Consider the following 67,327-nt stretch of genomic DNA (forward strand, 5'->3'; position numbering starts at 1 on the left):
TAGTTTAAGTTGGTGCTTCTGTTATAAACTCGGTTTGTAAATGGTTTTGAACGCTTTTATTGCCGGTAATCATCTGTGCTCGTCTTTTGGCGAGAGTTCCTGTGTAATCGATCCTGGTTACAGCAGGCGGTCTGAGTGTACTGGTTGAGTGCAGTAATTCTGGTTTGAGGTTAAGTGTCAATTATTGCACTTGATTGGTATTATTTGGACTGTTCTTTGACAGCCGCCTACTACGAAGGAGTTACAGAAGCTCATAGGCAAAATCAACTTTGTCAGACGATTTATCTCCAATCTGTCTGGGCGTATCGAGCCGTTCATGGGTCTGGTGAAGATCAAGTCCGAGGATGAGTTTCACTGGGGGGCAGAACAACAGCAGGCTCTTGATGAAATCAAGGAATATCTGTCAAAGCCTCCAGTATTGGTTCCGCCTCAACAGGACAGGCCTTTCTACGTGTAACTGTCCGTGGGTGACACTTCCATCGCCTCGGTTCTGATTCAAAAACATGACGATCAGGAGAGGGTTGTCTTCTACCTCAACAGACGCATGTTGGACGCCGAGACCAGGTATCCTGAGATTGAAAAACTTTGCCTTTGTTTATTCTTTACATGTACAAAGCTTCGACATATTTTGCTCTCGGTGGAAACGATCATCATATGTAAATCGGATGTCATCAAGCATATGCTGTCGGCTCCTATTCTAAAAGGCCGACTAGGAAAATGGATGTTTCCGTTGTCAGAATTCGATATCCGATATCAACCTGCAAAGGCAGTAAAGGGACAGGCACTGGCGGATCTCATTGCAGACAGGGTCAACACTGACGTGTCTGCACTTTTTGTACGTGCCTGGGCCATGTTTTTCGACGGATCGGCTTGTGATGATGGTGCGGCGTAGGAATTCTTTTGGTATCGCCTCGTGGGGCGACTTATTCTTTTTCCATCAGGATGGCTACTCCATGCACCAATAATTTAGTAGAGTATGAGGCCGTTCGCAAAGGGATGGAATTACTCCTGGAAGCTGGTGCAAAAGCAGTGGAAATATTTGGGGATTCGAAACTGGTGATTTCTCAGCTCACGAAAGAATATAAATGTGAGAGCGAGCTTCTTTTTCCGATATGGATGCAGTGCCGTGAGTTGATGACACAATTCAGGTACATTAATTTCCACTGGATACGAAGGACTTTGAACAGCGAAGCCAATGACTTGGCACAGATGGCTTCCGGATACAAGGAAATAGCCGATGGGGTCGATGTAGAGGTCCAGTTTCTAGAACCTGGAGACTGGAGAGCCGATATCTTCAATTATTTGAAGGATTCGGCTCGGGGGGCACCCAGAAGGATAAGACTCAAAGCTATGAAGTATGTTCTGATAGGGGACGACATGTTCTACAGGACTTTGGAAGGACTGCTGCTTAAATGTTTGGAGCCTTCGGAGTTGAATCGGCTCTTGCATGATGTTCATGAAGGAGCCTGCAGTACTCATCAATCGACTCATAAGATGAAATGACTGATTAGACGATCGGGATATTACTGTCCTACCATGCTTGCGGATTGCTTTAAATATTACAAAGGATGTCAGACATGTCAGAGATTCGGCAAGATTCAGATGGTGCCGGCATCAGTAATGAATCCTATCATTAAGCCATGACCGTTCAGGGGTTGGGCCATGAATATGATTGGCCAGATTAACCCGCCATCTAGCAAAGGTCACCAATGGCCATGGATAGTTGAGCAAAAAATTACAATGATAGATATTTTAGGCGCTAGATATGTAACGACTAATATAAGCTATAAATAAAGTATAAGACGAATATATACAAGACATGTGAAAATTTTATTGTTTGGTCTTAAGAAGTTATTGCAAGAGGATGGAATCCAGCAAATCATACCTAACTTTTCATAAAGAATGAAAACAATATAGAAAGCTCCGTAGAAGTATAAGATCGAAAAAATAGTATACGTGATATACAACATATATATTAACTTGTACATTTTATATCTAAGATTCTCAATTTCTAAACTTAAACGATCATATATAGTTATAAATAATTTATAATATCGATGTAATTATGTACGAAAGTTATAAGGAAAATAATTATTTAGTTTGTAAAATAATTTATGCTTCAAACGTGTTATAAGGACTTTTATTTAGAAGACGATGAAGTATAAAAAAAATTTAGAGGTCATGTACACCTAATTTTTATAGTCTAGGTCCGCCACTGCTTTGACTACTTTCCAATCACAACAATCAATATGCCTATAAATCTAAGATTCTGTTAGCACGTAACATGTGCCTTTTTATCACTGGAGCGGTCACAAGGAAAACACGTAAAGATTACGCTGTGGTGCCCGTCGGTGGTGGTAGAGAACCTCTGCATTTCTCGTCGCCATTTCCTTGTCAAATCAAACATAGTTTCCTCCCAGAGAATGGCAACTCTGGAATCCTTTTTTTCTGAAATACGTTGGAGCCGGAGCCCTGCACAGGGATTCACGTGCTCTTCCTCCTCCCTCCTTGCCTTCTGTTTCTCCTTTCCTTCCTTCTGGCTCTGGGTTCTCGCTCAAACCTGCTTCAATGAATTATCGCATAGTTTTGTCTCGTTGACGGCAATTATTTTACCGAGACTTATCTCGTTACTGATCTAGTTTCGTTGTTGTTGTTGGCCTGCTGGCGCGCAGGGTTTAGACGTTGGAGTCCAGACGGAGCATGTGCTTGCAGCATTGTTGTGTTAAATTCTATCAATTCTAGGAGTAGATCGAGTGGGTATAGAACTGTCTGTGGACGGCGTACCTTGTGCACTTGTCGGTGAAACTGTAGCCGGCACCATGGCCGGTGACGAGGTGGCGTTTAGCATATGGCAGCGACGGTCGGTGTAGAATGAATTCGCCATCACTGCACGTGGTCAAAGGGGTGGTGATGGCTTGCTGGTGGCGCATCCCGCCGCTGGCAGCCTCTCCCGTAGATCGGCTAGGGTTTGAAGGTGGGGAAACAGTGGCGGCGACGAACCTCATATCCTGAGCCGTCAGTCCCCACCTCCTCTTTATAGGCTGCACGACGGGGACCCACCAGCCTCGTCTTGGGCTGAGCCCCCGATCAGGGCGCGAGGTCAAGGGACCAGTTGTCCGTTGGGCCAACTGGTGGAGATCAATTCCAACATGTTGGTAATTGGTATGTATAGTTATGCTAATCCGAGAGAAGCAGAGTAAAAAGTGTGTTCATGACCATAAAATAGTCTAGCACCTGCAGAAAGAAAGGTACAGACATAAAACAGGCTATTTTCATAACACAGAGCCGAGAGCCCTGAAAAACTGTAAGAATGGAAGCAGCTTTCTGTAAAATTCTTTGATTGTGAATGTTTCCTGAAACTTTGTGATAACATGCCTAGATGGAGATGTAAGTAATTGACAAGCATCAGAATTTTCTCAGGATTGTCCATATGGCACATAACGAATCAGTCAAGGATAAAGGCTTCCAGGACATTTCGGGCCCAAGCATTGCTGAACTGAAAGCGAAAAATATATGATTTTTTATCCTTTGATTTGTTGATACAAGAACACCCAGAAAGATTACGCTGTTGTGACTGTCCTGGAAAACAACCGCATTTCTCTGCAGCATTTTCTTGTCAAACAGAATAGTTCATACTACTTGTAGAGTCACTTTCTGATGGTATAAGATGGCAACAATATTCCAAGTTACATGCACAACATTTTGCATGGGAACATAAGCTGGTGAACCATTGATTCCGCTCCTCCGACCCAACAAAAATAGGCCACAACCAGTCAACCAATATGAATGATAATTGATACATATGCATCATAATGTAATGTAACAGTGACAATACAATGATACTGCTGAGTTGAGCTGAGTATGAACTAAACATCGGCATCAACAAGCTGAATTCCAGAAAATACACACTACATCATAAATTATATTAGAAGAGATTTTACAGACAAAAGGAAGAATCTGGCAGCTAACCCACAAGGAGCACCATAAGGTGCAATGATCAAACTCAAAGCCTCATCAGTTGAAACACCCTATCTTTCGGGCAAATGAATGGAGTTATCATTCAGTGGAACAATGACGCTACTACCACACTCAAGACAATCCACGCAAGCAATTGAGCGCGTTCCCCACCGTTTGCAGCGGAAATATCTCTTTGGGGGACATCTGCGCAAGAAAGCCCCAACTTGCCTTCCTTGCACTCGCTGGAGAACAGGCCTGGTGGGTACTTGCCATAGAGGTTGATGTAGGTGAACATGGTCGATGCGCAGCTGTTGCTGTCATCATTGAGGTACATATAGAATGGGCAGGCGAATTCCTTGAGAGCGGCGCAGCATTGGCTGGCAGGAAATGTTGGCCCTTTGCACTTGCTTGTGATGATTGTGTAGTTTTGGAACTCAAAGCTCACAGGGCAATCTGATAAGCATAGGTAGTAATAAATCAAAAAATATTTATGCCACATGTAGGTACCAAAAGTACAGAACACGATATTCTTCTGAAAACGGAAACATGGAACATGACTTGATGTTACTAGGTATTAAATTATCAACAATGCATATGTATTGCTCATTGCATTAATGTTACAAAAGTATGCAATTAGGGATGGCCCCGTAGAATCTGATCCATTTGATCCATCTGCAGATTATTGCTAGGATCAACAACCTTAACTGACTTTCAGTTCCTTGCAGAAATTGCTATTTCACACTAGCTAATTAGTTATCCCTTATTTCTCAATACGGTGCATGCCCTATTCCTTTTGAGGTGATTCTGTCAATGAGAATATGAGGTTCCTCCCTGTTACCAAGTCAGCAAGCATGTGCATGTAGCCATACCAACCCCAAAACAAGTGGCGAATGGCACCGGTCGGCTGCAAGCTGTGACTTTCCATGCCAAGATCAACTACTCCTTGCTTTCAGACCCCTTACCATGACACTAAACTACCTCACCAGCTCACCTCCTTGAGATGCAAATGCAGGGTGGTGTCCCTTAATTTAATTAATTTGGAGTTTGTTGTCCAGAGTTGTTGTATGTATGATTTTCTGCCATCCTTTTCATTTTAAACAGCGCAGCACCAGTGAACCTTGAACTGTCAAGATTCAAGAATCTGTTTCCCCTTTTCATCTATGCATCTATCAAATGAAGTTGCAAGGCTGAAAACTCGGTGTATTCACTTTTCTGTTTGCTTCCTTCAAATGCTTCACCGAAAGGACGGGTTTTCCTTTTCAGCTTAAAACAGACCTTGGGTTTGCATTTTGCAACCGAGTGTCACATTTTGTGACCAGGATGACGACTTACTGCCAATCACTTACGCCTAAGATTTCCTGAGCTAGTTTCTCCTACCCACGTTACCTTGTGCAGTAAACGGGGATCGGAGGAGGGTTAGCGCCTGACAGTTCAGGTAATCCTACCTCAATTTCCGAATTCCGACCAAACCCCATCTCGAATCAACCGCGGATTAAAGGGTGGAAGAATTGAGCAAGAAAGAGAAGGAAACATACCCTTTTTGGCCTGCAACAAGCTCCTCCCCGTGGATCCGGCGGTCACCTGGAACACGCCGTCTGCACACCCAAGCACGAGCAAAAGTTAGAAAAGCAGTTTTACAAGCGCAAATAAAATGGCAAAATTGGCAGCAAGAAGCACCAGCACGCACTCACCGGACAAGAAAGGACCGGCGGCAGAGGCGACCCCGGCCAGGGCGGCGGCCGAGAGGAGGAAGAGGAGCAGGAGCCCGCGGTCCACCGCCATCGCCCACGCGTTCTCCCACCACCGGAAGCAAGCAAGAACTCGCTACCGCCGGCGGCGACCCTGAGACCCGGGACTGCTCGAGGGTAGTGGTCTTGAGGATGTGGAGCTCGGGAGCTTGTCGGAACTAGGCCGCCGTCGATGGAGGGGGAACGCAGCGCGGGATGTCGAGGCCGCACGACGCCTTCGCTTTGTGCCGTTTGGCAAGCTTAGCTCTAACCCTCGTGTGTTACAGCTCGAATCAAACAAATTAGGGGAGGTGCTGTTGCTCAGACGCGTGCGCCTGAAATGAGAGGCGTCTCGGCCGTATCTTGACCATGGGGTCGCTTTCTTCTCGTGCTAGCTGGTTGCCACTTGCCCGTTGTACCTGCAACGGATTATACTAATCAAATTCGCCAAAACTTTCTAACATCCGACAATTTATTTAAATACTCCCTCCCTCCGTACCAGAAAAAAATGAACTCTCATTTTCCAAAAATCAAACAATTTCAAATTTAACCAAATTTATACAAATATTTACTATATTTATTTCTTTTAAATATATTTAGAATAAAAATATATTACAATTAAACTAATGATATTTATTTTATAATATAAATATTAATACTATTTTGTATAAATTTGGTCAATTAAAATTGTTTAACTTCTCGGGAATCAAGAGCTGCATTTCTGTTGGGACGAAGGGAGTATATGCCGCGCTCCCTGGTAACCCGCTCGCTCGCTTCCGTTTCCGACCACCACCGTGCTAAATTGTGGTGCGATGGTGCCATCCTTGCCTCGCTCCCAAGCTCCAGCACCCGACGAATCTATTTATCGCATGCGCAAGCAAGTTGGCTCGCGTCATGGAAGGACCCCACTGTTTACCTTCCTTTTTGAGCCGGCAGTAATGGTGTCCGAAGCCAGGCGGTCATTGGACTACCATCGAGTGACGAACATGGAGTGTGTTACACTAGTATCATGTGGCGGGGAGCTTGAGATTACAACGGTCTGTAAGATACAAGCACAGCATTTTGCAGATACATAAGCTGGTGAGTGATCAATTTCTTCCTCTAAGCGAAAAAAAAGGACCACAGGTGTTTGCATGAATGAATGGTATGAATTCAATTTAATTTAATGCAACGGTCACAATACAATGGTACAGTGATTGAGTCTCAATGTTGTAATTCGGCATCGACAGGTGGAAGCCCATAGAATATGCAATCTGTCATAAATTACATGAAGAAAGACTTTACACAAAAGGAAGAAACTCTGAGACCCACCCACAATTTTACTATTTTAGCACCATAAGGCGCAGAGAATGAACTTGAGCCTCATCAGTTACAAAAACACCATCTTTGGCGAAATTGAAGGCATCATCATTCAGTGGAACAACAATGCTACCAATCCACACGCGAGGGTAACCAAAACAAGCGAGCGGCTTTGGGCTCGTTGGCTACCATTGGCAGCGACGGCGCTCTGGGCATCTGTGCAGGCAAGCCCCTCCTTGCCCTCACGGCACATGTTGGCAAACAGTCCTGGGGGGTACTTGCCGTAGAGGTTGATGTAGCTGAACATTGCTGATGAACAGTCGCTACTGTCGTCGTTGATGTAATCACGGAACGGGCATGCGAATTCCTTGAAGGCCCCACAGCATTGGTCAGCAGGAAATTTTGGCCCTTTGCACTTGCTTGTGATGATTGTGTAGTTTTGAAACTCAAAGTTCATGGCGCAATCTGACATGTACAGTATAGGTACAAATAAAATAAATAAATAAAATTAAAACCGAGTACTAAAAGTATGGAACATGACTAGCGGTGTGTCAGGGGCAGAATACATTAGATGATGAGATGGGCTCATCTTACTCAGCACTCAATGACAGCAATACATATGTATTGCTAATTGAATTGAGGTCATAAAAATATGCAATCAGGACCTGCCTTGAAGAACTTGGTCCTTTTTGCAGATTATTGCTAGGACCAACATAGCCATCTGGGGGCTGGGGCCATAAGTTTACTATGTCATTTAGTCATGGTAACATATCCCCCCCACCCCAAAAAAAAAAAAATCTAAACAGTTCAGTTGTACAAGAAAAGTGTTCCTGCTTCACCATCAAAGGGCACAAGCTTGGTGATATGCTTCATTCATCAGGACCTCTATTGGTGTTATGGTAAGGACTGGGGATGAATATTCATGGATATGAATTTAAATTGTCTAATGCAAGTATCATAGTATCAAGTTCAGGAAATAACATTTTGACTGCTCCTAAATCCTAGTGTTTGGGATTTTTTTCACAAAAAGAGATAATTCCTGGCAATACTCCCGAGTAACGGGATCATAAATTCAATGGCCAGCTTTCCTTTTGTTCCCCAAGCCAAGAAGCCTGAACAATATAACCATATATGCACCTTCTGTACCACAGAGAGATCGATCTCCAGTGTCTAAATGTGGTGTATCTCCTGTTCATGTCAAGGTGAGACTGCCAATGAAACATTGAGACGCCTCTGGCGACCAAGTTGACAGGCCTGCATGTTGCTCTCACTGAAGGCATACAGCAATGAGAAGCATGCATACCGCCACATTCTAGACCAAGTCAATGCTCCCCCTGCCCCTTCAGACCATCACCATCACTCCGCATTTGCTAATGCCGTATGGCATCCTCTTAAATTAATTAAATTATGCAGCTTTCCAGAGTTGATCAATTTACTCCCATTTTTTCCCACTCATACGTGCCATCAATACTCAGTTGTCAAATGGCCATTCTTCCCAGTGTCGTGTACCAAAGATTGTTGCTCGTTTTTTTTTGCTTGTTTCCATTCAAATGCTTCATAGCAAGGATCCCCCCCCCCCCCCCCACCAAAGGTTAACCGGATAACACCATTGCCCATAAGATTGGGATATGCAAAAGTAGCAAGAGGTACCTAGACGCTCCTTGCTGGCCTGGCCAGTTACTTGTGACTAGGATTTCCCGAACTAGCATGTAACGGCGCCGCTCCCAATTTCAGATCGAACCCCTCCTACCTTACCCCCAGGCACCTTGACTCGAATCAATCACGCGTTGAGGGATGGAAAATGAGCAAGAAACGCATGGGAACGTACTCTTCTTGGCCTGCAGCAAGCTCCTGCCCGTAGATCCGGCGCTAGCCTGGAACACGCCATCTGCTAGCCAGCATTTGCACAGAACCAACCCATCAGGAGATGCAGCTACGGAACGGAAAAGCGAGAGGGTGAGCAAGAACACGCTCGCGCTCACCGGACAAGAAAGGGCCAGCGGCGGAGGCCACCGCGGCAAGGGCGGCGGCCGAGAGGAGCAGCAGCAGGAGCCCGCGGTCCGCAGCCATCGCGGTCCCCACCGCAAGCAGGAACTCGCGGCAGCCGACGCTTTGTCCGCGGGAAAGGTGGCGGCCTCTATGGCAATGGAAGCTCGGGGGCGTGCTGGATCTAGGCCGACGGCGACGGCGACGAAGGCGGTGGAGACGGGACGCGGGATGTACAGGCCGCCCACATGCGCGCCACGACGTCCGCGCTGGTGGTGCTTGCAAGCTCAAGCCCAGGTGTTACTGCTCCAACTAAATTAGTGTCGCGCCGCGGGGCGGCGGAGCTTGGAGACCGCCCAGAGACAGCGCAGAGACGGGCGGGATTAGGAAGACTCGACGCGGTTTGTTCGGTGGGTTTTCCCTCTGTTTCGCTCTGTCTGTCTGACGGCGAGTCGGTGGCGCTGGGAGGAGTTGGGTCTAGATCTGTAGCTGGGACGGAGAGGGATGTCCAAGCCACGGCGAGGGTCGAAGCCCTCTCGCTTGTCTTGTGTTACCTGCTACTGTATTTCGTTTTGCAGACCTACCTGCTACTTCCTCCATTCCAAATTATAAATCATCCCAAAAATTTTGAAGAATCAACATTTTTTAAGTTTGGTCAAATTTATAGAATAAAATAATAATATTTACGATATCAATTAAGTATCACTAGATTCTTTGTTAGTTATATTTTCATATAATTTTAGTCAAACTTTGATATGGTTTAACCCTTCAAGATTCTTAGAATGACTTATAATTTGAAACGGATGGAGTACTGTATTTCGTATACGGCAGGTTCCTGATGGGACAGATAGCTGAAGAAGTCAGCGGAAGTGGTGAAGGTGTAAACTGTAAACCTCACATCGAGTCGAGCAGATTACTCTAGATTGATGCAGTAACCGGTCAGCCAGGGAGCATATAATATAGTAAAAGCTCTTTTCCTCAGTAAAAACTGAGCAAGGCGAGGCAGGATAATTTGCAATTGAGAAGCATTAAACTTACGTCAGCGTGCCAATCAATGGTTAACACCCTGGGTCAGAGGGCAAGACAAAATTACACAAATTCTCACATCATTTACAGATTCGGATGCTTCGTGGTTGGACCCCTTCCCGCGACCATTTCCTCACGGACATGTGCGCTCTCGCGCGCTCACGGCTCACCCCATCCTCGTCCTCGCTGCCCAGGTCTCCACTTCTGCCAGAATCCGGCGTCTCCCTTCTGGAATCCGGCTGTCGGGCTGTTGTCTACTTGACAGCTCAGTCCGATGCATCTTTGACTGCCAGACAGCTCATGATCCGGACGAACATCATTCCTCGAGATCTGACGGTGTATAAATGCAAACTTGCAAAGACCTGACCCAGATGTATGAAAGTGTGATAGATGTATGGAGTAATCAACCAAAAAATGGATTGAATTATGAGTGAAACTGGACGGTGCCTGGGCACTTTCCAGGATGCTGTTTTTGACTATTTCCTCAGTGTACAGGTCGACAACTATCTTTTGTTATTGAGGCTAAGATGCCATCGCTATCTGCTCATCTCTGTAGACCAGGGCAGCCATGTACAAAGCAATGTTGTTTGATTCTGTCGGGTATCAGACATTAGTAAGTCGCCAACTTGTTTTCTTGTTTCTGTACATTACAATTAGGTGTACTATGTACAAAATTTCCTCCTCTGCACCAAAAAAAGGTAGACAAATAAAATTATTATAATCTGCAGGATGGTTTCAGAACCATCTATTTTATATGCTATAATTCAGGCAGAAAAAAATGTGAACCATGCATGAGTACACATGATGTGGTTGTGTCACTCTCAGACATTAGAGGCAGAGCTCTATCAAAGTCTAATTAAACAGCATCATACGGAGTTTGAAGAAAAACACTCAATGCGGACAGGAGAATGAATGCACGTTATGCTATACTTACCCTAAGATCAGACTCCTTCACAGCTTCCAAAGTCTCAGCCATCTGCATTTGTTTGATAACCGTTGCATGCAATACCTGGAGGCACAGACCAAAAAAAGGACCACCTAAGTACATGGTCATTTGAAATATGAGAACAAAGGAACATATGTTGTTTCTCAAAAAAGGAAATGTTATCAGTTAAGTCAAGAGCAAAGAATAAACAGGTATCTTATGAATAATAGCAAAAACCTACCCTCAATACACACTGGTAGTCTGGAACAATAGCATGATATAAGATACATACACAAAGGAAAACTCGAGATCATCAGAACATGTGTTTCCAATAGGTGTTAATCAAATATAGACCTCTGGGTTCTGACAATGTTGTCCTAAAGATATATCCAGTAGGACCAGATGAAACATGGCCCATCAAGGACTAAAGCTTACAAGTTACAACAACATAGTCCCTGTAGTTCTCTTTGTACTATGAGCAGCAATGTTTCAGCCTTTCATGTCAAAGTTTAGCATCCAAACTGGCAGATTTTGAGTAAATTTGTAGAAGCAACTGTCCTATACAAGTTCAATTCGCAATGTCCAAAGTTATGCCTGAGACTGAGCAAGATTTCGTTTGTGAGAAAAATTGTGCTATATAGGTGTGATGGAGCAATAGCCATCAAAGCTAAAGCTCAAAGAAATTCAAAGCATCATAAGGACCATAAAACATAGGTTTACCTTCTTTGTCTTCTCCAGATCAAACTCAATGGACTTTATCCTGTCAAAAGAATCTTGTATGGCCCGATCCTTATCCTGTGGAAGCTCTGGAGGCTTTCTGCTGAGCTGATTAAACACTGACTCAAGTCGCTCAAGACGCTCCAGACAAGGGTTCACACGATCTTCCCTAATCATCTGAAGATCTGCCTGATTACTGGGCACAGTTGCAGTATGTGGACGGACATTTTCCAAGTGTTGTCGCCGAGGAATGAAAAAACGCAAAATAGAGAGTACTTTAACAAATACAGCAATGACTGTTCTTGATAAATGTTTCAAGACCCCATCATCAGCATTGCCAACACCATCGTTCAGGGCATGCCAACCTGCTGGTTTGAACGCATAACTTTAGGCATCAGATAGACTGGCTATCAATGTGATAGAACTGATATGAAGAAACCATAGTGTATAATAAAGTTTTTATATAGCTTAACCCAATCATGTAGATTTTGAATGGATACCTGGCACAGGCAAAGCCCCATTTACTAAGGAATTTTGTTCTGTATCAAACTGTCTAGCTTCATTTCCAGCAGCATTGTATCTTTGCTTGGATCTTACTACTTTATCCGCCATATGAGATGTGCCATCAGAACCACTGTAAGTCGTAGATCCTGATTCCCTCGCCTACAAGGTAAATATCCAGAGATGAACTTAACAACAAAGTTGTGAAGCATGCTAATACGCAGGCATGTGTCCAAAGGAATTTCTTTTGCCAGTCTCAATGTGCAAGCTAAAAGCTACATAGTTCAGGAAAACAGTCCAATGTTAAAATAAAATGTGGCAGAACTGAGCAAGACTTTACTTCTTCATGAACTGGCGCCAAACTAGGATATTCAACATCTTCAGGAGCCACAGGGGATCCAATATCGTCGACATCTGAACCTGATTCAGCATTTGATGTGTCACTAATTCGTTCTGGTAACTGAAAGAAGCAGGAGAACCACATTCAATGTCAAAATTGGAGAACAGAATGGCTTATTGAGCAATATGAGACTTCAAGATCGGTAAACTTGCCTTGAGAGCACGCAATCTTACAGACCCTGTAATTGTTTCTTCTATATCAGATACTTGCCCAATTTCCCTCAATGACTCCATGCCATGTACAAGCTACGATAGAAAATAAGGTCATCAAGAGCAGTGATAGATAAGTTAAAACTATTGCTGTACCGTAAGAACTAGCAGACTACAATACAGTAAGAGGGCATCAGATGATTCATGAATTTACCTTCATGATTGAAGGATCGCTCCAGGGGCCTTTGTTGGACCTCAGGCACCCTCCGTGGTTAGGACATGCACACGATCCACCAAAGTATTCCGGCAATTGGCTGAAGATAAATTTTGTTTAAGCTTTTGCATAGAGCTTCACCAATAAAACAAATCTTTAAAGAAGCAATGACCAACCTCGCATCAATAGCTTCAAGAAGTCTGCTTTGATATTTTGTTCCTAGAACCTGAAATCAAAGTCTTGGTATCAAGCCACACAAAGATGAAAACATTGATAGTGAACTACAAATGGTTGCAAAATCAGTACATGTATTTTAGATGATGTCTTGGGGTCAAGAAGCCCCTTCACAGTGCTCCATATCAGCTTGAAACCAGGTCCAGCATTTACGATAAACATTTGATGCAGTGTCTGCATCATTTTGTGAGATGCTTGTAATCAGAATGGTTTCAAACATGATATATTTAATCATCTCATTATTGAGTCCAACCTCAGGATAATAGTCACCATCTATTTTTTGCATGCAACGCACCAGATCCCTCGCAATCTTGCTAAAATTCTTCCAGCCCTATATCACAGAGAGCATAAAAAAAGAATGTAATCTTAAAGATGAGTTTTAAACAATTGTGCATACAGCACAAAGATGCTAAACAAGAAAAGATAATTTACCAGAAATATAATAGATTCAGATATGCCAAACGAAAAAGGAATGAAGTAGCAGAGCTAATGAATTAATGCAGTTCTGTCAGCATCAGTAGTACAAAGGAACTTAACCTGCAGCTCTACTGATGGTTCTTTTTTTGATAGGTGGATTTATACCCCAGGCATTTGAAAATGTCAACCAAATATTAGAAGCAAAGCTACTGCAGCATTTGTTTTCCTCAAAAAGGAGTAGGTTTGATACTATAGACATATATGCTATGGAGATTGATAACCTACAAAAGTTGGTCATTTTTCAATCCAGGGTCAATTTGCTCAAAAGTCACATCAAATTACAGGGAGGTTTATCACAATTGCTGTATCTGTAAAACAACATGACCAAGGATTGCATGTTTGCCAGAGCAACTATCTTGTCAGAACTCAGAACTGTAACTCAAGGGGGAAAAAAGAACTATTCTGAATCCCCTGATATCTGAACTAGAGATATATCATGCAAGAATAACAAATAAGTCTAAAAATAAGATTAAGAAAGTGAATCTACTAGAATGGTATTGTAAAGGAAAGCAGGGAATGCTGTTCTTTTTCAATTTTATTGCATGTGTCTCATTCAAGAATCATGACAATTAATGAAGTTAACAAAACAGTTTAGGCAATGAACATACCACGCCATGGACATCCAATATTGTAGTTGTGGTGTCTATGTGCCTTTTGGCAGCAATTAAGCATGCAGGAAATTTCTCGCGGAAAGCTCTCTCAAACTCTTGCACATGGTATTTAATGTATCGCTCCACTGATGTAATTTGTACAAGCTTGTTGGGTTCTACTTTCCCAAGCAACTCAATATATACAGGCCTTCCTTCCTTGTCAACCCCATGATAACCATGGGGATAGTATTGCAGGACCTCCTCTAGCTCGTGAAATTCAAAATCCTTCAAGGAGTTGAGTTTGCTGACATTAGTATGCATCACATAGTATTGCAGAATCATATGCTGGACAATCTTAGAAAACATATGGCTATGCATAAAAATATCTATAAAGTTTCATATAATTCCGAATTCAAAATTTTTACAATGAACAGCATCCTACTTCAAAAATTGCGTCTGTCCCAAACTCCTTTCTCCACTGCAGCATGTCTGCCCACATCTGTGCTGCCTTCTCAAAGTCAAACTTCCTCGCTTTTAAAAATCTGCACCACAGATTGGTCACACGATCACTAACTGGTATGTCACAACTGAAACCAACATTATGAGCATATTTCCACAGATATCAACCTGAGCATCATATGGTAATCGTCATGCTTGACTGGCAACAAGCTCCTAGCAAATAAAATTTCCCGAAACGAGCTCACCGCCTGCTCTTCCTCAGCATCCCTGACATCCTCTATCGCTATCCTTGGTACTCTGCAGTCCACTTTCCTCTTCCCCCTCTTCTTCAGCGAGTGTGTCAGCCTTGTTGATGCATGCAGCGCTTTTTTCCTCAGCGCCCTCATTTTCGTGTGCCTCGGCTCGTCCTCTGATATCTCGGCATCTGCTCTGTCCCTCCTCTCATCATTACAGATTAATATCTCGATGCCATCCGCATTCCCCTCTACAACAGAGCATGGAAAACCCCAGAACATTAGCTGCATTCCATGATGGATTCATTAAAACTACATGCATATAGCAATGAGCACCTGGCCATACCCCCATACCTGACATTCTCTACAAAAGCAGCTCAAATGGTCAGGCCCTCCCTCCTCGTATTACTCTGCCCGATCACTGATTCCGTGTATACAGATACAGTGGAACGAACCGCCACACTGCCATAAACAGTACAAATATACAGGTTAGAATTCACAGAGGTGTCTTCGCAGTGCGTTTCTCTGGTACAAAGCCAGCGGCGGACTAAACGAGGGCTGTGCGGATTCAGTTGAACACGCAAATAAAATTAGAAAACATAAACCAAACCACCTATACATCAGTACGAACTCCACTACGCTGCAAACAAGCAGCCGAGCCAACTGGATGGATTGGGGAGAACGACGAATATTCGCCTTTCAGAGCTCACAACGAACAAAAGGGGAGAGATTCTGCGGAGAAAACGAGCGATCGGGATGCCTAGGATTACTCAGGTTCACATGGATCGGATCTCCACTCCACGCCGGTGGCGTCTCAGGGGGGCAGGGACGACGCGGACGCCGAGGGGAGGGATGAAGTGAGGCGCAGGGGCAGTCCACGGAGGGGGTACCTGGATCTGGATCGCGGCGTCGGATGGCGGTGGCGCGCCAAAAAAAAAAAAAAAGGTAGCCTCCGCGGCCGCGGCGAGACCGACCCGCCGCCCGGGATCACGACGAGAGGAGGCGGGGACAGCAGCACGAACGAAGCGTTTGGTGTGATCGGAGCGGGGCCTCCGCTTGCCTCCCTTCCCTCGGCGCCCGTCTCCTAACGCTTACGCTTCCGTTGCTTCGTTTCCGCCTACTCCTCCCTCCCTAGGAGTACGGGCTGCCTTGCCGCTAGTGCTCGGGTACTGGGCGGCGGCGTTCTTTTTCCCGGTTCTTGTTGCTCCAGGGCCCGGCGTCAGCGGCGCTGCCGTGTACTCCTACGCCGGGAGGGGGCCGATTGACTCGCTCGCTCCGCTCGCCGCGCCCGCGTTGCGTGACTGCTTTCGCAGCCAGCGTGCGCCGACGCTCACGTGCAGGGTCACCGCGGGCACTGAGCGTGGGACCCACGTGTCGGTTTTGAGAAGACGATGTGAGAAATGCTAAGATTTGTAGTATAACACATACATAAAGTATTAAATACAGTTAAAAAATAATTAATTACACAGTCTAACTAATTAGCACGATCTGAATTTTTTAAGCCTAATTAGTCCATAATTAGAGTGTATTTAGATCACTTTTCATTTTGCGTTTTTGCGTTTTTAGAAGGGAATTTTCAATATTTGAAGTATTAAATGTAGACTAATTACAGATCTCGTCTGTAAACTACGAGACGAATCTAATGAGTCTAATTAATCCATCATTAGATTATATTTACTGTAGCATTACTGTATCAATTTAGTGTCTAATCACGTCATAATTAGGCTTATTAGATTCGCCTCGCGATTTACAGTCCATTTGTGTAATGCAATTTATTTTTTGACTACATTTAGTACACCATGCAAGCGATTTACAAAAATTTTGCATTTTACGTTTTGGGATCTAAACAAGGCCTTAGACATTATTTGTCAAGTAATAACGAAATGTGCTACACTATCAAAACTCAAACTTTTTCACCAACTAAATACACCCTAAGTTGCTAATGCGGATTTCAAAAAAAATGTAATGTTTTGCATTTAGCATATATTGTATTAACAGGTAAGGATTTTACTCTATGCGCATAAGATACAAGTAGTACTCCATTCTAATTTAAATAATTTTAGACTTTTAAATACATAAATTTATTTTGGGTAAATACATAATATTTGTAGTGTGCCTCGATAAATGTTATATCTATATACATAATAAATATTTTAAATGGAAAATCAAAATAATCTATAATTTGAAACAAAAAGAGTACATATTTAAGTAGTAATTAATTAAATTACAGGTTTCTTGATCTTAGTCCAAGACCAGACCTCCTTTGTACATTGGTTACCTTAAACCTCTTTCTAGCCTAACTACTTTTAAATCTTTGTTTGGATAGCCTAACTCCAGTACAGCCACATTCTGACTTTCAACAAAAGTCGGGCCACCAAATCTCAATGAAGAGTGGCGCCACGGAAAATGTTAGAGCGACTTTAAAAGTTTAGCTAAATCTCACTCTCTATATTTTTATCTAGCTATCCATTTAGCTAAAATTCTCTCTATATCTTTCGATACAGTTCAACAGACTAGCCAAATAAAATTTTTATATATAGTACTTGACACGTGAGATTCTCCTCTCGATCTTTCTTTTTTTACCCAACAATCTATTCTAACCTTCTTCTTTTCCCACTCTGCAGGTGGGCTCGAGCCAAGGCAACAAGGCCAATCGGCAGGTATGGCGGCTGATGCTGGTGTAGCCGGCACCACCGTGAAGAGGAGGAGAGCGCAAGCCCGATAAGGTTCTCGGGCAGGCGCGCGTGAGTGCCGGGTTAGGGACACACGTGGGGGATGGTGGCGGGCAAGGAGCCGCGGGAGCGTGATTGGTGGGGCAGCGGAGGTTTGAGGGACGCGACCCAGCTCCGGAAGGGAGGAAAGGCGCCGCAAGCGCGCGATAGCGCAGGGCGGAGGGACCAACGACTGCGTCCGCTGGGGGAGCTAGGGGGAGATGGTGAGACAGATGAGCTTGATATAGTTGCCGAGCAATGCTGACGGGATAGCTAGTGGTAGATTAGCGAGGAGGATACTTATGTTGTTGGATCCGAGTATTGGTAAAGTTTTTTTTGGCTAACTTATTAAGGATGTTCTTGGAGATGCTTTTACTCTACAGCTACCGTATGCATTAAGAGCCTGTTTGACAGGGCTCCGGCTCCGGCTCCGGCTCCGGCTTCTCTAGTGTAGTGGCTTTTCTGGTGGAGCTGGAGCTGTTTTGAAAAATATTTAGTAAAACAGCTTCATCTGTTGGATTGAGGTTATAAAATATCTAAATTAACTCTTTTTTCTTTTTTTCCTTCTCTTCTTTTCTTTTTCTTTCCATTTTCTTTCCTCCTCTCCTCTTATCCATTTGCCCCGGTCTCCTTCCTCACAACTCTTGTCGCCCAGCCCTGCTGTCTCTTCCTCCTTCAAGTGGCGTGACCCGCACCTCCTCCACCCGTTAGCGATGGCCCGCGCCTCCTCCTCCTACCAGAGCGCCAGCGGTTTGCGCGCACCTCCCTCTCACCGTGGCCGCCACCGACGCCCTGCGCCCGCCGTCAGCCACCTCGTCCCTTTGGGCCACGCCTGGCAGGCCTCGCTCTACGTGGAGCCACGATTCCTGGCTCCTCCTTGCGTGTGGAAACCACGAGGGCTTTATGGACGGCTCCTAACCTAGAGCTGGTGCAAAATGCACCGTGTGAGTCACAGCCACTATCAGTACCTTTAGCGCATTTTCCACGTGCATGGTTAGAAGCAGTTTATCATGGCGCATGCAAACTAATGGTCTGTTTAGTTCTCAAAAATTTTCCTGCGCTACAGTAATTTCAAACGTTTGATAACTAATTGACAGTATTAAATGTGGATTAACCTCTTGGTGAAATCACGAGACAAATGTAATAAACCTAATTATGCAATGATTAGATAATGTCGTGATACAGTAAACAAACTCTAATGACGAATTAATTAGGCTTAATAGATTCGTTGCGCGATTTTCCATTCATCTGTGTAATTAGTTTTATAATTAATCTATATTTTATTTTTCTTAATTAGTGTTGTAAAAGTTTTTCAAAATTTTTTGCCGAAATTTTTTTTAGGAATTAAACGCGTCCTAACAAGTCAAGCCCAAAATGGCCCATCCCTAATTTCAATGACCCAGCTTAAAAATGACGGCCCTGCAAACTACTGGCGAATCCACAAAATCGGCCCAGTTAAAGCTCGCGAGTCGCGAACCAGGTAGCGCGACGCGTCGTTGGGACTCCGAGTTGGATGCTCTACTGCTGTGCTCGGCGTCGGCGCTGCTCACGCAGACGAGCGCCTCCTCGTCAGCTTCGCCGCCGGCCTCTCCGGTGCCGTGCCAGGTGCGTACGGATTGATTCCCCTTAGTCTCTTCACGACCTTCGATTTGGGATTGTATGTTGTCATCCCTCTCTCCCTCCCCTTCCCATCCCGCTGCACGAAATCAAACACCCAAATCCCTAACATAAGGTATTTGTTTTCGGATCTGACCATGATTTTACCTACTAAATTCGATCTTTTTGCAACAGTGGTGTTTGTTTTCGCATCTGACCATGTTTGTTTTCGGATCTGACCATGCCCTAATACTGGGTCCGCCCCTGATTTGGAGATACTGAGGGTGGATGATGTTGTTCTTTTGCTTCAGGTTATTTGGCAAAGTTTGTCCTGAACCGCCTATCATGGTGAAAGGCTGGGTATTCTCTACTTTGTTAGTGGTTTTTCTAGTGTTTGCTGCACCATGCGGGGCATTCTACTTGCCAGGTAGTTACATGCACACATATCGGCAAGGCGAGGAAATAGGTGCAAAGGTGAACTCCCTCACTTCCATTGAGACAGAACTGCCCTTCAGCTACTACAGCCTCCCATACTGTCGTCCTAAAGATGACATTAAGAAGAGTGCTGAAAACTTGGGGGAGCTTCTGATGGGCGATCAAATTGATAATTCCCCATACCGTTTCCGTGTAAATGTCAATGAATCTCTGTATCTGTGTACCACAAACCCACTTGATGAGGCTGATGTGAAGCTCCTCAAGCAGCGAAGCCGTGATCTGTACCAGGTGAACATGATTCTTGACAATCTTCCTGTGAGGAGGTTCACTGAGCAGAATGGAATGACCATTCAATGGACGGGATATCCAGTTGGTTATATTCCAGAAGGCACAAATGATGTCTATATCATCAATCACCTGAAATTTAAGGTCTTGGTCCATAAGTATGAAGGAGGCAAAGTAAAGGTAGTTGGGACTGGGGAAGGAATGGAAGTGATCTCAGAGATGGACAGTGATGCCAACTCTGGCTTTGAGATTGTGGGATTTGAGGTGGTTCCATGCAGTGTGAAGCGTGATCCTAAAGACATGTTGAAGCTTAAGATGTATGATAAAGTCAATCCTGTGAACTGCCCTGTGGAGTTGGAGAAATCTCAATTGATCAAGGAGAAAGAGCAGATTACTTTTACATATGAGGTTGAATTTGTAAACAGTGATATCAGATGGCCATCACGGTGGGATGCCTACCTGAAGATGGAGGGTTCGAAGATTCACTGGTTCTCAATCATGAACTCATTGATGGTAATTCTGTTCTTGGCTGGCATTGTATTTGTCATATTCTTGCGGACGGTGAGGAGGGACCTGACTAGGTATGAAGAGTTGGATAAGGAGGCCCAAGCTCAGATGAATGAGGAGCTCTCTGGTTGGAAGCTTGTCGTTGGAGATGTCTTCAGAGAGCCAACCTCATCAAAGCTGCTCTGTGTCATGATCGGAGATGGCGTTCAGATTCTGGGCATGGCAATTGTCACCATTTTCTTTGCTGCGTTTGGCTTCATGTCTCCTGCATCAAGGGGAATGCTGTTGACAGGGATGATAGTCCTTTATATGTTACTTGGAATTGTGGCTGGATATGCTTCCGTCAGGCTTTGGAGGACTTTAAAAGGAACGTCAGAGGGATGGAGGCCTGTGTCCTGGTCAACCGCTTGTTTCTTCCCTGGCATTGTCTTCATTGTCCTCACTGTGTTAAACTTCATGCTGTGGACAAGAAATAGTACTGGAGCCCTTCCCATCTCACTTTTCTTCGGCCTTTTGTCCTTATGGTTCTGTGTCTCCATGCCACTTACGCTTCTAGGTGGTTTCTTTGGCACAAGGGCTGAGCCAATAGAATTCCCTGTTCGAACAAATCAGATACCAAGAGAAATCCCTGCAAAGAAGTACTCATGGCTCTTCATACTTGGTGCTGGAACTCTACCGTTTGGAACACTCTTCATAGAGCTGTTCTTCATTCTTTCTAGTATTTGGCTGGGAAGGTTCTATTATGTATTCGGCTTCCTCCTCGTTGTGCTCCTTTTGCTGGTTGTGGTCTGTGCTGAGGTATCAGTTGTTCTTACTTACATGCATCTCTGTGCGGAGGACTGGAGGTGGTGGTGGAAAGCTTTCTTCGCCTCTGGAACAGTGGCCCTCTATGTGTTCCTTTACTCTATCAACTACTTGGTGTTTGATCTCAGAAGCTTGAGTGGGCCAGTTTCTGCTATGCTCTACATTGGATACTCTTTCATCGTCTCTCTTGCCATCATGCTAGCTACTGGTACTGTTGGGTTCCTGACATCGTTCTCTTTTGTCCACTACCTTTTCTCATCAGTCAAAATTGATTGAAGGCCTCATATTGTGGAATGTCTAAGTCAAAATGACCTGCAAGCTCAAATGGTTTGATCATTTCATCTTGCAGCCTTTTGCAGACTTGTGCTGTTCGTAATGTAGCTTATTACTGAGATTATTGTACTTGTTATGAACAGTATTTATATGTGCTTTTAAGCTTGTTGCTCCCTTCTTTGCTAGTACCTCCAATCTCATATGTTTGATGTTGGTTAGTTCAAAATTAAACTAATTACAAACATTCAACAATGGAGGGAAAATGCTCTCCAAAAAGGTCCTGACTCGACTAATATCGTTGGTGGCTTGTGATGTGGTTGCTCTGCAAGGTAGGTTTGCCACTGGAAAACTATTTTCATGTGTTTCCCATGCACACCGATTTGTGCTATGTGCTTACCCAAGAGTCCATAGAACACTAGATCTAGTCTATGATAATCAAGCATGCCGTTTTTACTTGGTCCTTTAGAACGAAAGGGGCATTGTTTTTTTTAAAAAAAAATCGGTAGTGGACTGTTATTTCAAGTTGCTCAGTTTTATATGTTATTAGATCTGTTTCTATCAGGTCACTTTCCCTTATCTATGTTGCTTCTGAAATCAGTGATAAACATAACTAAGATATTTTTGAAGGGTGTGGGTACGTGCGCGCGCGCGCTCACATTTCTCTTGTTTTTAACTGTATGAAATGCTTATAAGTTACTCAAAGTGATGTGAGATATGTGTGTCGGTACATTAATGGAATGATCTGCAGATGTTACCACATTTTGCTTTGGTTGTTGATAGTTGATACTAGAATATCTCATTTCAACCTTTGCTGCTTAGCTGTGAAATCCGGAACTGTTCAGCTCTCGGCATGCCGAGCCGAGTACCTGTGTTTTGTTAGGCGAACATGTTACAGTGTGAGGTCCTTGTACGTTTCGGTGCTACTTGACCCCATTTTCATGGGTTGCCAGTCAAATTTATATGTTAGGCGACTTAAGCACCTTTCTTTATCATGCACTTCTGACCAGTTTCTTGGACGGCAGCTGAAATGTCATCTCGAAGGTTTGCTTTATTCAGTGATTAGTTATGTTTTCTTCGTTTCTGGAAGGAAGTCCCATTCTCGGCTTCTGCTTTTCTTATTGCTCAATAATTCTTCACTTGGCGTTGCGCTGTTCTTCTCACCCTCAACTCATAACAACCAGACAGGCAAGATGTACCAGAAACCTAATTCTGAAGTTGACTGCCGGGATTCCGTCTTCTCCGATCTACATGCCAACCCCTTCTACTGCATGGAAATATTTTACGTGGCAGTTCAGACGGGCATGTGCCTGCATCTGCATCTTTTTTTTTTTTTGAAACTCTGCATCTTTGCTTTCGACGAACAGGTCCTCTTGATTTCTTTCCTTGGCAGACGTGACCTGGCTGTTCATGTGAAAGGTGCTCCCAGGCAGTTGTGTCCTCTCTAAGGAACGTGCCCCTTTCCGTGCTCATGCAAGTCGCCATGGTTCCCTTCCCCCCCTCTCCTTGTTTATTCCCAACTTTTGCCCTCCCGGATCGTTCGCCGGTTCACGTCGCGGTTGCTCCGATCCGATACCCACTCCACCGACCCCTTTTTCCCACCAAACGTGGTTTGCTTGCTAAGAAAACGCAGGGGATCTATGTAATGAGCGGCGGGCATGGAGGGAGGGGTGTGCGTGTGTTTTGCGTGTGATGGTGATTGAGAAGCCTAGCTTTTTGCTGGCTCCGGAAAGGGAGTGGTGGCCAAAGCCCAAAGCAAGGCACCCGCGGTCAGCCGGTCAAGGTCGCGGCGGCAGGTTGGGGATCCATCGCCGTTGCCTGGCGATGGACGCGCCCGCTACCTCTGAAGTTCGTCGGATCTCCATTGGCGGGGTTGTGTTGGGGTTGTTGTCTGATTGTCTCCTTGTTGAGAAGCCAATTCGTGCATGATTGGAGTGAGGCAGCATCTGCGGGGGCACGCACGACGGCACGATGCGCCCATGCATGGTCTGTGTGATGGGGACAGATGACTATGGGCTCATATGTCGTCTACGCTGACAGCCTCGAATGTAACTGCGCAGATGCACTGTTGATCTCCATTGTCCATTTGTTTGTACCTCCCGTTTGAGCCGTCGATTAACCAGCTAATTTTGACCTGGTTTGAGCCGTCGATCCTGCTGCAGTGCTGCCAAAGCGCCAACAGGTAGGCTACCAGCTCCTACGAAAATACTAACCTCGTCTCAAATAAAAGAAGGAAATAATAGAAACCGACGGCCGGTGCGGGTCTGCAAAGAGAACACGACCCGGTCCTGGATGGCCCACATGGCATCGTCCCCAGTGTTAGGCTCCCTACCAACCTGCTTCCGAGCCAGCCCAGGTCAAACAACGATCAAATAGTCCGCTAAAAAATTCGTCCTACACGTGGTGAGCGAGTCGCGGCGGCCCAGTAGGAAGCACGGATCCCCCAAACGTGGACCAGCGCCGAAACCCTCCACTCGCACACCGACGAAATGGCCCACGACCTAACACGCAAAAAGCATTTAAATAAATCTCGCCAAATATATATATATATATATATATATATATATATAAATGGCAGCAGTGAGGAAAAAATTTAGAAAAGAAATCTAAGCTGCACGCAACGAAGGGGAAAGAAGAGGGCGGGTATAAAATTTGGCGGGTTCGTGCCGCGTCTCCCCCCGCTCCTCGATTCCGCCGGCGAAGCGTTTACTTCTTCTTCTTCCTCCTCCGCGATCTCGAGGAGAGCGCGAGCGAGGAGGGGGCGCGCGCCCATGTTTTGACCTCGCCTGCGTCGTCCCGGCCGCGATCCAGATCTGAGGTGAGCTCGCTTCCCTCCCCTGATCTCCGCACCTCCGTGCTCGCGGCCTCTCCTACCCTGCATCCCCTCGCGCCTCGGCCCAGATCCAGGCGCCTCGTTCACTAGGACCTGTATTCATTTCTTCAGTCGTTGGTAAGGAACAGTATTCCGCTTAGATGCAGGCTCGTTTTGTTCCCCGCAGAACCGTTTCTTTGTTGTGACTTGCGCCCTGCAATACGAGTACTTGATTCTGGGATGGATGCTCCAATGTCCGATCCGCGCGGTTTGGCTGCGGATTCGTTTGCTGCGTTTAGATCCCGTAAATGTGAATTGACCGCTGTGTCCACCATTGTTCATTCGGTGGACTGTTGGTACAATTTTATTTTCAGAAGTTTATAGGGTTTCAACTGAACCCCATGGCACATGTTAATTCCATCCTTGAGTTTTATATTTCGTATGCTGTATGTTGATCCACGGGGAAAAAGGGACAATGAGGGGGGAAAGGAGAGCCATTCTTAGGAATTGAATTGATTTGTTATTTTATACACTTGCTTTCAGGTCGTGAGGTTCTTGATTGAGCGATCTCAAGAATCGTCACTGCAATGGTTGCCAAGATGCCGTCATCCAGATGGATCTCGGCCTCCCTGCTCGTCATGCTCCTGAGCATGCACCCAGCTGTGCACGCCTTCTACCTCCCCGGCACCTTCATGCACACCTACTCCCCCGGAGAGGCGATCTGGGCCAAGGTTAACTCCCTCACCTCCATTGAGACTGAGCTGCCCTTCAGCTACTACAGCCTGCCATACTGCAAGCCTCCGGAAGGTGTCAAGAAGAGTGCTGAGAACCTTGGTGAGATCCTCATGGGTGACCAAATTGACAACTCGCCATACCGCTTCCGTGTCAATGTCAATGAATCTGTATACCTCTGCACCACGGACCTGCTCACCAAGGACCAGGCTGAGCTGCTCAAGAAGAGGGCGCGGAATCTGTACCAGGTCAACATGGTCCTGGACAATTTGCCAGTCATGCGGTTCACCGAGCAGAACGGGGTGACAATCCAGTGGACTGGGTTCCCAGTGGGGTACAACCCGACAGGGAGCAATGAGGATTATATCATTAACCACCTCAAGTTCAGAGTCTTGGTCCATCAATACCAGGCGCAGGGTGATGTGGTGGTCACAAGTGAGGATGGTGTTGCAATGGTTGAGTCTGACCGCAAGAGTGGGTTCCAGATTGTTGGATTTGAGGTCGTGCCTTGCAGTGTGAGGCGTGATCCTGAGGCCATGTCTAAGCTCAAGATGTACGACAAGGTTGACTCCGTGAATTGCCCATTGGAGCTTGAGAAATCTCAGGCGATCCATGAGAATGATCGGATTACATTTACCTATGAGGTTGAGTATGTCAAGAGCAACATCAAGTGGCCGTCAAGGTGGGATGCTTACCTGAAGATGGATGGTGCCAAGGTGCACTGGTTCTCGATTATGAACTCAATGATGGTCGTCTTCTTCCTGGCTGGAATTGTGTTTGTCATATTCTTGAGGACTGTCCGCAGAGATCTGACAAGGTATGAGGAGATGGACAAGGAAGCACAAGCTCAGATGAATGAGGAGCTCTCAGGATGGAAACTTGTTGTTGGTGATGTCTTCAGAGAGCCCTGCTGCTCAAAGCTGTTGTGTGTTATGGTCGCTGATGGTATCCAGATCACTGGTATGGCAGTTGTTACAATTGTGTTTGCTGCTCTGGGATTCCTCTCACCTGCTTCCAGGGGAATGCTCCTGACTGGAATGATCATTCTCTACCTCTTCCTTGGTATCATTGCTGGATATGTTGGTGTCCGTGTTTGGAGGACTATCAAAGGAACCTCAGAAGGGTGGAAATCTGTTGCCTGGCTGACTTCCTGCTTCTTCCCTGGCATTGTTTTCATCATCCTCACTGTGCTGAACTCCATTCTGTGGGGCAAGAAGAGCACTGGCGCTCTACCCATCTCATTGTTCTTCACCCTCCTGGCCCTGTGGTTCTGCATCTCTGTGCCACTCACACTTATTGGAGGCTTGCTAGGCACACGGGCAGCAAGCATTGATTACCCTGTCCGCACCAACCAGATTCCACGGGAGATCCCTGAGCGCAAGTTCCCCTCATGGCTGCTTGTGCTCGGTGCGGGAACTTTACCCTTCGGTACTCTCTTCATTGAGCTCTTCTTCATCCTCTCCAGCATTTGGTTGGGAAGATTCTACTATGTCTTTGGCTTCCTGTTCATTGTCCTCTTCCTGCTGGTCATAGTCTGTGGTGAGGTTTCTCTTGTCCTAACCTACATGCACCTATGCGTTGAGGACTGGAAATGGTGGTGGAAGGCCTTCTTTGCTTCAGGTTCTGTAGCATTCTATGTTTTCCTCTACTCGATCAACTACTTGGTGTTCGACCTCAGGAGCCTGAGTGGACCAGTCTCTGCAACACTCTACCTTGGCTACTCCCTGATCATGGCTCTTGCAATCATGCTCTCCACTGGTGCCATTGGCTTCCTGCTATCATTCTACTTCGTCCACTACCTCTTTTCATCTGTTAAGATTGACTAGAGGTGTGCCTGCTCCCTCCTGCAATAGAGTCACCTGATCATGGTGAGTTGGTGACAGTTACCCCTTAGAAACACTACACAATAATATCAAACGGAAAAAATTGGATACATGGCAACGCCCATGGCTTTTGGCCCTGATTAATTCAATCATTTAGGATAGCACAGTTACTCAAGTCGAAGCTTATTTCTTAGACATGTTTGTAAGGTTTCAGCTATGTTTTATGACCTTTTTGTAATACTATTCAGTTTTGCTTGCTCTGGGCATTTGTGAGCAGCCTTTGGTGTTGGAACACTCGAGATCTATTCAATATGAAACAAGCTTATTCGTTTACATCTGTAACGTACTTTGACTATGAGTAGTTGTGAAGCCTGTAGCCTGTCGATGGTAGAACTGGTACTGCTTTGTTTCAATTTTTTTAATTTTATTGAATATTGAGTCAAGATATATATGGTACTGGAATTTGACATTACTCTGCTGCTCAATGCTGAGCCGCTCAGCGGTTCCTTCTTGCTACAAATGTTCCCAAGCGACTGTTTACTCATATGCATGCTGGTATAACCAGGCCATTGGCTATAGACCTGTACTGTTGTCTGCTGAATTCCATTGGCAGTTGCAGACCTTCATCTCTGTTGATCGTTGTGATGAAGGACTATATTTTTTTGGAGAACCATTTACAGGCTCTTCATCATGTCGAGCAACGGATGGTTGGAAATAGTGACTGATCCGCTCTCTGTTTCTGGATCTAACTCTGCTGAAGCCTGACGGAATACGCTGCATGGACTTTATTATAGCAACTTTACTTGCTACCGTGATGAGCGGTACTCGAATTGTTGACGCTTGGCTTGGATCAATCAAAGTTAGGCCATGCCCAATTGGTACAGAATCCGGTTGCTCAGACGAGTAGCGCCCAAGCCAGGGCAGCCAAGATAACTAGTTTGCACGTTTGAAGGCTTTGAGAAATTAAAACCTTTTGCATTCCACATTTTCTAGCATGTATTCCCTTCTTTAAGAATTTAGAGTTATCACAAAAAATGTTATAAATGAAACACCACCAAAGCGCGCAGCCATACACTTCAATTAGCCTTCAAGATCTAGACTACATCATGATAATTATCTGAAGATCGGACGATTTGGTGCTCAGAATAGATGATTTGGCTCGATCTCTTTCATTCCAAGGCTGTCTGTGATCTCTGCATCCCTTCATCGCGGAGGGTGCCATTGAGCATTGCAGAAGCTCCCGCAGCTGCTGCTTGGAATGCATCCTGCAAAGGAGAAGACATGAACCAAGCCCCAGTGCCACACACGTCCACAAACCTCATGCAGGTGCCTGCGGTGGAAAATCTCGCCAGAGCAGAAGAGAAAAGAAACAGCTAAACCATCTACACCGTGTCGGATTGCCTTGGCGCCTAGGCTCCATTTGGCGGTTCATGTGAGGGGCCGGCCAGTGGATCCAAGCTCACCAACCACCCATTCACCCACCTCTCTCTTGTCAAAGTATGCCCTATGTCATGCACATGGTTAGTAGGTTTACTCCATCTCATCTCTTCAATCATTCGTTTCCTATAGTACTAAAAAATCTCAAACACTAGAACACGGTCAATCTTGTATGGAACCATTTGGGCCGGTTGCTTGGCCCAATGGACCTAGAAGTGATCGATAACTGGCTACACACATTTCAGGGGCCAATTTCCTTTTTATCCCATTTATTTAATTACTACAATCAGACAATGCAAAATTGAGTCAAATTCATATTTCCATCGAAATGAGTCCAAATATCAAAGCAAAATTTAAAGTAATCGAATATCATGTCAATAATATAAAAGCTTCAAACAATCGCCATGACATGTCTTGCGAAAATCATTTTCGTAGCAGTGAGTGACAGGTCAGCCTGTGCAGTGTGTCCTCTGCAATGATTTTCACTCTGCCGTCTCCGGACACGAACCGTGGCGCGGCCCACAGGCACAGGGTGACGTGAGTTTTTTTCGAAAGGACGGCAAGAGCTTTGCCGAAATTTTATTAGAAGGAAAAGGAGTTTAAAAATACAAACTGCACCCAACCCGACTACGCACCACGACCGCAAGCCACCAACAAAAACTACAAACTACTAGAAAAAAAACGCCACTCCAACAGCAAAAACATCAGTTTACTGCTTCTATCGCGTGCTGAAACTGCTGGACATCTTCCTTGATTAGATAAGTTAACTCTGTCACGGTCTTTTCTTCCTGTCTGAATGTTCTTCTGTTGCGCTCCTTCCAAATGTTCCACCAGAAATATATAACAAGGCCGTCAAAAAAGGATTTATTATCTTTCGCGACCATCGCTCGACATTTCTTCCACCATCTGTAGATGGAACTCACAGAATTGCTGGCAGGTAGTTGGTGTAAATTAAGCCAATTAACCAGCTGATCCCAAACTGCACAAGTGTACGAGCAGTCTTTACAAAGGTGTTTCGGCGTCTCTGGTGTTGTGTTGCATAGTTTGCACAAAGGGTCATGGGACCATCCTCTTTTCGCCAAGTTGTTTGCTGTTAATATCTTTCGGTGTAGCAAAATCCATTCAAAGAATTTACATTTTGGTTCTACCTTAGCCTTCCAAATTGGGGTAATGGATTGTCTTCCTGCCTGTCCAACAAATTGGATGCGGTATGCACTCTTAGTTGTATATTCCCCATCCGAAGTCCATCTCCAAATAATCTCATCCTCCATATCTGGATTGCGATCAAGCAAACTGATTTGTTCCCACAGACTTGCATACTCCCTAAACTCAGTACCCGAGTGTAAAGGGAGCACCTGATTAATCCAAAAATTATTGTGCAAAGCCTGTTGTACAGTAAACTTCTTCCTCCTCGATTTTGTAAAGAGACTTGGTGCCAAATTTTTTGGTGCAGCTCCATTAACCCAACTTGAGTGCCAAAAACTAGCCTTATTTCCTTTGCCCACTGTGACTATTGTTGACACATTGAACAAGTCTCGATCGCCCTTATCACAAGGGATGTCAAGACCAACCCACGGTCTACTATCGTGCTTCCATTGGAACCAGCACCATCGAAGTCTAAGAGCTCTTGCTAGCCGTTCTAGATCGAGAATCCCCAGGCCTCCCATATCCTTTGGGGTGCATACTGTTGGCCACTTTATTAAACAATGTCCACCACACACCTTCTCCGGTTCCTCTCCCTTCCAAAGGAAACTTCTCCTCATCCGATCAATTTGCTTGATGAGCCACTTTTGAGCTGGAAAGACCGTGAGGTGGTATATAGGCTGCGAGGTTAAAACACATTTGACCAAGGTCTCCCGTCCCGAAGATGACAACATCTTCCCTTTCCATCCTGGCAGGCGGCCACCGATTTTATCTAGCAAAGGCTGTACATCCACCCTTCTGAGTTTGCGTGTGTGTAGGGGAAGTCCCAAGTATTTCCCAGGGAAGCTACATACCTTTCCAGGGAAGTCTACCAGTGCCTCAGAAACTAAATCATCACTGCATCTGATGGGAAAAATTTCTGTTTTGCTTAAGTTTACTTTGAGACCTGAACATTGATCGAAGACATGTAGGAGCTGGTTAATATTATGTAACTCAAGTCGGTCCGGGTTTGCGAAAATGGCCGCATCATCAGCGTAGAGTGAGCAACGGAGCTTAGCTGCTTTGGGGAGGATCCGGTTTATGAGACCCTTTTGAGCTGCCAGTTCTATCATTTTCTGCAGTGGATCAATTGCTAGGATAAACAACATTGGAGACAAAGGATCCCCCTGACGCAGTCCTCTCGCGTGCTTGAATTTTTTTCCCAGGCGTTCCATTAAGTAGAACTCTAGATGAGGATGTAGCTAACAACGTTGCTATCCAATCTCTCCACTTTTGGCCAAACCCCAGTGCTTGTAAAGTTTCTAACAAATAGACCCAGCTAATCGAGTCAAAAGCCTTGGAAATATCCAACTTAATAAACAATGTTGGCCTCTTCGCTTTGTGTAGAGCTTTTATCACATTTTGTACGTAGAAAAAGTTGTCATGTATACATCTCTTTTTGATGAAGGCATTTTGACAACCTGACACCAAATCATTAAGTTTTGGTGCTAATCTATCAGCTAAAATTTTTGTGATCAACTTGGCCAGACTGTTGATGAGGCTGATTGGTCTGTAATCGCTCACACTACTTGCATCCTCCTTCTTGGGCAGCAAAATGATGTTAGCTTCATTCACCAGCTCCAGTCTTCGAGTTTTGAGCGAATGGAATGCTTGTAGGGCTGCAGTTAGGTCTTTACCAATGATCGACCAACATTTCTTATAGAACAATCCAATAGTGATTCTCACTCGCTCAGATATGGACTGGCGCCGCCGCCCCCACCAGCACCGGCGGCACCCCTGACCTGACGTGTGCACAGGCGGATCGGCCAGCCAACCTGGCAACCGGCCGTAGGAGAACGATGGTCTCTGCGTGCCTCCAAACGAGGGATGATTTCGTAGCAGGAAAGCTTTCTTTATACTCTATGCAGTAGCAGTTGTGTTATCGTGTACTAGTAGCATTTAGCTAGCTTGATCCCCTGGGCAACAGCAGCATAGCGTAGAGACTAGAGAGAGGAGGGAGAAAGCAGCAGCTATGGGGTCAGGAGGAGGAGGAGGAGGAGGAGGAGGCGACCGGCAAGCGCAGCCGCTGCTCGGCAAGCTCTCGGAGTCATCGTACGGCTCGTCCGGCGAGCACCTGGTCAAGAGAACCGGTGAGTCCCTCCCGCCAAGATCATCTCTCTAGATCGACCTCCACGATGAGCGATCTGAAAAAGCTCGTCAGCAGCCGCCTCAGCTTGTTGCATCCGTTGTTGTGTTGTGATTCGTCCTGCCTGCGGCGCGCGCAGGCACGGTATGGACGGCCATGGCACACATCATCACGGCGGTGATCGGCTCCGGCGTGCTGTCGCTGGCGTGGAGCGTGGCGCAGCTGGGCTGGGTGGGCGGGCCGGCGGCCATGGTGTTCTTCGCCGGCGTCACCGCGGTGCAGTCCTCCCTGATCGCCGACTGCTACATTTCCCACGACCCGGAGCGCGGCGTCGTCAGGAACCGGTCGTACGTCGACGCCGTGCGGCTCTACCTAGGTGAGCCCTCGATCGATTTGCCCTCGCTAGCTAGCTTTCTTCTCGATCAACGCGGAATCGATCTCTGACGAGATGAACATGGAGCCATGAAGAATTTGTTGTGAATACGACGATCTAGATGATAGCAAAGCACCACCCCAATTCAGAAACAAGTGACACTACCAGTCAGACAGCACTGTTGCTGTTATCCATAAACACAAGAGCTTTTGCAGCATGGTAGGTCGCTATATGCAACTCTTTCGTAGTCTAAAGAACAACCAGTGACTGAACGTCTGAACTTGACCTTACATGAATGTCCTTTTTTCATAAACAAATTAAAGATGATATATGCATATCTATCTACTACATATTTTTGATGAAATTTGTTAGATACACAGCGCGTGGATTCTGGCAACGAGATGACTCGCTTTCCGTATAGCAAGCATGAATCACGACTCACGACTTTGAAAACTCAGCCTGGATAGGTTGCTTTCAGTTTCAGTCTATGCTTACGACTCCTTTTTTTTTAAAAAAAAATTACGACTAGGTGGTAGATGTACCTAATGGCAATCCGATTGACAGAAAATATAGGCCATCATTTGCAAAGATTTGCTAAGATAAAAATATGCTGCTACATTTTGATGCCACTGATGGCCAATTGGTGGACGCCACGTGTGCAGGTGAGAAGAGCCATTTGTTCTGCAGTTTCTTCCTCAACTTCAGCCTGTTTGGCACCGGGGTGGTGTACACGCTCACCTCCGCCACCAGTATGAGGTAGGATCCCACTACCGCATCAATTTCACCCATCTCATTCGCTTGCCTGCGTGGCAACCTGACAGCCACAAGCTTATCACTTTGTGCGGTAGCAGTTGTAACTTGTTGGCGTGGCCTAGCTAGAAAAGGAGGTTAAAGTTAAACATCATGAGAATTCAGAAAGACAGAGCTGTCAAGGCAATGGAGAGTGATGCATGGCCTTGTCCTTTAATGACCAATCATCAGGGCTAGACCGATGTCTAATTGCACTAGTAACTAGCAGTGCTAGTGGTGGACACCTTTCTTTCTTAAAAAAATCCTTTCTTTCTTAAAAAAATTGCAGCTGATGATGCAAAAGTCGGAAATTTCTTTTTGGAAGTTTGATGGACCAAAGCAAAGTCTGAATGAGGTCATGCTCATATATATGAACCTTGCGTGTGCCTACAGTTTCGTGTAGACTTGGGCAGTGCCATATTGTCACTTGATCTTTTTGGGTTATCTTGGACACCCAATATTTGCACTGGTAGATAAAGTTTGTCTTCTTTAGAAACACACAACACATTCTAGTCATATGCCTTAGGCCTTGTTTAGATTCCAAAACGCAAAATGAAAAAAAAAATTGTAAATCGTTTGCATGATGTACTAAATGTAGTCAAAAAATAAATCGCATTACACAAATGGACTGTAAATCGCGAGACGGATCTAATGAGCCTAATTAAGATGGATTACTTAGGCTCATTAGATTCGTCTCGTAGTTTACAGACGAGATCTGTAATTAGTTTTGTAATTAGTCTATATTTAATACTTTAAATATTGAAGATTCTCTTCCAAAAACGCAAAAATGTAAAATGTAAAGTGAACTAAACACACCTTAGTACTTTTTGTCAAGGCCAAGCAAGAGAGGAGAAGAATTGCCGGCAGCCGTCGCTTGCAGAGATGGGTACTGTCAGATTAGCAGATTATAGAATTATACTGTGGGCGCACGCACACCATGGTCGCTAGCAATTCTGAATTCTCGACGGCCTCGTCACTAGCCTTTTTTTTTTTTGCGAGGTCGCCACTAGCAATTTTCGTTGCTACTCGTAGCAGCTGCAGCCAAAACATAGTTCAGCTTCAGCCTGAGGCTGATGCAAAGCTCCATGAAACATTGGGCCGCTGATGACGAACTGCTTGCACGTCGTACAGGCCCACCAAGACGAACTTTCCGCGCGTAATAGGCCGAGTTGGGCCTCACTGGTTCTCGCCGGTTTATCCGCCCGTACAGCTTTTTTTCGTGATGAATTTTAATTCAAAAAAATCGCGATGAATCTTACGAGATTTGGTTAATTTTGGCAGATTCTCTTTTTGTAGTTAGTAAACAATGACAAATCTCATGATTCATGAACAAAGGTGGATGCTAGTGTTGAACCTTCCGGAGGACTCATTTCTGTCATCGTGTACGTCGCAGGGCGATCCAGAGGTCCAACTGCTACCACAGTGACGGCCACGACGCGCCGTGCTCCGTGGGAGGGGACGGCTACTACATGCTCCTCTTCGGCCTCGCGCAGGTGGTCCTGTCGCAGATACCCGGCTTCCACGATATGGCGGGGCTCTCCGTCTTCGCCGCCGTCATGTCCTTCTTCTACGCCTTCGTCGGCGTCGGCCTCGGGCTCGCCAAGGTCATCGGTACGTGCTGCCCGGCCGGCCGGCCACCGTTCGTGTTCGCGTTTCATCGGCATTTGATTGGAAAATTAATTAAACCTCCGATCACTTCAGCGAACGGGGTGATCATGGGCGGCATCGGAGGCATCCCCATGGTGTCCCCGGCGCAGAAGGTGTGGCGAGTCTCGCAGGCCCTCGGGGACATCCTGTTCGCCTACCCCTTCTCCCTGGTGCTGCTGGAGATAGAGGTACAGGCACAGCATGCAGAGCCACAGCCCCAGTCTTCGTGATCGACTCATCACGTGGTTATTGTATTGACTGCGATTGATCGATCAATCAATCAAGGACACGCTGAGGTCGCCGCCGCCGGAGAACGAGACGATGAAGACGGCGACGAGGGCGAGCATCGTGATCACCGCCTTCTTCTACCTCTGCTGCGGGTGCCTCGGCTACGCGGCGTTCGGCGACGGCACCCCGGGCAACCTCCTCACCGGCTTCGGCTTCTACGAGCCCTACTGGCTCATCGACCTCGCCAACCTCTGCATCGTCCTCCACCTCCTCGGCGGCTACCAGGTGTACACGCAGCCGGTGTTCGGCTTCGCCGACCGGCACTTGGGCGGGGCCGCGGCCGAGGTGCCGGTGCCGGTGCCGCTGCTGGGCGCGCGCCGCGTGAACGTGTTCCGGCTGTGCTTCCGGACGGCGTACGTGGCGGTGACCACGGCGCTGGCCGTGTTGTTCCCGTACTTCAACCAGGTCATCGGGCTGCTCGGCGCCTTCACCTTCTGGCCGCTCGCCATCTACTTCCCCGTGGAGATGTACCTCGCGAGGAACAAGGTGGCACCGTGGACCAAGCAGTGGCTCGCCATCCACGGATTCAGCTCCGTCTGCCTGCTCATCAGCGCGTTCGCCTCCGTCGGATCCGCCGTGGGGGTGTTTGGGTCCGAGACGAGCTGAGCAACTCTGCAATGGCAGCAGCTCTAGTGGGTGTTTTTTTTTTGGGGTTCAGATGGGGACTAGCTAGTGCAGCCACATGAATGTTCACTTGTATAATTATCTGCGATCAGGTTAGTTTCTAGTATGCATTAAGAACTCGGTGTAGATAGATATTGGTGAGTACTTGGTATAAATTGGTGCATTGAGGCATGGAGCAGCGGCGGCAAGTGTCACTTTCCAGTTACTTGACCTGGACTTCATCGAGATACAAGCAATCGGATTTGACCAGGCAAGCTCTGGAAAAGACAACATCAAGAGAGCTATTGAAGCACCAACATGGCATTAAGGACAAGAGTTCACTACCAGTAATTGTCATCTCTTATAACACACAAGTCCTTTCAATGGGACAATACAGCAACAATCGAGAGTAGTTACAAGGCATAACGAATGACCAAAAGTTAAAAATGAAAGGCTGCGAGTATATCCAACAGTTACACCAGGATATTCTACAATGACATTTTTACAGATCCAAGTCATCCAGCATAAAGGTCCAAGACCAGCAAGTGGATAGCTTTCAAGGCATTCAGCTCAAGTGAAGAATATCAATGCATCTTGAGGGTAGGCTATTAGACAACGATCAGGTAAGGTATCATTGGTAGTCTAGATCGGGACCCATTCCAGTTCTAACTCCAACTCACCTGATTCTACGTTCTGCAGCTTTAGGTGCACCTCCTGTTTTACCTTGCCCCCCACAACATTGACAGTGCTATCTTTAACCAGGGCGTTGTCTTTGGTCATGAACCACCTTCCAATCTGCATGTCGCCAAGGCGTGAAGTATCTCCAAAGGCCATGACAGCTGTGATCATTGGCTGGAGATCTATCTCTGCTTCACCCATGATATCATCGGCAGAGAATGTATCATGATCATACACTTCCTGGAAATCAAGATCATGCATATTATTTTGTATGCCATGAAGCATTATATGTGTAATGATGTTCAAGTGGCTTTCTAGTTGTTTCACTCCATTTGCTATTGTGTGATTGAAGTCAAGGAAAATACCCTAACAACAGAGTTATAATTCATTAAACTTTAAACGTAATATACTCTTGCTTGAGTTAGAATTCTTGAATAGGAGGGGGAAATTTAAAGGGTGCAAATAAAAAAAAACTTACGAGTTTTAGAGGTCCATGATTTCGAGGTACAGATATCTTAAGCACCTCATTCCATACTGGATTCAGATCACTCGATTTAACCGTCGTTTGTTCTCTCTGCAATTAGGAGTTATAATTGAAAGTTTTAAGTGTGAGATTAGCATCACAAATAAATTATTATGTATATAAAAGTGATATAAATATACCTGCGCTCCAAGTGATAAAACAACATATGGATCACTTGTTAGCATATCTCGGACGGCCAAGTTAGTACCTTTCACCACGGTAATGTTCAGCTCACCAACAAATTCTCTCGTATCTTCCTGCGATCATTTACAAGGATAAGGTGGATGGACTATATTGCTACAATTTACAAGTTTCATTGAATTGCTCCATCATAGACATAGAACTGCTATGCAGAAATCTTGTCAGACCAGAAATAGAAGAGTTAGCTAAATATCAAAAAATTGTAATAACATCTTACAGAGACATCCTTTCTTGAAGTGCTAGAGAAACTGCTATCCACACTCTTTGTAGAAGTGGTGGATTTAAACGATGATCTTGAAGAAATGCGCAAACTTGGCTTCAAAAAATCTTGAGTCTCATACTTAGCCCTGCGTATAGAAAAGTGAAGGGATTGCTGTATGAGAAAACATTGGTGACATTGTAGAGTGGGAAATGGAACAGTTACCGGACCTTATAAATTTTGTTCTATACTCCATCGTCGAATCTGGTTTAGGTTTTGGGTGATCTTTTGGAAGAAAAGCCTCATAAATTGAATTTGCATATGAGTTTCCACCAACCTCGAGCATAGAGTCAATATCACTATCGGACCAATCGTCCAAAGTTACAGATAAAACCTAATCGAGAACAGGTGGAAGCATGAAATGAGTAGAGTCTAAGCATGAGCATGACAGATTACAGATCACATGTCTAAAGAATCTAGATGAATTTGAAGGTGCATTCACATATTGTATACAGTATAATGAAAAGAACATATAAGATAGTTTTTCATGGTTCAAATAACCTTTGAAACGTCAGGTCCAAGTGCCCTATGAACATCTCCACACTTTAAGCAAAGAAATACTCCAATAGTAGCAGACCTGAAATGCACAAAAATATAGGTTCTACAATTTCTGTACAAAGATACGAGAAATCAAAGAAAGTACTGCACATGGATACAGCAGTAAAGCTATGTGTAGGTACCATTGTATTAATCTTCACATAAAAGTCAATGATCCAATTTATCAACACAAAAAAGGAAGAACATATTTGTAAAGAAGCCTTGCAAGTATCTCTTCTCTGGAATGGAAAATGTAATACATGTTTAAACAGAAATGATGACTTCACTTACGCCCATTTGGGATCAGGTGCACCACAATCAGCACATATCCTATTGTCACTTTTTATCATGAGATCCTTCAATTTTTTTGCTTTGCCTATCACATGAGAAAAGATAATTTAGCAAGGTATGGTAAATCATGCTACACAATAGTACAATACATAAGGCTTATCATTTACAGGACTTAAGCATGAGACACAGCATATACTACTCATAATATAGTGAAATTCATGCCCGAAGTTTTCTTTTATTGGATTCTTATCATTGATGTATTTTTCATATTTAGCACTGGATGTATGCACCCTTCACTTACAGAAGCATGAGTGCATGACACACAGCATACATTAGTATGTATAGCAAGTAACATGTTATTTACCTACAACAGGCTTGGTTGACTTGATGTGTTGATAACGATTAGCAGTACTCATCTTTGCGGTGCAACCTTGGATAACTCACAGAACCAAACAATCTACTTAGACCTGCAGAAAACATAAGGGTTAGCCTAAGTCAAATATCATTCTTTTATGAGTTAGTTTCAAAACTACAACTATTTGTGTCTAACTGTCATGGAACTGCAGCTTCTAGGATCAGTTTCATGGAACTACAACTGTTTGTGCCCTCAATTTGACAAATCTACAGCATTCTACATGGACCCACAAGTAAGCCACACGAAGTTCACATGTGGATCCACACATAACTTGTGTGGCTAACATGTGGGCCCATGAAAAAATGTTGTAGCTCTGTGAAGCTGAAGCAGGTAGTCTGTAGTTTTGTGAAACTGAACGCAAAAAGTTGTAGCTCCTTGACAGTTAAGCGCAAATAGTTATAGTTCAGTCAAATTAACTTATAACAATGAAAGGAAGAGAACCATTTCAAATAAGGAAAAAAATCCCCATCTTTCATCTCATAAGAACATCATCATCATCCACAAGAACCACTGTACAGCTGCTGCTCCCTTGCCACAAATAAGGTTTCACTACCCCAGCCAATATCAAGCCAAATTTAAGATTTTAGTAGTCAAATTGGCATAAAAAAATTCAAGTTACAATAGCCTGGTAGTTGAAATATGGAGCATACAAAAAAAAACTAATGTTGGAGCTGGAATGTATTTGTGAATCCTGGATACCAAGCTCACAGAGTTGGTTCATGAAATTTCTGCTGCATATTTATCACCTAGATAGATGAAACCTTAACCAAGTCTGACAACTCATCATCCTGATGATTATGTGTAGTTAGCTCCTCTCCCGTTAGTAAGCTCTGCAAGGACATGATGTACCAGACTACCGCTGCCTAGCCTCAGCCACCGCATTACCCCAATAACGGTGATCACCCAACCCCAAAGCATGACAGAAAGAAATCGGCTTAGATCAGGCAGGATTAGAAACTGAAAAAGGCAGGTGAGCTAGATTTGCATAGTATGCATACAATCAGAGCTGAGATGTCAATCGATTGTCCCAACTCTCCCATACGAAACATCCTAGATTCCATTCCATACAGGATACAGCGTGTATTGACGATTGCGCCATCCGAGTAAAAATCGCATGACACGCCTACAGAAATCAAGCTCTGCAGCAGGGACCAATCGAGCGGTCAAACAAACAGCCGGGACCCCGCGAAATCAAACGAACCAAACGCACGCGCACCATCGGATCGCATCGAGACGATCACGATCGGCGAAGCGGCACATTATCGCCCCTTCCCTACCGGATCAGCGAGCTGACCGCATCGGCGCTTGAGAGCGTCCGAATCAGAGGATCCGCGGAGCAGAAATGTTCAGATAGGGAAAAAAAAGAAAAAAAAAACAACCAACCTGAGGGATCGCGAGGCGGCGGAAGGGTGTGGGTACCGCCGGCGGCTCCCGGGGGGTGAGATCGCCGGCGGCGCTGGAGCGATCGCCCCCCGGCTTCGTCGCGCTGGCTCGGGTTGGGGAGCTGGGGGACGCGCAGAACGAGCACGGCGACGTGGGGAGGATTATATGGGGCGGATATTGTATTCTCCTCCTATTTGTGTAGGTGCAGCCAACCTTTGTCACATGGTGGTGGCGGATTCGCTCGCGGTCATGGCGACGGGGCGCGCCTGGGGGCCTGGGGCTGGGGGAGGGGAGGGAGGGAGCGGTGGAGCCGGTCGAGCTCGCCAGGGTTCAATTTCCCGACCGGACCGGCCTAACCGCCGGGCTCCGGTACCGGTTTACCGGTCCGGTTAGGCCGGTTACCGGGCGGAACCGGTCAAATGCGAATTTGAATTCAAATTGTACCGTGGTGGCGGTTCCGACCGGTATACCGGCCGGGTATACCGGTATACCGGCCGGTTTGGCCGGTATACCGGCCGGTTTTGTGTTGCGACTCACTTCGGTATACCGACCGGTTACACCGGTATACCGGCCGGTTTGGCCGGTATACCGGTTGTTTAGAGTATTTTTTCGCCGCTTGAAAAATTAATTCCCGGTGTGAAATAAAAGGAAATTTCGACATGAGCTATGCACATTTTAATGTAAATGACCCTACCAAAGCAATGAGTTATAATTATGCATACAAATACAATAGTAATAGGGTGCATACAAATACGGAGTCATACACTTATACACATGAAATGAAAAGTTCAACGTAGGAATGGGAAGACCCCCATTTGAGATGCGGTTTGGTATTCGGCGGTGGACATCAAAGCGATACCTCGCACTCTAAGCAGCTCAGCCTTGTAGTGTTGCCAAGTTTGGCCCGTCCACGCCGATGTTGTCTGCCATTCCTGAACTAACATAGTGTAAAAATGGGGGTCTTCCCATTCGTACACCCATCTCGTCGGTGGCTGCATGCTGATGTCAGGAATGGGATAGTGAAAAGAGTGCCTCGAATCGCTGTAGGAGGAAAAAGAGTTCTGTGGACTGTCATAGTCCGTCGGTCCACCTGTTCTCCTCTGCGATTGCGGTGCTCCATGGTCGGTGTCCTGAGTAGCATGTGTGAACTGAGTTTCCCCTGCAATCAACCATATTTCATAATTAGTAGTCAATAGTCAGAAATATGTGTGTATTTATATGTGCAATATATACCTGTGAAACGAACACCACGAGCATGACCACTACCACCAGCAGCATCATCAGCACCACTACCTCCACCACCAGCATTAGGCTGAGCACCGTCACCATCATCACCATCATCGGCCGAGCTGCTATCCTCGGACTCCTGATACGGAGGACTACGCTCACCTTCGCCATCATCAGTCTCGGTGTCGCTGCTCACTGGTTTTGCTGTTCCTTTGCCTTTTCGACGCTTCGAGTCACCCTTCTTAGGCCCCTTGTGCAACTTTCTCTTCCCTAGGTGAGTGTCACCTATATTTTGACGTGCCCAATCGCTGATGGAATCATTCCCCGTAGCCTCACGTAGATCTGACACGTTTATTTGATCTCTGACAATATGGGACGGGAGAGGGATGTCGCCGTCATCATCATCCTCGTCCAGAACTGGAGCCCGGTTAGATCTACCATATTCCATCCATTCCCGCACCGGATTTTTCTCATCATAGAATGAAAGATGGGCTAGCTGGTCAATGAAATCACCTTCTTCACGCATCAGTGGGCCGGAGACCTCCTCGAGTCGGAGACGAAGATTGTAGTTGACATAGACAAGCTTATTAAGTTTCTTGTGCGACAACCGATTGCGAACCTTTGTATGCAGCAAGGCAAAAGTACTCCAGTTCCGCTCGCATCCACTGGATGAACAACATTGTGAAACAAGCCTCATGGCAAGGTACTGCAGTTTTGGAGTACTTGATCCGAACATCATCCACCAGGACGCTGCATGTGCAACCGAGTATGTAAGCAATATTTTCGAAGAGAGAAAATAACAATTTTATACGGAACAACTCTTACATGGGGATGTCTTTGGGTCCATCGCCATCCGCATTGCCATATCACTGCTATACTCGCCAATTTTCTGCCGAAACACGTCAAGCTCCTGCAATGCCTGGACGGCGCTCTGGAGATCCGTCATGCGCTGAAATGTATCCTTAAGTCCACGAAACATTTGTTGAGTTGGTTCCATCGTATAGGCATACCTCGGATTTAGGACAGCAGCTGCAAAATATAAATCACTTCAAATAAGCATTATTTCAATAGAGTTTAAAAATAGATGACTGATGTGTGCTTACCTGGACCCACATACGTGCCTATGAACACATCATCCAACCTCTCGTCCACCACCTCAACATACTCTTTCAGTGTGGAAACATTTGTTCCAAAGAAAGACTTCAGCTCCTGTTTCATAGTCTGGTAGGCCATCACGACTTCGCATAACATTCTCTGCATAACATTCCCCCTCGTCGAACCACTACCCCCTCCACGCTCATATGCACCTCCTCTCTGTTCCACCCCCCGTCGGAACTCTGCTTCCGCTCTCGATAGATCCATGGCACGCTGCACCTGAGCCTCCTCATCTTCTTCATCACCGGGATAGTTTCCCTCTGCTGCAGCCTTCTCCCGTCTCAACCTCTCTCGGGCCCGGTCAGCAGTTGCCTTCTTTGCCCTATCCAACTCACGCTGAAAGAAGTCCCGCACATCAGGTGGCACATTCCTGCAATGGATCACCTCTGCCCCGCGCCCAGCCAAATGTTGTTTCAATCTAGTCGCACCACCTCCTCCTTTCTGCGTACGACAATAGTTACATCGCCATCCGGGATAAAGATTTTCACCGTGTTCCCACACAACATCTCTGCTTGCCATTGTCTATCTGCATACATGCACAACAAAAATATATCATCTAATATTCTTACTCCTACCTAAGTTATAGTGTCAAAAATCATCTAATACACCTAAATTAAATCTAGCTAAAACCTACTACATAGTGCAAAAAATCATGTAATATAAATAAATCTTCCCTAAATTCTAAATATACCTAAGTCATACACCTAAATCCTAAAACAAAACATCTAAATACACCTAAATCCTAGGGAAAAAAAAACAAACCTGACCGCGGCTTACCGACGCTAATCGGCGGTTTACCGCCTCCCCATACCGGTAAACCGGCCTCCCCGGGCGGAAAACCGGACGGGACCGGTAGATCTACTACCGGTCCGGCTTACCGGTGAGGGAGACCGGTTAGCCGGGATCTGAGAGCGGCTAACCGGCCTCGAGCGGCGGGCGGCGACTTCTGGCGGCGGACAGGGGTCAGTGAGGGGGGAGCGGGTGAGGGAGGCGCTGGTGAGGCTTCGGCTGAGGGACACGCGACGTTAAATAACCTCTGCCGCGCGATGGGCCTTAATGGGCCGCGGTTTTTTTTCTTTTTCTTTTTTTATTTAACTTATAAATTCCGAAAACCATACTAAATGAACGAATTTTGGAGAAAATTTGACACCATTAGATTCATTGCACCTTGAAGTATTTTTAGGAATTTTTTGGGAATTTTTCATTTTTTTGAATTCAAATTTAAATTTTGAATTTGGACCGGTTTCATACCGGACCGAACCGGTACCGGTCCGGACCGGTTTGACCGGTAACCGGTCAAACCGGACCGGTTACCGACGGTTCGGTTAACCCTGGAGCTCGCTGGCTGGGGAGGCTCGAGCTGTTCGTTGGCCTGGCCGCGTTTGGGTTTGGGCCGGCCGGCCGGCTCTGATGGCGTTCTTTTCTTTTTTATATTTAAAAAAAATCAAAATTTCAAAAATATATGTCCGTTTTGAAAAAATTCAAAACTACCCCCGGTCGCCCTATGGGGGCGACAGGCCCTATATGTAATTTTTTTTTAAATTTGAAACGAGGTCCATGGCCGAAAAAAATGAAAGGGGGCATGTCGCCCCCCTCGGGCGACCGTGGGTACCCCTATATATAAGCCTTTGACCTCATTCCCTCCTCATTTGAGCCCGAAAATTCCACCAAAAATCCAGAAAAAAAGAGGGGTGAGGAGAATGAAAGTGGCGAAGCCCTGCCGAATTCCGCACTGGTGATCTGCATGTTAGTACATTTAATTTATATATTTTCCATTGATATTGTAGACTAATTTAATTTAACTAATACTATAGTAGAACCATTTAAGTAGGAGTTTAATGATACTTTAGTTACGTAGTAGTAAATTATTTTAGAAAATTAGTACTACACATTTATTAATACAATTGCAGTACTATTAGAGACGTGTTTATAAATTAATTACGATTTAAAATAGAATTTGGCATATGCAGTATAGAATTTGAGTGTCATCACGTAGTTATGAATATTTATACGTTGTAGTTGAATTCCATACTTAGTTTTTACGGATTATTGAATAAGGTAGTGAAGTAAAGAGTATAACTCGATAAGTATTCTTTGATATACAGATATGTCGAGCAAGATGCAGTTTCAAGTATTTTATGGTGACTACAATGTTTTGTATGGGACAAATGGAGTAGATCTTTCTGCCTTTAAGTGTACATCTAGCGCCATAGATAAACCTCTGAAAAGGAGTTTTGGTTCCATATGTAAGTGGCTGCAGCGTGGGTTCCGTGTTGATCCGGAGACACATGTGATGACCGTCCAGTCTCTTGTTAATTGGGAGGTAGAAAGTGATTTATGAGAATTGATGATGATACACAGCACTGATGACTAGCAGAAGTACATGTAAGCAGCTCTAAAGTGTGGGTGACCTCTGGTCATTCTTGTTCAAATCCGGGAGAAGACACAAAATGAAATCCAACATGGTGCAGATCAAGCAACTCCGAGTATTCGAAGAGAGACCAATTATGTTGAGTAAGATGAGTCAGAAGAGATAGAGAACCAAAACATGGCACCACATGGCCTTGCTGATGAGGGAGAGATGATACATAGCATTGTGGACGAGATGGAGGCAGAAGACCAAACCGCAATAGAGATGGAAGAATATGAGGGCTTGTTGTTCCACAAAGTCATTTGCCTGCTGCGACTGCACGGTGTCGAATCACTGCATAAAATCACAAAGAGGCGGAGGAGACTTTGTCCAACAAAAGTTAGAATCATAACTCAATGTTAGGTCACAAAGAAAAATAGTGTATGTTGTCCTGCTACCTTGGTCCGGTCTTTGCCGTATCGCTTAAGTGGATTATATTCATAGTTCTCACACATAAAGAACCTCATGCCGTAGTCATCTCCTAAAACCTCAGATTGCATGAACTTGCATAACGAACCGCAGAAGCACATTGGCACATCAATTCATTCAGGTACGGTGGCTACACACTTGCTCTACAGAATGTAGGTTGATCCTGATGAAGACATTGGCGCTATAGTGTGGTGCGCCAAATGACGAACAATGATTTAAATAATGCACATGTCGTATATCAAATTGATGCGTGAAAATACAGGTACTGTCATAATTCTATTGTCTTATACTGCAATATCAATAAGGTACTGTCATAATTATATTCTAATGCATAATTAATTTAAAAACAAGTCTGTAATAGTACTCAAACTGTAATACTAAACGAGTGTTCTAAAGCACCAAATCTAATTCAGCTAATCCGCTAATTAAATTAAATTGTTATACAATATCAACGGATTCATACGGAAGTTATTGGTAGATCACAAGAGCAGAATTCGGCAGAGCTTCGCTGCTTTTCTTCTCCTCACTCCTATCTTTTTTCTTGAATTTTTAGACTGAAATGACAAGGGAATGACGGTCAGGGCTTTATATAGGGGGGAGGGACCCTGTCGCCCGTTGGGGGGCGACAGGCCCCCCCTTTATTTTTTTCGGCCATGGATCTCGTTGCAAATTTGAAGAAAAAAAATTACATCTAGGGCCTGTCACCCTCCCATAGGGCGACCGGGATATTTTTGAAATTTTTCAAAACGGATATATATTTTTGAAATTTTGATTTTTTTTAATATAAAAAGAAAAAATTCCGGCTCTGATGTCTCTGGTCTCTGCGGTGCCGGTCCGAGAAATGGCCTGGGCTCCTGGTCAAACGCGCGTGGGCGTCGAGTTTTCGACACAGCTCGCAGCGATGATGCTACGGGGAAGTAGAACTGGAATGCTCGTTCTTGCAAAAATTTTCATCAACTTGTAACACATTAAAAATATTGTTAATTAGATATCTACTTGCTCCGTTCAAAATTGTATGTTGTTTTAATAAATCTATATACATATTTCCTGTTATATTTCTTATTATGTATCTAGATGCGCAGGAAAGATTATATACGTCTAGATTTGCCGAAACAATACACAATTTGAAACAGAAGCATACTATTGTATTTGTCACGCATCAAAGATAGTATATCATTACTACTCTTGCTATCGGAGCTTTCGATATCACTAACTCGCAAATGCTTGTGATACAATTTTACGTATAACATAGTAAAGCCTAAAAAAAATATCGTGGGGGTATGATAGGGACCATCAAACTTTCCAACGCTCCCCGTAAGCATGAGGTTTGGTTTACCACTTTCCAAAATATACACCACCCAATGTTGTGAGTGGAACATCAACACCAAATTGCTTGTAAATCTCATGTTTGATATGGAAGTGGTTTCTGAAAGAGGAGCTCTGCTGCTGGTACTGCTAGGATCATTGGAAGGTTCGGTGATCCCTTTCATACCTCACGATAGTTCGTTAGGTTAAAGCCTGTGAGTGGTATCGAAAGCTCCATGTTAGCTTCCATCTCAGCCTCCTCCGTCAGTTAACAGTGCTGGTTGCTTTTCATGCAAACGGTTGCAAGTTGACGGGTCTGCAAGTTCGTCCAGGGTGTAAGTGCTACAACCTGCCAAGTTGCAGGACTAGCTGCTGTGTGCGATTCTCTCATTTCTATAACAATAACAAGGTATCATACCACAGGTAGGATGGGAAATGGCCTTAGATTTTACTTAGATAATCTAAGGACCGGATTCTAACAGAACTGGTCTTCTAATTTTATATTGAGCTAAAAATATATAAAAGATCAAGTTGAATTATGAATAAACCACTAGAACCATAATAAGTTACCACTCCACACGTCTCTCCTGTCCTCCGTCTTCTCATCCTCTCCATAGACATTCAGATTGACGTTTCATTTTGCCTGAATAAGAACATCCCTAGAGAGGTCTCCCGGCCCCTTCTTGTCATAGCCAAAACATACACCACCGTGACGAATCACAGCCCCATAGCCGTCGCCATGCTATGCTACTGTCACACATTGACACACCGAGTGCACTTGATGGTTCCAGACTGTTAACGAAATTCTGGTCAACACACGAATGCGCTAGCACGCACGGATCGCAAACGATCCTCACCAGCGAAGATCCTGCGCAGATCGGTCAGACCGGTTCTTCAGACCGGCCATACCGCTCGAGGCAGAGACGCCGCGAAAACCTAAAACCACGAGCTCGGGAAGGACCCCGTCGGAGCTCGCAGATTTAGAGTTGTCCTGGAGTCGGCAGGCCACCCAGAACGCCCTCGAACGCCGTAGAGACGAGCGAAGAACAGCAAGGGGTTGGAAAAGCTAGGGTTTAGAGATAAAAAGTAAAAGGTAAATGTGTTGATTCGATTGGGATTACCTCAATCGGCCGTGTCCCTTCATATATATAGGGCGGGGAGGTCTGTAACCATTAGGAGTCGGAACCCTAACAAATTCCGTGTCAAAATACAACTCCTAACTCGGATTTGCTGTTTCGAACCGGTCAGACTAGTCTCTGGACCGGTCAGACTGGTCGGACCGGGGTGCAGGTCTTCCGGGAGGCATAACTCCCTCATCCGGACTCCGAATTGGACGATCTATATATACATTTCGATCATCTCGACGAGATCTACACAATAGTGCAGTCCAATTGGAATTTCGACAATGTTACCCAGACCGGTCTGACTTGTTTATTGGACCGGTCTGACTGGTTCGCCCAGATTGTCCAACAAACTCGGTATTTGCCAATTTTGGATGTCAACATATGCCCTCTGTTTCTTAGTAAAGCTTGCGTACCAAGAAACATCTCTCAAAGCCTAGTTGCTGAAACAATGAGAATCACCTGCGCCAATCATGTCTTGCCTTCAAGGGCGATATTGTATATCGGGCATATCATTTGATTCTGCTCAATATCTTTACTTCAGTCCTGCTCCATGCCATTAATGCATCTTGTGTGAGTGAACCAAGTCTGAGTACACATGACCTCGGCTGTGAACTCTTGAAACACCGATTAACATCATTCTCACACTTGTAAGCTGTTGTGGACGTATAACATGACCGAATTGCTATAAAGTTAATCGGTCGCTGCAATATTGAATGATGGCCAAATTATTCTTGGACCCTTCTGATTTGTTTTCATCTTGTCTTCCAATATGTCTTGGATTATGCAAATGTCCAACAACAAGCTTTTTAACTACTAACCTTGGCCTCAACAAGTCATGAAACCTCAATAGCCGAAGTAGCAGCCCAACCGGTCATATTAATGTCAATGGTATTTAGACAGGTTTGTTCATGATGTGCCCCCACGCATAAATAAACATCGGTCTTTAGTATGAAAATATATTTTGAACATGATGACCTGATGGTTATTGATTTAAAGTATCTCTACATTTTTTCTCATTGACAGTTTGCAAACTTTCTAGCTCGAATTGAAAAAACTTCTAATTCGGCTTTATTTGCTAATATTAAAAATTTAAATCAGTTCAAGACTTCATAATCAAAGCCTTGAGAACCCTTTGCAAACTGATCTATTGAATAGAAACTTCATGAGGTAAATTACCATTTGCCAATTTCCTGCCCCCCGAGCACTAAAGTCTCGTTGAGCTCCGAGTTGCTGCATTCTTGGTGTAGCCTCATGATCCACTAGCTCCTCATCATCTTGTACTGAAGGCGCCAATAGTATTTCTTCATTGCAAGGAGCCGAAACGGGCATTTCTGATTCGACTTTCTGCTCAACTACAGGCTGGACCAGTCTGACCGGTTGGTCAGGGCGGTCAGACCGGTCGGTTATACCAGTCAGACCGGTTGGTAAGGGCGGTCCGACCGATCTTGCTGGCTGGTCAGCTGACTTGACCCGCCACACCTTGCTCTGAGGGATGATGGGCCTGCATTTGTTAAATTGCCCAGCCTTCAGCTTTTCGACCTCATGTCCCTTCTTTTCCTGACATCGTAGATATTGCAGCTTCCTCTTTTGAGTATGAGTCAACCCTGACGGACACCACCTTGGTTGAAAGTACTTTGATGTTGTAGTGCTGCTGCTGGCCTCATGATCATCAGCCATGATTGGCCTCTGGACAGAGGTATCAACCGATTTACCAAGAACCATCGGTCTTGTGCCCGACTCAGTGATAGCCACCTTGATGTTGCCGATTTGCATAATAGCATCGGCTTTGATCTTCTCTGAATCAGTAGTGGACTGTACCTCTTTTTTATTCTCCTTGACACGGTACACCTGTCTTGGAGAACGAAATTGGCCTGGTCCCTGGTGGGACCGGTCTGACCGGTCGGTGGTAACCGGTCTGACCGGTGTAGGCTGTTGCCTCCGACCTAATCAGTGGTATCCCGATTGATCATGCACCGGTCATGATAACTTGTCAAAAACAAGTCTTCTGAAGTTTCCTCCTCTCTGGTGAGATGGTGGATGTGGCATCAGATAGCATTGCATCCAAATCCCTTCGTGCTCCCACGTTGGGCAAGAAGAATCCGATGCCGGCGCCGCCCATGGCATAGTAGAATACACCGTTTGAGGAGGGAACAAGGTGGTGACGTCTCTTCTGCGCTTGCTGAATTCTCCTCTAGGAGATGCAGAGGTGACCTTGGTCTCTTTTTTAGCGACCGATCTTTTGGAACGGCCTTTGTATACTTGTTCAGCAGCTGATCAAAGGTGAGCTTCTGCTTCATAACTCCTTCTTGCACCTTTGATTCATTCACCTTCCAAGTATCCACTTCCGAGCGCTTGGGCTGAAATGTTTTGGGTCGGCCTTGGGGATGACCGGTCTGACCGGTCGATGAGGCCGGTCTGACCGGTCGCGTCTGGGTAACAGGCCGACTTGAGTTATGCGAGGAACTTTCTTGCCCCCCCGGGTCTTGAAGCTTTCAAAGTAATTTTCAATGACTCCTTGCCATCTGGAGTCTTTTCTAGCACAACTTCCCTGACCAGAATCTTATCATTGACATTCTTCGGTCTTTTTTCACCAATAATCACATTCTTTCCTTTAGCTCCTTCGGCATGTTCTGGCCGAATGAGTACCTTGGCGTTGCTCAGATCTTTGGTATGTACAGGGAATGTCGCTTTGTCAACTTGCATATCATGCAAAGCCAATCGTCTTTCATTAATGGCTGATTGTATCTGTCTACGGAAAACATTGCAATCATTGGTTGCATGAGAATAAGAATCATGCCACTTGCAATATGCACGCCGCTTTAACTCCTCAAGCGGCGGTATGGCATAAGACAATTTGATGTTTCCGTTTTTATACAATTCATCAAATATGCGATCACACTTAGAGACATCGAAAGCAAAACAAGTTTCTTCTTGCCGATTCTTTTGAATTGGCTTAAGTGATGAACAAGAATATGGTATAGCCTCTGAGGGCCATACAAGCTCACCAACATGAACTCCTTTTTCTCATCGTCTGAATTATCGGATTCACAATAAACATGTGTATTGGACTGATGAGATTTACAAGTTTCTTTGGCCCATTTAAATCTGCACTCTTGGCCTAGAGCTGCAACTTGAAGTTGATTGATCGAAAAATAAGTATGACCCTCAAGCTTTTCTTTAAAGTGAGAGCATAAACCACCAAAAGCCAAACCAGCCAAATATTTTTCAGAAATTGACAAATTGAAACATCGGTTTTTTACATCTTTAAATCTTGTAAAGTAATCATGGATAGATTCATCTCTATCCTGTCTAACCGATGTCAAATCTGTCAATTTCGCTTCATTGACTCCACTATAAAAGTGATCATACAATTTTTGTTCTAATTCGTTCCAAGAGCGGACCGAATTTGGAGGCAATGATGAAAACCAAGAGAAAGCAGTTCCAGTCAAAGATAAAGAAAACAAGCGAACTCGCAAAACATCGCTAGAACTAGCCTCTCCAAGTTGAGCCACATATTGACTAATGTGTTCCCAAGTTATTTTATTATCATCACCGCTAAATTTTATAAAATTAGGAACACACCAGCCAACGGGATAAGAAACCAAATCAAAGTCATCGGGATATGGTTTTTGATGTAAATGAGATCCACCCACATCCACTCCGAGTTTGTCTTTAAACATATTAGCCAGATCTTCTGCAAGATCGGCTTTATAATTTCTACTTGTAGCTGCTTGTGTGTTAGAAGCTAGACGATGTGTGATAGGATCAGTTTGTGCCATCGTCTGTACAGAACTAATGGATACACGCCTTAACAAATCATTGTACACATCATTCGGAATCGGCCCATGATGAATGCCCAATCCTTGTAGAAATATAGGCGGCACACTGCATGCTACAGTAGTATGTGAGGAATCACAATTTGCCAATTCATTCATTCAGCTAGGGCCAGTTGTAACACCCTAGGTGTTAATCATCTATAATTAAGATTAATCATGAGCTTAACATGATCATTAGTATTAAACATGCATAAGCAAAACCACTAGATAAATTTTTGCTAGCAATTTAACCGATCAGATGAGAAAATTTCTTTTAAAATGATTTCTAACAAAGTTTCGGACTAATTTTGAAATCAAATAATATTAAAATGCAAGAACATGGAAACAAGTGTGTTTTAGTTAAAAATATAGTTGTGGATGACAAATGACTCAATTTTGATGTTTGAATAATTTTCCAAAACAAATCAAATCGACTCAATCTGAATTTTTAGCTGGGAATTATTGTTAACTCGGAATCTCTGGGTATTTATCCGGATAATCCAGAAATTCCCGGATACTCCCGATGAACATCCGGATTAGCATTCATCTTTATCCTCAACCGACCTGCCGCTTTTCTCTTACGGCCCTCACTTCTCCTCTTACAGACAGAGCGAGCAGAGCCGAGCACAGCTGCTTCCGCCGGCGCCTCGCCCTCCTCCGGCCACCATCCTTCGATTCTTCTCGTGAGAGCCTCCCCGACTGCGTCCCGCACCTTCACCACACCTCCCCGTGCCGTGCTCGAGCTCTACCCCGACTGGAATCAACCTCTCCATCTCCAGCCGCCATGGAAGCTCCGCCCGGAGCTCTGTTCATCGTCGATCCGCTCCCTACGGCCATCTCCCGCCCAAGCCGAGCCTCTTAACGGGTTGTCCACGGCCTCCTGAAGCATCTCGACCCGGCCCCCATCGCCCTCCCTCGCCGGAGCTCGCCAGAGCGCTGCCATCACAGCCGTCCGGGTACTGCTCCCGTCGTAGGCCCTCCTCCGGCCACCCCAGCTCCAACCGAGCCCACCCACAGGTAGTTCTCATGTCCCTCGTGCTCCTCTACCCCTTCCTCGCTGCCGACAAGCACCCCCAATCGCCGGAACCGCCGTTTCCCATGCTCCTCTGTTTCACATCGCGACCAGGGACCCCACACAACAATAGAAACAAGTTCAGGGGGGTTTCTGCATTGTCATAGACTCATATGAATAGTGCTGTGCAGGATCTTTTTGAAAATTTGGCTGAAACTTTGAAAATCCTTCGTAAATTGTAAAAAATCATAAAATAGCAAATGAGGACTTTTTGGAATCCTTGTAAGTAGATCTATACAGTAGAGTCATAATATGATGTGTGTTAGTAGAGAATTTTTGCTGTAAAAATAGAAATATGTAGGTTAGGTTTTTAGTGCTAGTCTTACTTGTCTTTTTCATAACTGCAGTTTTAGTGCTAGAATAAATGTTAGATTTTTATGCCATGTTACTCAAGAGATGGTTGATGCCTGGTAAAATTTTAGGATTTTAGGCTTGATAGTTTACGAGATATGGAAATAATAAAAGCTATGTGTTGCTTTGCTCCCATTCTAAACCGACATGGAAGATGGCATTGTTTAGCTCGTTTAGGATTTGAATCATGCTTTGGCGATAATAAGAAAGTTGTAGGTAACTTTATAGGCTTGTCAAAAAGTTTAGGAACCCGGATGCTCCGGAATTGAATCCGGAAACTCCGGGAATGCTATCCCGGGTACTCCGGGTATGTAACCGGATACTCCGGATTTTGTGTCCAGGTATTCTGATTTGGAACCCAGAGTCCTCTGGGTTATCTACAATTAAACCCGAGGGTTCTGTGAGTCAGCTAAATGAAATCCTTTAGTTTACTCTCTTTTGTTTACATGCCTAGCCTTTCTAAACGAGTTCAGTAATTTCATTTAAAGGACACACTTCATGCTAAAACAAATTGAATGAACTCTCATAGTGTAGCGTCGACCCGATTTCCTCTTAAACTTGCCATGTCTTTTGCTACATCATCCATGCATTCATACATATGCATTGTTGCACCTCATTTAGGTACGATAGATGCACCACTTGAAGGACGCGATGTTGGAGGTGAACCCGAAGACGATGTTTGGTGCACATATCCAGAAGATGAAAAGAACCAGGAGTACATGCTTGGGCCGGTGATACTCGCCAAGCTGAGTGCCATCTAACAAACACTGACCTAATGTTGGATTCCAGTCAAGCCCCGGTGCATGTCCTATTATTTTAAATTATGATTCACTATATATATATGTTTATTTATTACTTGTGCATTATGTTTTAGGAATTATTTGGAACCCTAGTTGCACGATCCTTAGGTTCCCTTGAGTTATACTAGTATGTATAGAACGATAGCGATGCCATTGTAACATCCTGAAATTTCACTAAACAAATCATGCGCTAAGTTGTTTTTCGTTGAGCTCGACTTCCCTTAAACCCTGAACCCAAGTCCCAGAATTTCTCCTGAACAACCCGACACCCGGTTTCAATTCGCGTCCCATCCATTTTTTCTATCCGACGCGATGTGTCGCGACCGGACGCCGCGAATCCCGCCCCCTCCTTTTTCCTCTCTCCCCTCCGACCGCGTGCCCCACCTCCCGCGGCCGCACGCCACGCGTGGCCGACCGCAGCCGCGGTCGCCGCTGGCGCGCACCGCCCCTCCCCCTCCTTTTTTCCTTTCTCTCCCTCCCTTTTCCCCATTTCCTTTTTTCTTTAATTCTTTTTCCTATTTTCTTTTCCTTTTTCCCTTCACCCTTTTTCCTTTTTCTTTCTTTTCCTCCCTCCCTCTCTTCCTCCTTTCCTTCCCCGGCGCCTTTGGCCAGCTCGGCCTGCCATCGGACGTCGCGGACGCGCCTCGCCCCGGCTCCCGGTGCGCGCCCCTCCTCCCTCCCCTCCCCATGGCTCACGCACCCGCGCGAGCCGAACCCAGCGCGCCGCCGCGGCCTCACCGCGCCCGAACCGCACCCCCGGACCATGGCTCCGCAGCGCGCACGCGTGCGCCCGCGCACGCCGGTCCAAGGCGGCCGAGCCACCGCCCAGGCGCCGCCGCGTGCCCCCGATGCCGCCGGCCGCACCAGCACTTTGGCCGCTGAGCCGTTCGCTGCCTCGGCGCACGCACACACGCGTGCGCGCGCCGCTCGCCGGCCGCCGGCCCCGCCTGCCCTGTTCCCGGTCCGACCCCGCGCATGCCGCTGGCCCCTGCCCCGCCGCGCGCACGCGCGCACACCCTGCCCTGCCCACGTGCGCGCCGCGCGCCGCCCGTCGCTGCGCCGCCCTGTGCTCGCCGCTGCCGCTCGCGTCCCGTCACCAGTGGCCGCCCTCGCCGCCCGTGCCCCGCTCCGCGACGCCAGCTAGCAGCCGGGACGCCATTAATGGCCGCCCGCAAGCCCCGCCGAGCCGGCCACCCACCTCCACCGCGCCACCGCCTTAGCGCCGCTATAAAAGAGACCCCGAGCCCCCGGCCATCCCCGCAACCACCTCCGCCGCCTCCAGCCGCTCCTCCCTAGCGCTAGCGCCGCCGCCACGCGCCACCGGAGCCACCGCCGCCCACTCACGTCGCCCTGCTCCCTCGCCGCGCCCCGAGCCGAGGTGAGTGGGGGAATCAATCCCCCACATCCCACTGCCCCTTTTCCCCCACGATTCCGGCCGCCCTAGCGCCCTGAGCCACCGGCTCAAGGCCGCCGCCGGCGAGCCCTCGCCTCCCCTGTTTCCCAGTGCGAGGGGGAGGGGGGAGATGGCAGTTTTGCCATTAGGCCCTCCCCTTTCCCTTTATTCCATAAAGAAACCCCCACTCCTTATGGGCTTTTTCCTAAAAAGGCCCTTCTGTTTTTCTATTTTTGCAAACAAATCCACCACTATTTAAACCTAATAATAATTAGGTCCCTGCACTTTCCTTTTAGGCCCAAATACTTTTAGAAATCGTAAACAGGCCCCGAGTTTTCCCGAATTATTTACAACTAGGCCCCTGACCCTTTATCCGATCCTGAACCTTTACTAAAACCTATCATTTCATGTAACAGACGACCTCTGATCAACCCGAAACTTTATCACGCCTTTCCTAACCAAGTCTTGGCCATGCCATTAGGAAACCACTTGAAAATAATACTTCGTACTCTATATTTTATGTGCTTCCGATTCGAGCTCAACGATAGAATCTTTGTTTTGATCGGACGTTTGGTTGTGTGTGCTGTAGACCGCGGAGTGAACGAAGGAGAGCCCGTCAACGAGCAGTTCTGTGAGCAGGAGAACGAGGACCAGTTCCGCGACCCCGAGCCCGAAGGACAGGACTTCCCCGAAGGCTACGAAGACGGCAAGTTCAATCCCATCCTTTGACGCATGTTTCTGTCCTAGTTTTTATAAACACAACCCAATGGCCTGTTTTATAAATTGCATATGTTTTACTTGCATGAAAACACGGTTGGATAGCCACCCCTTGGTTTGTGATGACCATTCCTTGGCCACCTAGATTAATGTCTGATTTTGTTTGGACGTTAATCGATGTTAGAATGCTTAGGACTTTACTCATAATACTATTTGATTTAAAAAGAAAATGTGTGCGTGTGGGAAGGGGTAAAATGTGGATTTTCGAAAGATGAGTATGGACGGGATGGACGGCATTTCTGTGTGAATTGCCGACTGGTGTGCTTATGCCTGTGTGGCAGGGCAAAGAAGGGAGATATCCATCTTGTCGTGTCTAAGGACCGAGTTGGTGTGTCATCTCACCTAACTCCACTATCGTGCAAACCACTCGACCGTTGAATGGGCAACGGCGTAGCATAAATCCCACTAGTTGGTGTGGTAGCCATCAGGAGAGCTGAGAGCAACGGGTAACTAAGGAAAAGGGATAAGCCCCGAGTGGCTTATGCCCGGTTATACCTAAGTGAATGGTCAATGACCCCTTGGTGCATCCCGTGATGGCTAGTCAGGCTTAGCTATGGTGGGTAATGGCTATGTTGGGATCTACACCGACACGACGGTGTTCGAGTTGTGGTATCCTACTTGTGGGTAAAGTTGCACACCTCTGCAGAGTTAAGAATCTATTCGAATAGTCCGTGCCCACGGTATTGGGCGAGTTATGGTGTGGTCACATAACTAGTGTTTCTTTGGGATGGGCTGGTGTGAGTTGTTTTGGAACTGGTTCCGGCAGTTGTGCCGTGTGCTACGATGGACGGGGAGTCCGGTAGCAGTTTTGAAACCTGAACTCTGTGTTACTGCAAAAACTGATTTCTAAAAGGTTTTTCGGAAAATAAACCCCTGCATAAAATGTCGTTTTTCTGCAAATTAAACCGTAACCTTATCCTTGATTTACCTATGCATATTATTCTGTTATAACCCCCTCCGTGGGTGTGGTTGGACTTGCTGAGTACGTTTGTACTCACCCCACTCTTACTTTTTACAGAAGAAGACCCGGACTTCGTACCAGACGACGCCGAGTAGGGTTATCGTTCTACACCCAGCCTTGCCTGTGGAACCGGCCCTGTTGAGATGCCTCCGCTGTCGCAGTACTCTGAGCCCGTAGTAGACCCTATGTGGTTCGCGGTCTGGTGTTATGTCGTAGCCTGGTTAATTATTATTATCATCTGTATCGAGTGTCCTCTAAGGTTTGTACGGTTTTGAACCATCTGATGTAATAAATGTGGCATCAGCCTCCTAGGACTGGTGCTTTGTATCACATTTAAGTCTTCTCTTATGAGGGGACGCTTCAGGTGGTATCAGAGCCGTAGGTTGGCCGTAGGACGTGACCCTAGGAGCGAAATCCTATTTTAGGCCTTTCCACACTAGGTTTATTCTTTCCTTAATCCTTTCCTCACACAAACACTCACCTTTGGTTCTTGCCCTGTTCCAGATGGCTGACAATGGATGGATTGGCGGAATCTGTTTCGCAGAGCCCGGCCTTCCCAAGTTGTTGATACTCAGCCTGGAACGCATCGGAGTTGTGGATCCACCAGAGTTTCTCTATCGGGAGTACGACTCCAAGGGTACTCTTCGGTGTGACCTGATGATCTTCATAGCAAGAAGCACCCGCTATCCTGATGTGGACCCTTGGTTCATCTCCACCACTGGATTCCGTTTCCCGGATACCTATCGGAAAGCCGCCCGTAAAGCCCTACGACGGCTCCGAGTGATCTACAAGCATCACCTTCAGCGGACTCCTATGGGATTTTTCCCGCCGACTGAAGAAAGAGGACGCACATGGATTGCTAGGATGAGAGGACTTGGAAGAGAAGAAGAAGACCTAGAAGACACGGTCTCTCACCTATCCATCTATCTCACCGGCCTGGATGAGCTCTACCGTGAGCAAGCAGCACAGCTAAAGCAACAAGTTCACAGAGCAGAAAAGGCAGCCCAGGAGCTGAATGAACAACGGACAAGGACCGCACACGCCGAGTATTCCCTGGCTGCCCTCCAAGTCCAAATGGATGAAAAAGAGGCAGAACTGGAAGAGCAGCGGACAAGGGCCGCACGTGCCGAGAACTCGCTAGCCGCTCTCCAAGCTCAGATGCGGAGGTACGAAGCTCGCTGGGGAATAGGTGGATGGATAGAGGAAGACGAAGAAGAGGAAGAACCCATGGAAACCCATTGGGACGTTGGCACTCAGACTGAAGAAGAAGAACCCGAAGAAACCCACTGGGATAAAGGAACTCAGACCGAGGATGATGTGATGGATCAGTACCTTCCACGGAAGAAGTGCTCCTTTAGAATTGAGGAAGAATCCCCATGATAGGAGTAGTCTCTAAGCTAGAACCTTTGCTCTAATAATCATGTACCCATGAAGTTGTACCCCACCATGATGCCATAAATAAAAACCATCTACCCCTTTGTGTACCGCAAATATTCGTGCAAGATCTTCACCCTATCTTTGTTTTCAGATGGCTGAGGAAGGATGGACCCAGGGCGACTGCCAAGCTGCACCTGGCTTCCCCAGCCTGTTGATCAACGCCCTGGAGAACCTTGGCGTCACGGAACGCCCAAGGTACTACAGCAGAGAGTACGAACACCATGGCACTCTCCGCTGCAGGGTGATCCTAGTCATCGCCAGAAGTGATCGCTACCCCAACATCCAGTCCTGGCGAGTGACCGCTACAGGGTTTAGGCACCAAGACACCTATCCCTTGGCCATCAGAAAGACACTCCGCTACCTGTGCCGGATTTTCGAAGAACACCTAGCACCCACACCAATGAGGTTCTTTCCGCCGGCCATCAGAACCCCTGTTTGGGAAGCTCGCATGAGGAGTCTGGGACGATGCCGCCATGAAGAGGACCCTCTGTACCAAGTGGCTAACTACCTAGCCTCTTTGGATCAGCTCTTCGATGAACAAGCCCACCTGCTGAGGGAGCAGACCCATCGCGCTGAGCAAGCTGAACTCGCGATGAGGCTCCAACAAGTCCGAGCAGCCCAAGCCGAGGCAAGAGCCGCAGCCGCGATCAGCAGTGAAGCGGTTGCACAAGAGAGCCTCAGACAAGCCCGAGACCGGCGCATGTAGGAATGGACCAGAAGTGGGACCCCAGTTCCGGCCATCGGAGAAGACCATGTTCTACTTGGGACACCCGTCATAGGATGGGGAACGCTCTTCGGAAGCCCTCGAGCCCCACCCGAGAACCCCGAAGGGCCTACGGCTGTCAGAGAAAGAGAAGTTGCTGCTCAGCCCCAAGAGAACGGAAACCCAGAGGACGGCGAGCCGTTTGTTTCCCCGGAAGCACGTACCACCCCAGAAGAAGACTCGCCACGCGAGTAGAACGTCCAACCCTACCCTGTTGTTGTACCCTTCTAGCCCTTTCGGTTTAAGTTGTACCCTTAGTTTGAACCTGTACCCGGACGTGTAGTACGCGTTCTAGTCGTGTCCCCGTGTTGTACCCTGCCTCGCTTTATTGAAGGTTGCTTGTTTGCCTTGTTGTGTGCTTGTTGTGTGTGTGCCTTTTGGCAGAAGGTCAATTCTGCCTTTTCAAAGCTAAGAATCAAATAACTTAAACATCACCTAATCCCAAGCTCACAAAAACCCTACCAAATCTGCAGATGGTTTCCCGAAGCGTCACGAGGGCCTCCCGTGTCAGGGACCCTGCAGCCGCTGATGCAGGAGTACGCCTTAACGGGCAAAACCATCCTCAGGAAGAACAAGAAGTGAGTCAGGGCAGAGGAGAAAATCAGGATGCACAGCTACCACCACCACCACCCTTCGTGGACCTGGCACAAGTGATCCATAACCAGACTCTCATACTGGAGACACTGGCCAATGCTCTAATGAACAGGCAGCCACGAGAGCAGACCTTCAACGACAAGCTTACAGCTTTTCTGAGGGCTAAGCCACCTACTTTTGCCGGATCCAGCAACCCCTTGGATGCAGATGATTGGCTCCGCATGATCCAGAGGAAGCTCGAGCCGTTTGGGTGCCAGGATCGAGATAAAGTCCTCCTGGCAGCACATCAACTCACCGGGACTGCCTTAGCCTGGTGGGAAAATTACTGCGCTGCTGCCAGAGATGCCTCCACCATCACCTGGAATGAATTCGTGAGAGAGTTCCGCCGCTATCACATCCCCTCAGCTACCATGAAGCGCAAGGCAGATGAATTCCGCGCACTTCAGCAGGGGAATATGACGGTAGAGGAGTATACACACCAGTTTATGGAATTGGCTCGCTATGCACCAGAAGAGATGAACGACGACGAGAAGAAGCAGGATATGTTCAAGAAGGGACTTAATCCAGAACTCAGGACCCTGCTCACCCCTCAGATCTATCCTGACTTCAACACCTTGATGAACAAGGCAATCCTCACTGAGAAGGCCAAGAGTGATGAAAGGAAGGATAACAAGCGCAAGTTCCTGGAGAGTAAGGCCCGCCAGCAGGATCGTTCCCAGAAGGCCAGAAGTTTCAGCTACAATGCACCAAGGACCCAAGCCCCAATGCAGTACAGAACCCAGTCCCAAGCGACAGGACCACGGGCCCCTACCACACAGCTCAGAAGCCAGAACACCATGAGGGCCCCACAGAGTAATGCGAGCCAAGTCACCAACAACAACAGCAATGTCAGGGCCTGTTTCAACTGCCGAGAGACAGGGCATTTCATCGCCGACTGCCCTTATGCCAAGAACAAGCCAGCCACTTCAGCTTTCTCCAACACAGTGAACGGACCCAAGCCAGTGCTGACCGGTGCCAACCGAGTGCCCCTCCGTGGCAACACCAACAACAACAACAATCAGCAAAGGCAATCCCAGCAGTCTTTCGGACGGGCTCGCGTCAACCACATCGACGCGCAGGAAGCTCAAGGAGCTCAGGGCGTAGTACTCGGTGAGTACCTTGTCAGCTCAACTCTTGCAACAGTACTGTTCGATTCTGGAGCATCACACTCATTTATATCCTTGAGCTTTGTGGAGAAACATAAAATACCTACGGTACTACTAAAAACACCCCTATTAACCCGGACGCCCGGAGGAGACATCAGGTGTCAACTGGGTTGTCTACGGGTAAGGATCAATTTAAGTGGGGTAGAGTTTTTAGCAGACCTAGTAGTGCTTAAGTCAGAAGGGATAGATGTGATCCTCGGAATGGACTGGCTAAGCAAACATAATGGCCTCATAGGTTGTACGGACAAGGTAGTACATCTAACAAACCTAGAGGGAGTCCGAGTGACCTGTCATATCCGGGAAAGTGGAGCAAACCCGATGGTGTTTAGCATGGAAGCCAAGTCCTTGGAAGAAGTCCTAGTAGTGAATGAGTACCCCCGATGTCTTTCCCGAAGAACTTCCCGGTATGCCACCAGATAGGGACATAGAATTTGTCATTGATCTTGTTCCTGGAACCGCCCCCATAGCCAAAAGACCCTATAGGATGGCAGCCTCTGAGTTGGCAGAGTTAAAGAAACAACTAGAGGAGTTGCAACGGATTGGCTTCATCAGGCCAAGTTCGTCGCCTTGGGGAGCCCCGGTTCTATTTGTCAAAAAGAAGGACGGAAGTATGAGGTTATGTGTAGACTACCGGGCACTAAACGAAGTCACTATCAAAAACAAGTATCCCCTACCCAGAATCGATGACCTTTTTGACCAGTTAAAAGGAGCCAGGTACTTCTCCAAGATTGACCTGAGGTCTGGCTATTTTCAGCTCAAGATCAGGGAGAGCGACATCCCGAAAACAGCTTTTGTCACCCGGTATGGTCAGTTTGAGTTTACGGTAATGTCTTTTGGACTGACAAATGCACATGCCTATTTCATGAACCTCATGAACAAAGTGTTTATGGACAAGTTAGATAAGTTTGTCGTAGTCTTCATTGACGACATACTTATTTACTCGAAGAGTATTCAGGAGCACGAGCAACACCTGAGGGTAGTTTTGGAAAAATTGAGAGTGCATAGGCTATACGCCAAATTTAGCAAGTGTGAGTTCTGGCTGGAGAAAGTAGCTTTCCTTGGTCATATCTTGACCGCGGAAGGAGTAGCAGTGGATCCCGAGAAGGTCGAAGCAGTCTCCAATTGGCAGCGACCAACTAATGTCAGTGAGATCAGAAGTTTCCTCGGATTAGTTGGGTATTATCGGAGATTCATTGAGGGATTTTCTAAGATAGCCCGGCCCATGACAGAGCTGCTCAAGAAAGAGAAGAAGTTCACCTGGACGGAGTCGTGTGAAAGAAGCTTCCAGGAGTTGAAGCAAAGATTGACGACAGCCCCAGTGCTAACCCTGCCGGATATTCATCGGGATTTTGTCATCTATTGTGATGCGTCCCGACAAGGATTGGGTTGTGTGCTGATGCAAGATGGGAAAGTCGTTGCATATGCTTCCCGTCAGCTCAGGACCCATGAGCAAAACTACCCAACTCATGATTTGGAACTTGCAGCCGTAGTGCACGCACTTAAGATTTGGAGGCATTATTTAATTGGAAATAAGTGCGAAATCTTTACCGATCATAAAAGTCTGAAGTATATCTTCACCCAACCGGACTTAAACCTGAGGCAGAGAAGGTGGCTAGAATTAGTCAAGGATTATAATTTGGAAATTCATTACCACCCGGAAAAGGCAAATGTAGTAGCTGATGCCTTGAGTCGGAAATCCTATGGGCCCAAGAATGACGCTTTACAAGAGGAAATGGCGCGATTAAACGTGCACATTGTCCTTCGAGGCTCCAGCCAAGTGCTGAACGTTCAATCCACTCTAGAAGAACGAATCAGGAAAGCCCAGAGAGCGGACAAGGGACTGATGGAAATCCGGAGGCAGACCGGAGAAAACAAGGCACCAGACTTTAGAGTGGATAATAAGGTAACGTTATGGTATAAAGATAGGATTTGTGTGCCCCAGAAGGGAGACTTCAAACAGATAATCATGGACGAAGCTCATAACTCGGCCTACTCCATCCACCCAGGATCCACCAAAATGTATATGTTCCTAAGACAGAAATATTGGTGGAATGGGATGAAGGCAGATATTGCACGATTTGTCGCCCATTGCGATACTTGCCAGAGAATTAAAGCTGAACACCAGAAGCCGGCAGGATTATTGCAACCCCTACCCATTCCAGTTTGGAAATGGGATGAAGTAGGAATGGATTTTGTGGTAGGGCTGCCTAGAACCCAGAAAGGACATGATTCCATATGGGTAATAGTGGACCGACTCACTAAAGCGGCTCACTTCATACCCGTACAGACCAACTACGGCGGAGAGAAGCTAGCTAAGCTCTATGTGGAAAATATAGTAAAGTTGCATGGTGTGCCCAGTCGAATCATCTCAGATAGAGGGGCCCAGTTCACCTCTAGATTTTGGAAAAGCTTGCATAAAGCTATGGGCACCAAGCTAGACTTTAGTTCCGCTTATCACCCACAGACAGATGGTCAGACAGAAAGGGTGAATCAGATTATGGAAGATATGTTGAGAGCATGTGTTCTCACCTACGGTAAAGATTGGGAACAGAGTTTACCCTATGCCGAGTTCTCATACAACAACGGGTATCAAGCAAGCCTGGGCATGTCGCCGTTCGAGGCTCTTTACGGAAGGAAATGCAGAACCCCTCTGATGTGGTCAGAAGTTGGAGAACGTGCTCTAGTCGGGCCCGCCCTCATAAAGGAAGCAGAAGAAAGGGTGGCCGAGATTAGAGAAAAGCTGAAAGCAGCCCAGTCCCGACAGAAGAGTTACGCTGACAAAAAAAGGCGGGAAATAAGTTTCAGTCCAGGGGATTTTGTGTATCTCAAGGTGTCACCCATTCGAGGAACTCGAAGATTTCAGGTACAAGGAAAATTAGCCCCTCGGTACATTGGACCATACCGAGTTCTGAAGAAAGTTGGAGCAGTAGCATACCGTTTGGAACTGCCAGAAGAAATGTCAGATATACATCCAGTGTTCCACGTCTCGCAGCTAAGAAGATGTTTGAGGGTACCCGAGGCAGAACATGTGCCAGTAGAAGCGATAGATCTACAGCCAGACTTACGATATCAGGAAGTTCCGGTCAAGATTCTAGACACCGTCACTAGGAGAACCAGAAACTCCGAAGTACGGATTTGCAGAGTGCAGTGGAGCAGACATGGAGTGGAAGAAGCTACCTGGGAACGCGAAGACGCTCTGAAGAAGGAATTTCCCCACCTGTTTAGGAACCAGCTGAATCTCGAGGACGAGATTCCTTTTAAGTGGGGTAGGTTTGTAACATCCTGAAATTTCACTAAACAAATCATGCGCTAAGTTGTTTTTCGTTGAGCTCGACTTCCCTTAAACCCTGAACCCAAGTCCCAGAATTTCTCCTGAACAACCCGACACCCGGTTTCAATTCGCGTCCCATCCATTTTTTCTATCCGACGCGATGTGTCGCGACCGGACGCCGCGAATCCCGCCCCCTCCTTTTTCCTCTCTCCCCTCCGACCGCATGCCCCACCTCCCACGGCCGCACGCCACGCGTGGCCGACCGCAGCCGCGGTCGCCGCTGGCGCGCACCGCCCCTCCCCCTCCTTTTTTCCTTTCTCTCCCTCCCTTTTCCCCATTTCCTTTTTTCTTTAATTCTTTTTCCTATTTTCTTTTCCTTTTTCCCTTCACCCTTTCTCCTTTTTCTTTCTTTTCCTCCCTCCCTCTCTTCCTCCTTTCCTTCCCCGGCGCCTTTGGCCAGCTCGGCCTGCCATCGGACGTCGCGGACGCGCCTCGCCCCGGCTCCCGGTGCGCGCCCCTCCTCCCTCCCCTCCCCATGGCTCACGCACCCGCGCGAGCCGAACCCAGCGCGCCGCCGCGGCCTCACCGCGCCCGAACCGCACCCCCGGACCACGGCTCCGCAGCGCGCACGCGTGCGCCCGCGCACGCCGGTCCAAGGCGGCCGAGCCACCGCCCAGGCGCCGCCGCGTGCCCCCGATGCCGCCGGCCGCACCAGCACTTTGGCCGCTGAGCCGTTCGCCGCCTCGGCGCACGCACACACGCGTGCGCGCGCCGCTCGCCGGCCGCCGGCCCCTCCTGCCCTGTTCCCGGTCCGACCCCGCGCATGCCGCTGGCCCCTGCCCCACCGCGCGCACGCGCGCACACCCTGCCCTGCCCACGTTCGCGCCGCGCGCCGCCCGTCGCTGCGCCGCCCTGTGCTCGCCGCTGCCGCTCGCGTCCCGTCACCAGTGGCCGCCCTCGCCGCCCGTGCCCCGCTCCGCGACGCCAACTAGCAGTCGGGATGCCATTAATGGCCGCCCGCAAGCCCCGCCGAGCCGGCCACCCACCTCCACCGCGCCACCGCCTTAGCGCCGCTATAAAAGAGACCCCGAGCCCCCGGCCATCCCCGCAACCACCTCCGCCGCCTCCAGCCGCTCCTCCCTAGCGCTAGCGCCGCCGCCACGCGCCACCGGAGCCACCGCCGCCCACTCACATCGCCCTGCTCCCTCGCCGCGCCCCGAGCCGAGGTGAGTGGGGGAATCAATCCCCCACATCCCACTGCCCCTTTTCCCCCACGATTCCGGCCGCCCTAGCGCCCTGAGCCACCGGCTCAAGGCCGCCGCCGGCGAGCCCTCGCCTCCCCTGTTTCCCAGTGCGAGGGGGAGGGGGGAGATGGCAGTTTTGCCATTAGGCCCTCCCCTTTCCCTTTATTCCATAAAGAAACCCCCACTCCTTATGGGCTTTTTCCTAAAAAGGCCCTTCTGTTTTTCTATTTTTGCAAACAAATCCACCACTATTTAAACCTAATAATAATTAGGTCCCTGCACTTTCCTTTTAGGCCCAAATACTTTTAGAAATCGTAAACAGGCCCCGAGTTTTCCCGAATTATTTACAACTAGGCCCCTGACCCTTTATCCGATCCTGAACCTTTACTAAAACCTATCATTTCATGTAACAGACGACCTCTGATCAACCCGAAACTTTATCACGCCTTTCCTAACCAAGTCTTGGCCATGCCATTAGGAAACCACTTGAAAATAATACTTCGTACTCTATATTTTATGTGCTTCCGATTCGAGCTCAACGATAGAATCTTTGTTTTGATCGGACGTTTGGTTGTGTGTGCTGTAGACCGCGGAGTGAACGAAGGAGAGCCCGTCAACGAGCAGTTCTGTGAGCAGGAGAACGAGGACCAGTTCCGCGACCCCGAGCCCGAAGGACAGGACTTCCCCGAAGGCTATGAAGACGGCAAGTTCAATCCCATCCTTTGACGCATGTTTCTGTCCTAGTTTTTATAAACACAACCCAATGGCCTGTTTTATAAATTGCATATGTTTTACTTGCATGAAAACACGGTTGGATAGCCACCCCTTGGTTTGTGATGACCATTCCTTGGCCACCTAGATTAATGTCTGATTTTGTTTGGACGTTAATCGATGTTAGAATGCTTAGGACTTTACTCATAATACTATTTGATTTAAAAAGAAAATGTGTGCGTGTGGGAAGGGGTAAAATGTGGATTTTCGAAAGATGAGTATGGACGGGATGGACGGCATTTCTGTGTGAATTGCCGACTGGTGTGCTTATGCCTGTGTGGCAGGGCAAAGAAGGGAGATATCCATCTTGTCGTGTCTAAGGACCGAGTTGGTGTGTCATCTCACCTAACTCCACTATCGTGCAAACCACTCGACCGTTGAATGGGCAACGGCGTAGCATAAATCCCACTAGTTGGTGTGGTAGCCATCAGGAGAGCTGAGAGCAACGGGTAACTAAGGAAAAGGGATAAGCCCCGAGTGGCTTATGCCCGGTTATACCTAAGTGAATGGTCAATGACCCCTTGGTGCATCCCGTGATGGCTAGTCAGGCTTAGCTATGGTGGGTAATGGCTATGTTGGGATCTACACCGACACGACGGTGTTCGAGTTGTGGTATCCTACTTGTGGGTAAAGTTGCACACCTCTGCAGAGTTAAGAATCTATTCGAATAGTCCGTGCCCACGGTATTGGGCGAGTTATGGTGTGGTCACATAACTAGTGTTTCTTTGGGATGGGCTGGTGTGAGTTGTTTTGGAACTGGTTCCGGCAGTTGTGCCGTGTGCTACGACGGACGGGGAGTCCGGTAGCAGTTTTGAAACCTGAACTCTGTGTTACTGCAAAAACTGATTTCTAAAAGGTTTTTCGGAAAATAAACCCCTGCATAAAATGTCGTTTTTCTGCAAATTAAACCGTAACCTTATCCTTGATTTACCTATGCATATTATTCTGTTATAACCCCCTCCGTGGGTGTGGTTGGACTTGCTGAGTACGTTTGTACTCACCCCACTCTTACTTTTTACAGAAGAAGACCCGGACTTCGTACCAGACGACGCCGAGTAGGGTTATCGTTCTACACCCAGCCTTGCCTGTGGAACCGGCCCTGTTGAGATGCCTCCGCTGTCGCAGTACTCTGAGCCCGTAGTAGACCCTATGTGGTTCGCGGTCTGGTGTTATGTCGTAGCCTGGTTAATTATTATTATCATCTGTATCGAGTGTCCTCCAAGGTTTGTACGGTTTTGAACCATCTGATGTAATAAATGTGGCATCAGCCTCCTGGGACTGGTGCTTTGTATCACATTTAAGTCTTCTCTTATGAGGGGACGCTTCAGCCATGCTTAATAGGTCTTGATAGAAGTCGGGTGATTTCTTGTCACTCACGAGATATAGAATTTTATAGAAGTTGAGTAATTTCCGGTTACTCGCGAGAGGTATAATTATCTTTATATACTTCAGTAATTTAGATATGGAATACAAATGTGGAAATGATGGAAACTTGAGACCGGGGGGGATGGTGATGATATGTAGGTATGGCAGCAGGACAGGGTTCCTGGTTGTCTTAACCCCGTCTGTGTCGATTAAGGACCGGTCGTTGTCGGCAGTGCTGATCGGGGATTGAACTGTATTAACCGCATGCCGGGAGTAGGAGGTAGTCGAAACCGGTGA

General features: G+C 46.6%; 7 protein-coding genes across 13 annotated transcripts; 3 read left to right on the forward strand and 4 right to left on the reverse strand.

Moving 5' to 3' along the window:
* Positions 1–3,771: 3,771 nt before the first annotated feature.
* LOC120657068 (GPI-anchored protein LLG1-like) lies at positions 3,772–6,001 on the reverse strand. Its single transcript, XM_039935313.1, has 3 exons — positions 5,649–6,001; positions 5,493–5,552; positions 3,772–4,410 (listed from the first exon to the last, which is right to left on the reverse strand). The coding sequence occupies exons 1-3, from the start codon at positions 5,737–5,739 to the stop codon at positions 4,061–4,063; spliced, it is 501 nt and encodes a 166-aa protein (XP_039791247.1). The 5' UTR covers positions 5,740–6,001; the 3' UTR covers positions 3,772–4,060.
* An 811-nt stretch (positions 6,002–6,812) lies between these two features.
* LOC120657069 (GPI-anchored protein LLG1-like) lies at positions 6,813–9,429 on the reverse strand. Of its 2 annotated transcripts, none has more exons than XM_039935315.1 (3): positions 8,966–9,429; positions 8,812–8,871; positions 6,813–7,448 (listed from the first exon to the last, which is right to left on the reverse strand). In XM_039935315.1, exons 1-3 carry the CDS (start codon positions 9,051–9,053, stop codon positions 7,096–7,098), a joined length of 501 nt encoding a protein of 166 aa, XP_039791249.1. In that variant the 5' UTR covers positions 9,054–9,429; the 3' UTR covers positions 6,813–7,095. The 2 variants fall into 2 exon arrangements, with proteins under 2 accessions (XP_039791249.1, XP_039791248.1); XM_039935314.1 differs by having other exon boundaries at positions 8,812–8,874; positions 8,966–9,418.
* Positions 9,430–9,977: 548 nt separating this feature from the next.
* LOC120657070 (phosphatidylinositol/phosphatidylcholine transfer protein SFH9-like) lies at positions 9,978–16,155 on the reverse strand. 6 transcript variants are annotated; one of them, XR_005668078.1, is made up of 16 exons: positions 15,785–16,155; positions 15,249–15,356; positions 14,830–15,145; positions 14,645–14,744; positions 14,221–14,487; positions 13,389–13,466; positions 13,208–13,309; positions 13,078–13,127; positions 12,902–13,001; positions 12,691–12,783; positions 12,479–12,598; positions 12,138–12,300; positions 11,641–12,005; positions 11,162–11,520; positions 10,930–11,004; positions 9,978–10,678 (listed from the first exon to the last, which is right to left on the reverse strand). XR_005668078.1 is itself a non-coding variant. In XM_039935316.1 (15 exons), exons 2-15 carry the CDS (start codon positions 15,253–15,255, stop codon positions 10,658–10,660), a joined length of 1,857 nt encoding a protein of 618 aa, XP_039791250.1. In that variant the 5' UTR covers positions 15,256–15,356; positions 15,785–16,150; the 3' UTR covers positions 10,387–10,657. The 6 variants fall into 6 exon arrangements, 4 of the variants coding, with proteins under 4 accessions (XP_039791251.1, XP_039791250.1, XP_039791252.1 ...); XR_005668079.1 differs by having other exon boundaries at positions 15,249–15,836; XM_039935316.1 differs by lacking the exon at positions 11,162–11,520 and having other exon boundaries at positions 10,387–10,678; positions 15,785–16,150.
* A 2,889-nt stretch (positions 16,156–19,044) lies between these two features.
* LOC120657072 (transmembrane 9 superfamily member 12-like) lies at positions 19,045–21,693 on the forward strand. Its single transcript, XM_039935320.1, has 2 exons — positions 19,045–19,210; positions 19,513–21,693. The coding sequence occupies exons 1-2, from the start codon at positions 19,119–19,121 to the stop codon at positions 21,506–21,508; spliced, it is 2,088 nt and encodes a 695-aa protein (XP_039791254.1). The 5' UTR covers positions 19,045–19,118; the 3' UTR covers positions 21,509–21,693.
* A 2,395-nt stretch (positions 21,694–24,088) lies between these two features.
* LOC120657073 (transmembrane 9 superfamily member 12-like) lies at positions 24,089–27,316 on the forward strand. Its single transcript, XM_039935322.1, has 2 exons — positions 24,089–24,320; positions 24,858–27,316. The coding sequence occupies exon 2, from the start codon at positions 24,902–24,904 to the stop codon at positions 26,870–26,872; it is 1,971 nt and encodes a 656-aa protein (XP_039791256.1). The 5' UTR covers positions 24,089–24,320; positions 24,858–24,901; the 3' UTR covers positions 26,873–27,316.
* Positions 27,317–31,221: 3,905 nt separating this feature from the next.
* On the forward strand, positions 31,222–35,466 carry LOC120657074 (probable amino acid permease 7). The gene is made up of 6 exons (XM_039935323.1): positions 31,222–31,578; positions 31,714–31,950; positions 32,610–32,703; positions 34,130–34,347; positions 34,438–34,571; positions 34,669–35,466. Exons 1-6 carry the CDS (start codon positions 31,461–31,463, stop codon positions 35,275–35,277), a joined length of 1,410 nt encoding a protein of 469 aa, XP_039791257.1. The 5' UTR covers positions 31,222–31,460; the 3' UTR covers positions 35,278–35,466.
* Positions 35,467–35,579: 113 nt separating this feature from the next.
* Positions 35,580–39,855, reverse strand: LOC120657075 (ADP-ribosylation factor GTPase-activating protein AGD12-like). The gene is made up of 9 exons (XM_039935324.1): positions 39,562–39,855; positions 38,128–38,230; positions 37,764–37,848; positions 37,437–37,512; positions 37,106–37,269; positions 36,894–37,023; positions 36,616–36,732; positions 36,431–36,526; positions 35,580–36,192 (listed from the first exon to the last, which is right to left on the reverse strand). The coding sequence occupies exons 2-9, from the start codon at positions 38,177–38,179 to the stop codon at positions 35,917–35,919; spliced, it is 996 nt and encodes a 331-aa protein (XP_039791258.1). The 5' UTR covers positions 38,180–38,230; positions 39,562–39,855; the 3' UTR covers positions 35,580–35,916.
* Between the last annotated feature and the right edge of the window lie 27,472 nt (positions 39,856–67,327).

This window comes from Panicum virgatum, chromosome 1N (genome assembly GCF_016808335.1).
Source record: "Panicum virgatum strain AP13 chromosome 1N, P.virgatum_v5, whole genome shotgun sequence".
NCBI lineage: Eukaryota > Viridiplantae > Streptophyta > Magnoliopsida > Poales > Poaceae > Panicum > Panicum virgatum.

Coding starts and splice junctions, on each gene's coding strand:
- LOC120657068 (XM_039935313.1), bottom strand. CDS start 5,739: ATGGCGGTGGACCGCGGGCTCCTGCTCCTCTTCCTCCTCTCGGCCGCC. Junction 5,553..5,648: donor CGCCGGTCCTTTCTTGTCCG/GTGAGTGCGTGC, acceptor TTGGGTGTGCAG/ACGGCGTGTTCCAGGTGACC. Junction 4,411..5,492: donor CTTGTTGCAGGCCAAAAAGG/GTATGTTTCCTT, acceptor TATGCTTATCAG/ATTGCCCTGTGAGCTTTGAG.
- LOC120657069 (XM_039935314.1), bottom strand. CDS start 9,053: ATGGCTGCGGACCGCGGGCTCCTGCTGCTGCTCCTCTCGGCCGCCGCC. Junction 8,875..8,965: donor CGCTGGCCCTTTCTTGTCCG/GTGAGCGCGAGC, acceptor AATGCTGGCTAG/CAGATGGCGTGTTCCAGGCT. Junction 7,449..8,811: donor CTTGCTGCAGGCCAAGAAGA/GTACGTTCCCAT, acceptor TGTACATGTCAG/ATTGCGCCATGAACTTTGAG.
- LOC120657070 (XM_039935317.1), bottom strand. Junction 12,784..12,901: donor GCGATCCTTCAATCATGAAG/GTAAATTCATGA, acceptor TTTCTATCGTAG/CTTGTACATGGCATGGAGTC. Junction 10,679..10,929: donor TGAAGGAGTCTGATCTTAGG/GTAAGTATAGCA, acceptor TTTTTGGTGCAG/AGGAGGAAATTTTGTACATA.
- LOC120657072 (XM_039935320.1), top strand. CDS start 19,119: ATGCTCTACTGCTGTGCTCGGCGTCGGCGCTGCTCACGCAGACGAGCG. Junction 19,211..19,512: donor CCTCTCCGGTGCCGTGCCAG/GTGCGTACGGAT, acceptor CTTTTGCTTCAG/GTTATTTGGCAAAGTTTGTC.
- LOC120657073 (XM_039935322.1), top strand. CDS start 24,902: ATGGTTGCCAAGATGCCGTCATCCAGATGGATCTCGGCCTCCCTGCTC.
- LOC120657074 (XM_039935323.1), top strand. CDS start 31,461: ATGGGGTCAGGAGGAGGAGGAGGAGGAGGAGGAGGCGACCGGCAAGCG. Junction 31,951..32,609: donor CGCCGTGCGGCTCTACCTAG/GTGAGCCCTCGA, acceptor CCACGTGTGCAG/GTGAGAAGAGCCATTTGTTC. Junction 32,704..34,129: donor ACCTCCGCCACCAGTATGAG/GTAGGATCCCAC, acceptor TGTACGTCGCAG/GGCGATCCAGAGGTCCAACT.
- LOC120657075 (XM_039935324.1), bottom strand. CDS start 38,179: ATGAGTACTGCTAATCGTTATCAACACATCAAGTCAACCAAGCCTGTT. Junction 37,024..37,105: donor TATAGAACAAAATTTATAAG/GTCCGGTAACTG, acceptor TTCTATACGCAG/GGCTAAGTATGAGACTCAAG. Junction 36,733..36,893: donor CTTCAAGAAAGGATGTCTCT/GTAAGATGTTAT, acceptor AAATGATCGCAG/GAAGATACGAGAGAATTTGT.